Here is a 71,662-nt window from a genome sequence, read left to right as displayed (position 1 = left end):
CGAACCGGACAGGGCGTCAACGGAATGTTTATCAGCTGTTGCGCGAGGATGAGCTCACGCTTTCCTGGTGTTGCATGGAACCAACTGGAGCTATGGAGCAGTGTAGTGCGCACGCCACACGCTAGTGACGAACAAATGGCAGTTGCGCCTTGCAGCTGCAAGGGCAAACTGCAGCATGGAGTCAGCCTGCTTTTTGCCACTTAATGAACCGATAAAAAGACATGCCGCGCACGTGTGTAGTGGGTCGCACTTGTGCTCCTGTCGGCCAGGCTGAAAATATAGTCACCCGATAGTCTGAGCTTGCAAATTTTGCTCCGAAGAAAATGAAAAGAAACCCGCCATTTCTGAATATGGTGAAGCTGTCTCAGAGCCTCATGCGGGATGTTTAGCAGAAAGTGAGCCCACTCCACCCATGAAGTCTGCTGGCCTTCGGCCCTTGGGTACCAGGCGGAGAAACAAGCGACGGCCACACATCATGCTTCTGACGGCTGATCACCGTTCGGCAGCGCACGCGACTTTAGCTGAAGAACATAAATGACGTCCTTTGCGGCATAACGATTTCTGAGAACATTTGGGAATTCCCAGACCGGACTTCAGGCAACCAAAATTACAACATGCGTTGCCACATCCAACTTAACTTCACTAGAATCCAGCTGACACTGCGTTCGTCGCTACAGATAAATGTTAATTCAGATTGACGTTAGCAAAAGCCTGCATTCTCGTCCATCACTCCATCTTAACCGGAACCATCACATTCTCTGCGTTTCGCACAATAGTTTTTCAAAGCCGACATCAAACAATCCCTTAAGGTTTATTCCTGCTTGCCAATGTGTTCAATCCCCCTCTCCACGTATTCTACAGGTTATAACACACATTCTACCTCTACAGACGACTGCATGTCGTCATTTCACAATCAGGTTTATCAGCACTTGAGAGCTCACATGAATGCGCACGATGCGCGCAGAAAGTAATGTGATTAGAAATATCATACGAAAACATGCCCAGCATGCCCCCAGCATGCGAGGGATGACCGTTGGCAAGATGTCTGGTACTGCAAGTGGAAGGCACTCAGACAGGAGCACTTCTAGTTACTAAGATGCGTAGCAGCTTTACACCTTGCTAATAGCACTAAAGCAACAGGTGTTCCCCGAAGAAAAACTCCAGCAATGCATACAAGAAATTGAGGAGAAGCCTTGCAATCAGTCCGCTTTAAAGCGTAACAGAAAAATCACGGCACTGTTTCGCTCACTTTGGGTAACCAGCTCACCAACACGGCGAGGTACGAACAAGTCTAGCGTACAAAAGCACCGAGAACAACAAACCACATCGGAAACTGGAACGGATCCAAAGAAAACACCTCTTCGGGAATCAAACGCGGTAGACGGTCGGGTGGCAGTCTGGTCCACAGGAGGCGGGCCGGCGGGAGGCCCGACGCTGTGTACCGGGTCAGGACGTGGCGGTCGAGCGGACGGCCGTGAGCCAGAGTCCCAGGGAGCGGCCGCCCGCCACCTGAAACACGGACGGAACGCGTCAGCTGAGACATTGAGGAAGTGTGCCGCGTCGATTTTCGCTCCCCTCTCCTTACACCCGATCATGGCGAAGGTGGAAAGTTCGTGTTACTGATGTGTTTTCTTCGCGCGATTCGACCAGCCGGACGAATGGCGACGAATATGAAGCGTCAGTTGCGTAGGATTTTAAAGGCAATCGTACCGAGCACAAACGCAAGTGACCGATTACACTAAGCCGAAAGGTTTAACTAATTTTGAGCATGATCATTTAATCATGATCATGATTTGATCACATGATCGCACATGAAACCTAAACAAAACAACGGTTCTGTGTCCGTGTTTTTCCCATGGCATGGGACAGAGTCGGCTGTTTTAAAGCGGGCAGAGGTCACAGCGGGCGCGATGTAGCATCGTGAATTCTGATGGCTACGCGGTAACAAGCACGTCACGGATGCTTAATTCGAACGTCGTCGTGAGCTACCAGAAGACGCCGTCACCGATCCGCCTTACGATTGCTTCGCGAAGTCCTAGACTGAAATCGGCTGGCTTCTTTCATCCGTTACGGAGCAAATCGTGCCGAAAAACCGCACGACGGCAAGCCGTAAGTAAAGATGCAAGCACGGCACAGTAGCGCTGTATGAAAACAAACACAGCAAACACAGCACTATGCACCGAATGCAGAGGCTGTGCCAAGCACGGTAGTGGTGTGCGTAGCGCCAACTACCAAGTGGAAAAACCCATGAAGTTTGTTCATTGACAGTCCATGTGCTTACACCCCTGCGGGCTCCGATATACACCACTGATGTTAGAGCGAATCCCATCAAAACCTGTCCACCAAATCATCGGAGATCAAGGCATCAAAAATGTGTCCCTAGCATTTCTGCTTTCGGAGCAGCGATAGCTTTTAAGAACGCTACACGGCGATCTATGACCTGCGCGGGCAGCGGTGGAAACTTACGAAGCCGCAGAACACAAGCATCATAAATACATGGTCAAAACATATACAACTATGCACTATGGTACTCCAAACTGAACAAGGAACAATCATATCTAGAATTCGTGTCTCTGAAAGACACGGTATTTTATATAAGAGCATACACAGCTAAAAGTTAGATTTCGTGAAAACTAGGGTTTTGACCTGCTATAATGGGGCCAATAGCAGAACTAGCGGCATCAACCTTATGACCAATCGCGATACATCGTTGAAAGAAATCCACTGATATTTTTGTCCAAGTTCCATTTTTTAGCTTGCAAAAGGCAGGGGCCGCCCCTTTTGCAGACCAGAAACTTAGCCAGGCGGGGCGGGCCAGGCTGCGGGCTGATACATATTCTTTTTTTGGGGGGGGCGGAAGTTGCGTCTCTAAAATGAGCCCAATACGCTTTTCAATCCCGTGACACCGCCTGCCGCGGTGATGACTCGACGCTCCATTCCTGCCCTGCCCTGCCCTGCCGGGCCAACACGTCGCGCCGCGCTGTACCACGGCAGGGGCGACAGCACCACGCGACAATAATTAATCGACGGCGACGCGACATCCAGCCATTCCCATAAACCGTGCCAGTAGGGGTAATGACAGATGCCGCACAATTACGGACAGCTGGTGACCGAACAAGTCTCGGCAATGCCACCTAATCACGCGACACCTTTGTCCAACAAGGCGAAATGTCATTATATGCGCAACCATCAATTTCTCGGGCGGTCTAATGTCCGCAGCTGATACGTGGTGTGCAAAAATAATCAGAAGCGACCTGTTCAACACTGGACTGTTCAGGTCCGGTCACCAGCCGCATCCGCGGGACTGGGACAAATGTGCAAATCTCACCTATTTGCTGAGTCGCAAGTTTTTAGGCATTGCACTACCAGCTATTGAGTTACGCTACAAGTTCTGACATATAAACTTCAAACATATAAACTTACAGACGGCATGCCCCACAAGACTTACACAAAGAGTTTAACATAAAATTTCATGTTGTTAACAAGCGACGGTGGTCAGGTTCGCTGGACGATTTCAACGGTCGAGGATGGCAAGCCGACGTTCAAGAGGATGACCAGTTCTTCGCCTGACGATGGGTTGCACAGGTCGAACGCACGTTATAACCTACACACATTCCACCATAATGTTTGCATGTTTTAGCATGCCACCGCAATAACACACATCTCAACGCAATCGCTGATTACACAACGTTGGTTGAGTGTTGACTGTAGGCTATGCAGAAATCAAAACATTGTCCCGGAGCGCTCGAGTTTTTATGGACTGGAGCGCTCCACGCAGTTGGTCGGCAATGACAATTACACCTCACATCGGCAATGGAGGGTAGGTCAGGAAATGATACCAACCCACGAATGTGGATCGCTTCCGGTATTCCAATTAATCAGGTACAAACTAAGGGGTGCTGGGAAATACTGACATTTCAGAACTAAACGTTTTCAAGATTGCTGCCCGAGAGAAAACTGAAATGGTCCACATATGTATGCAAGCTCATGCTCAACAGCAGGGCACCAATAGCGTGGCGGTTAAGCTGCGCATCTGGGAAACCTGACGTAGGGAGTTCGATTCGACCCGATCTCCGCTCTTCCTGCCAGGGCGAGAAGCAGGCGACGCCACAAAACCTCAGCAGCTGAGTGCGTCGTGAAGCCCCAATGTGATGTTTAACACAGTGATTCGAAACAACAAAAAGAAATTCAAAGGAGCAAGACTATGTCTAGGCTTTGCCAGTTTGAAGCTACCACCGGCGAGACTGAGAAACACTGAAGCTCGAATGTTTTGCTTCTTTTGATCCTTTAAATATACTTTGCTACTGTGCACGGGTGACTGATGACCATATGATGCAGAAATTTATCGCATCAGATTCTTCAAATTGACATCGAAGCCCTCTTGACTTCGAACTTGTGATTTACGTCCTGTACCAATGTGATGTTCCGCACAGAAAATGCTGAGAAACATCGTTACAGCGGTAAGGCAGATATTCAAGCCAAAAATATTAGGGCCTAAGCTTTTCGATGACCAGGATGTTCTTTATGGGAAGACACGGCAATTATCAAACAAGCAAACTACTCTTGGCATGCATCTCATACAATTTACGATGATATTGTAGCAAAATGTTATGTCGTTTTGTCTGACGATGTGAGACTCATGTGTTCTAGTCATTGGAAACGTTCTAAGTCAAAGTGGCGACGGCATTGAATGAAAACTTGACGGTGCGCTTCAAATGGTAATCGATTGCTGGGCCCTAACGCTAGACATTCTACATCGATATAAGAGGGACAGATAGATGTTTTAAGGAGCTTTGACACGTGGATTTCCGCGCTTCGAAGTCGATACATGTACAATAATCACAGAAAATAAAAACCAATGCACAGTCACAATACGGGCTGGCGGTGTTTTGGGCAAGCGACGAACGGTGCTGTCAAAGGATGTTACTTCATCGTAAAAATGGCTTAAGGTAGCTTCAGAACCCTCACTTTTGAAGAAAAAGTTCATCCCGTAAGGAGGCCTTCTCGCAAACCCCTTTCAGACTGCGTCAAAATGGCTCACGTAGTTTCAAGATTTTCGCTCTTGAGAGAATCCATTTGGTACATCTCTCCCATGACATTTTCAGACTGACTTTCATTAAAAACGTGACAAGAAGGCTTTAGTGATATCACACGTCATGCAATGAAATTTTTTGGCTCGATTATCATTCTCTGCACGTTTATTTAGCTCTAAAGGCATAAGTAGCGTGAGGGGGCGGGTGGAGACACTGGCAACACTATATCTCGCACATATCTACTCATCCGTCTACGACAGCTAGACTTGGATAGTGCCAGAAATATGGACAACTTCGAACCCGAGGGTGGCGCTGCTGCCGTAGGCCACGTAATAAACTAAAAGCCATCAACAGCCCTGGCATTTCGATCATGAGACCGAATTTAGACAAGCCCACTATCTATTGTTGCTGGTACACCGGGATTTTGATAGTCTTCGACAAACTAATATCTCTGGCTACCAAGCCCTCGGATTACGCACGCAAACACAATCAATTCTAGATTGAGGTGGGCATACGCGGAGCGGACCTTGTAATACTTGGGCAAGCATGATTGCGCCAGAGTAACGAACAACGGAAATCACGCCACATTTTTGGCAGCACTCAAATAAGTTCGTAACTGGACATTTAACACCGCGCCAGCGTTATTGCCCCTCACGGATGTGCAGCTGTTCAAGCTCCAAAAAACCAGCCTTTAACAGCTCTCAAATAAATTACCAGACGCGCATTTCGAGCTAATGTTCAGTAAAGCCTGACAGCCTGGCAGTTGGTTTCCGGGACATCATATATCACGTCATTAGAATAGTTTGCCGCGTACTCTATAGCTTAAATAACGATCGGGGTTTAGCAGATCAAAAACACAAGGCATTGAATATATTTGTTCGTTTTCAACCCTCATCTAGGCCGTTTCAAAAACCCTCGAACGATCCTTTGAGCACTCGATTCTCTGGTCATGTTGAGCTCTTCTGGGTTATTAGCAGTCTTGGGGAGGGCCGTTTGTCTCTCCCGCCAATTATGAATAAGCACGATAAACTGCCTCACTAATAAGACAGCATTGCCTATTTACCCGATGTTACCATTTCCATAGGTCATAATTTACGTATTCGCGTGGACTTCTCGCGTTATATGCAAATATTACGCCATCGTTTTCAGTTACCTTATACGCAACTATGTCCAAAGCAGACAGCCAACGGGAAACCAGTGACCCGCATCTGACAAACTCGAGAGGGACCCCGCTCGATACAGGCACTCCATGTCACTGCTTTTGAAACGAAATTGGCCGGGTCAAAAAGGTTTCCTCTTACTTTTCCTACGATGGGTAAGTAAGAATGATGCGTGAGATCTGTTTTTCAACCTAACAAACCCAGAGTCTCTGAAGTTTTCACTGTTTTGCGTTATCCTCGGCCGTGACCCTACGGAATGAAACGTTGCTGTACTGGAGGCACCACCAGGAGTACTCTACTCACATTGGGACCATGCTTGGACCCATGTGAGTAGGAACCCTGGGACAATTCTTACGTTGTGTGAATAGATCTTGAAAAACAGACAGCCGTATAAGTATAAGGTCAAGATGCAGTTCCTTACAACTTATTTAAGAACGGCTTGTGGTTCTTCACTATTCAGCTCTCGAACTACCTAATAAATGATCCACACCCTTAATCCTCGAGCACCGACTTCCTTTCAACGTCCGAGCACATTACGGAGAGCGTTATCCCCACCACGTGCCCAAAGCCAGGAGCACATCACAGAGAACGTTGTCACCGCCGCATTCCCAAAGTCAGGAGCGCATCACAGAGAACATTATCGTCACCACGTGCCCAAAGCCAGGAGCACATCACAGAGAACGTTGTCACCGCCGCATTCCCAAAGTCAGGAGCGCATCGCAGAGAACGTTATCATCACCACGTGCCCAAAGCCAGGAGCACATCACAGAGAGCGTTGTCACCGCCGCATTCCCAAAGTCAGGAGCGCATCACATAGAACGTTATCATCACCACGTGCCCAAAGCCAGGAGCACATCACAGAGAGCGTTGTCACCGCCGCATTCCCAAAGCCAGGAGCGCATCACATAGAACGTTATCATCACCACGTGCCCAAAGCCAGGAGCACATCACAGAGAGCGTTGTCACCGCCACATTCCCAAAGCCAGGAGCGCATCACATAGAACGCTATCATCACCACGTGCCCAATCAGAAGCACGTCACAGAAAGCGTTATAACCACCACGTGCCCAAAATCAACAACATGCCACAGAGGGCGTTATCACCACCACGTGTCCAACGTCAGACGCCTCAATGCTACGAGGAAGCTCCGTCCTCACTTGGAATAGGATCATTCAGTAAGTCCTGATCACGGGAATTGATTCCATACATAATCGTATTCGAGTTAACATGGTCGTACAAGGGGAATCCAAGAGGACCTTAGTTTTTCGGAATAACCTCTGAACGGCTGAGTGCAGTGCTGAAACTTTAATTAACTAAGTTTACATCATTCTAGGCTTCATTAACACTCTGAAGTGCAGTGCTACCTCTCTGGTAGCTTTTGCAAGGCCGGGTCATAGAAGATCAAGCTAGGTTAAACTTCCACCTTTTTAACCACATTTGACTGCGGAGGGTCATATGGTTCTAGCCTTCAGGACGACCATCTCGCGTCTTCGGAACGCCTTCCTATCCCTGTTTCCCCATTGATGTGGCTTGTTGTAGTTTTCGATATAGCCAGGCGAGCCAATGCAAAACTGGCCTTCACCCGCCCCCTTGGCCTGACATGACGTTTCGCGAATCCCATGCGCCATTGTCCTCTGGTGCTTATCTAATGAGTTTTCCAGGAGTCATTCAAGTCCGTCTTTCGCATAGCCGTAGCACGCTTAGTTACTAAAGGAACAGACAGCCTGATGGCGCCTATTAAGTGTAATTTTGACCCCTAACCTGGTTGGATCTCTCAAAGGCCACATTCATCGTTGTTCAAACACGCCTAGATGCAGGAGAGCTCTCACTGCCGTTTTCCGCGAGATCTAGGTGCTTATGTTTAGAGATCTTATGGGAGGGGGGGGGGGGGGGGGGCTCTAAGCCCCTTCGTGGGGTGAAGGTGAAAAGCTCGCCTGGAGAGAATTATAATATGCACTGGGTTGGAACACATTAGCATGATTCGTTTACTATCATTCTTTTCATCGAGTCCGTTCTGTACGCTGGCATAATTCCGTACATTTTGACGTAAACATGTGCCCTTTGGATACAGTATGAGAACTATGACCAATTAAGTTCCTAACATCACGGCGAATGACAAATAGTAGCTTCGGAAACACATCAGCTATTCTTGTTGTTGTTCAAAAGCTGCTTGTAACCACTTTGCTGGAAGTCAGCAAACCTTAAGAAGCAAAGAAAAAAAGCCTGCGCCGGATCAATAACGTCCGATACATAGCTTAGATGCGCGCAACAAGCTCGACCGAACATCCATCCTGAAACCGAAAACATTGCGGAAAACATTCACGCATCGAATACGACACAGAGATCTCCCGCCTGAACTAACCTGGCACGCCCCTCAAATCCAAGCCTGGACGCCACGGCCGTCGTGCTCTCAGGCCTCCGAGTAGTCCTTGCCCTTGTGGCCCAGCCGCCTGGCCAGGTCGGACATGACTTCGCTGAATATGACCGGGTCCATGTTCTGGCCGAGCATGTAGAGCAGGAACCAGTCGCCGATGCGCGAGCGCCGAATGATGACACTGATGGCGTCCCTGCTGACGAACCGGAGCCGAACCTGCAGGAAGAACGCTCGCAGGCGCGGACTGATCATCAGCAGCAGCCGCATCATGGTGTTCAGCATCGTCAGCCCCGCCAGGATCAGGAACCAGAACCACAAGAAGAGGTATAGCTTCTCGTTGACGATGTTCAGAGGCAAAATGCAAAGAACGTCCAGCACTTCGATGTTGCTGGACGCCCCGTACTTGCGGAAAATGCACTTGGTCATGCGAGGGAAGACCCTGATCAGCGGATCGACGCGGTCTTCCGGGTCCTCCTCCGAGTAGGCGATCACGTCCAGACCGAGCGTCATGAACTCGCCGTCAAAGAAGCGGTCCATCAGGAAGATTTGGCCTGCAACGCAACAGACGTCGTAAATTGCCAGCACAGACGTAGCGCAGACCACTGTTGGGCGAACGGCAAGCTTCTTTTTGTCGATTTATGCTCAACTGCTGTTTCCGGGTCTCCATTGTGCTTTTTCCTTTCGGCTGTGGCATTGATCCGTCTTGTGGCTATCGCCGTACCAACGAATTTCTTACGAGCTCCCTGTTGACGCTGGTAATCAAGAACCCGTGTCAGTTTAAATAGCATACGATGAAGTGCCGTTTTCAATCATCAAATGTAGATGATGAAGGATGATACACCATCCTAGCTCATACACCACTTCTCAAAGGCTACTTTTGGTCTTTAAGTGGCCACGGGCATCCAGCAAGGGTGCTATATGCACAAACGCTTGGAATATTTCCGGTCTGCCAACCGTGCCCAAAATTAACACTGCAGGATGTAACTGTAACCCATTCGATTTTGAGATATCTGTGTTTGTTTGAATCATCATTCGTGAGTGACAATTTACAACCGATATGTCGCCATTCTTTAAATTACCACTATTCGCCAAAGGCAAGTCCAGTGCACAACAGTTAATCGGAAGCTTGCAAAGCGATGCCCCGTTTATATTGATCAGCAGCTGAAGTCTGCATCACCCGTTGTTACTTTTGCTGACAACAGAATAACGATCATCTGATTATCAAGCCGGTATAATAGTACGTATAATCATCAGCCAGCATAAGCGCCCCCATTGGGCTCAGTCCATGCCTTCCAAACGCCTCCGTGTTAGAACATGACCAGCTTGTGGTGCGACATGTGACTTGACGGCGGGACGCGTCGTAACGGTACACGTCAAAACATCGTCAGAAGACAGGAAGGAAGCCTGGCAGGTGACTGTCTCTGTTATTGGCTGCCCGCGTTCCCTTGCTCAAGGACGCAACGATCGCGCAGGAACAAGTCCGCGCCCCTTGCGTATTTATAGTGCACGGTCGATGCAAGCACAACGCACGACCCACTTTAGCCGTGTATGAATGGTACAGCAAGCCGACACTCCATCGACGTGCCGGCCCCGGCTGCAGGGGGCGACGGCGACGCTTCGGACAAGCCGATCGATCCCCTGGTGGGGAAGGCCAGCCACGCAGCGGTCTGCAGGCAGGCGCGACACGCTCGGGCAATGAAACAGCGGTCGGCACGGCGCGCTCCTCTGTCTGTCGCGCGTGGCCTCCGTGTTCACTGGTCACCGTCCAAGCATGCGACGTTTGACACTTGGAATGGTGCTCAATATCTGACGACAACGTGACCTGGTGCTGGAAGAGCACAAGCTGGCTGAAAGAAAAAAAATCCAATACTCTGGTAATTACTTGCGTAATAATATATTGCAGCAGGCTACGAAATGGCAGCCTAGCAGGCACTTCCAAATCCCAGTGGCAGAAGCGATTTGCTGCAGATCAGATCAGGATTGAGTCGGTGCGACTCGATTCCGGTATTTAAATACCCGGACAAGTACGTTGCAACATTTTTATCAAATGCTGAATTTGGAGCCTATTCGCAAGTTCTCCAACTCAAACGAGGACCAATTTAAGAAGACAACGAAGCTAACGTAGAAACCCAGCGACCATGCGATCCGGGTCGGGTGACGGCATCTCCGCGCCGCATCCCTGGTGCCGCATCGCTAATCCGTTGTGGATCTGGAGCATTTCAGGCTCCTGAGAAAATACGCAGCAGTGATCGGAACCAAACATAAACAATGCGTTTGGTGTCGTATGTGTAACTGGGGCAGCATAAATGGATCGAATCAACGTATGCCTGAATTGTTGCGTACGTGGCAAGTTACGGCGTTTCCTTCCTGTGCATATGAGAGCTCTTTTGCCAACCGTTCGGCCCTCACGCCGGGACGCTTCTGTGGTCTCGTTTTGAGCATGCGCTCAATGGAAATCCGGACCACAGCGGTGCACTCGCACCACGGCCTGGCTTTACCTTCCCGAGACTCGAAACCACCGGCGGAGGGGACAATGTTTTGCACGGCGTCGACTCCGCCGCCTTGTTAATGGGGTGCGAAATTGGCATGATGTGTGCTGGTGATGTTTGCCCTGACTTACGAAGGGGTATCCGAGCGTTGCAGTGCATTCCAATGCTGATTTCGGTATCCTCATGCTCAGTTTTGTACGAAAAGCTGGCGCAGGCATTACCATTGGCTTTCAGATTTCAAATCTGCTCGGGTCCCAGAAGCGCAATGCAATATGCAATGGCATCGAAAATGGACAAGGCGAGACACCAAATTACATTGACAGGACCTATGTAATTCTGATGTCACATGCCGTCCAGATAATGTGCACCGTGTAACACCGAAACTAAAACGAAAGCTCGCTTCTGTTCACCAGTTTTGTTCATGACACAGAACTTAAAATCATAACGCACAGCTTGCATGGATGGTAACTGCATTACGAGGCACGCCGAATTCTGCCTAATGGTTCCCCAATGTCACACATTTTCCAGAAACTCAGAAGCGAGGTGTACCACAACCATGACAAGAGGAAAACAGCCAGATATAAATCTGGTCTTCAGCACCCGTCTTTATGGGACAAATCGAAGAGTATTACCGTTTGCGGTTTATTTTTCCAACAACAAACATTACAGCCTTTTGGTAGTCATGGCTGCTGAACGCAGTCTGCCGGCAAACTTCTTTACCAAGACGCGCGCGAGCAACGATGTGTGAGCAGGTCAACCAAAGTTGTTCTTAGAACAATTTCCTTGTTCCACAGAATCTATGCTGAAATATATATGGCCAGTCACCGGCTATCGCACCAAATCAATGCCTTGGTCGAATATCTGAGCAGCGGCAATCGATTTCATGTCAGCCGCGGCTCATTGGCTGTTTTATGTCATATAAGTGTCCAGTGCGAGCAAACTTTGCCGAAGTGAAACCGGCGTGCATACGAGATTTCGTCCAAACCGGAAATGTCAGCCGCGCGAGAGCCTGTTACGCTGCACCCTGCATGCTGTTTGCGGGTCGAAGAGCGCGTTTGCGCGGATCATCATGTTTCTTTGCACACCCGGTCCGGCAGAATGGGTAGAACTACATAGTAGGCTAATATTGCCGCAACGTCACTTGCCGAGACCTCCCCATGGTGCATGTCCACCTAGAAAACAGTCTTAGGGACACCGACATCGTTACGAGTACCAAGGCAGGCCCGCTCAATGGACCACTCGGCCCAGTCGCTTGTTGCAGGCAATAGCAATGCGGGCGAAATGTAAGGCAATGGCTCGTTAGACAAGTGTGCGCCTATTGAACTTGCTCGGTACGTCTCGACGACGGGCCCACCTCCCAGCGAGGTCAAATGTGTCGTTAATTGCAATTGGGCATTAGCCGTCCCGGACAACAATCGATACATTTAATGGGCACTACTATCCGGCCGACGTTTTTAATCAATCCAAGACCACCGTCAACCGGCTTCACAAAGGCTCCTGGGGCTGGACTGCTCGCTAGAACGATGCACGCTGCTGCCGCCGGCACTGGCTACATGCCGCCAAAGTTCAATAGCAATCGAGTGTGACGCAGATCGGCCAACGAGCCCAATGGTCACCAGACCGATTTTCAATTCCAATGGCTCGACCCCTCGCATGCAAAAGCAACACGGGTAGTGATTGTACATACCTACGACATTTGCCAGCGCCACCAGCTCGCAGAAGAAGTACTTGTAGAACCACCAGTTATGGTGGCAAAGGTTCATGTGCAAATAGTCCAGCAACATCTTCTTCTTCTGCTTCTTCTCGACTTCAGCGACGAGGCCAATGTCCATATCCATGAGAAGTGAATGGATTTTGCCTCCTTCCCAGTGTTTCCAGAGCCAGCGCGGGACGTAGAAGAGGATGGCCTACCGGGAGGTCACCGTGTCAACACAGCCACGAGGTTGTCTGGATTTACAGTGAGCCACGGATCACGAGCCCCGTATTTATGGTTTGCATACGCGTAGACAGCATAGCAAAATACACAAAAGCATGAGCTCATATATTTTTCTATCAGTGTATTTTTGAGATATGATCGGCATTAAAACGGGCTGAGATGTAGGTAAGCAAGCAGGCAGGGTATAACGCATGTGGGAGTTTAAGGACCAACAGTCTGGAAAACGCCATAACGTGACAAACATGACATGACAAAACGGGCACCATGTTCAATGAACTGCATGCACAATAAGGAAAAGAGTAACGTTAAACCCAAATACGCTACGACACAAAGATCGATTACTAATAGCTGATGCAGCATAAAACGCAGCTGCTTGTGTAGGATTTTCTTCCGCGTAATTTTTGCTCTGAGAACTTCTTCCGATAAGGTTGAACAAACAGCGTTGCTCTGGTGCTTCCGTCACGGTTTTAGAGTACAGCGCTCCATTCAAAACATTACCGCAGTCAAACAATGCAAAAACGGCATCATCTGACACTTGGTCATTTGACCCCATTTCCCAATGTCCATATGCTCCCCCACATCAAATCGCATTCCATTTTCCAAAAGCTTGTTATCAAAGTCAGGTGTAGCAGAGATGGCTGTGGAATTCAGTCATTGACTTCCATGACCTGCAAGTTATCAAAGTTGTAAATTCAAAGTACCAGGCAGCCCAGGAGTGATTAACACCATGGGGGGAATCTAAGTGTCTGCCTTCCTAGGACAGCACGCTAGCCATTGTCTGCCATTTTATATGCTTCAGCACCGACTTTCCAGAGGCTGGAGGGCGTGTCTTTGGAATTAAAGTTTCCATCCATTAATCATTACCCTTATAGCATACTTTCAGCTTCCAGTCGTTCAGGGCCCTGCTGCACTTACTTGTGGGTACCTCCTACTTACTCGGAGCATCCAGCACTTTTGCTGAGAACCCGAATGCTCACCTGCCAAGACACTCACAATAGCTCTGGGCCCTTCGCATTGGTGCTGGTCCTTCCCATTCACTCGGAAGATCCTACATTGTTGTCGGGACCCTATTAAATAACTCAATGAGACGCTCTCTTGGTGCCCTGGGGCCCTCTGCAATGATAAAGGGTTGTTCCCATTTCTTACCTTTGCAAAGAGCCCCATGTTTCTGTCGGAGACGCCATTTGTTCACTAGCCCGAGAACTCTGACGGCACAATGCCCTTAGTAAACACTTCACTGTTGCCAGGGGTCCCGTAAGTTCACCTGCAAGGCACCCTGAATCACACAGGGACCGTCCACATTGATCATGGGTGCTTATTGCTTGTTGGAAGGGTTTTATGCTCCTGCCATGACCCTGTGTGTTGATCTGCTCCCAGATCGCTCAGGGGCCGTCCAAAGTGGGTTCGGATTACCCTCTTTTCTCGGAGAACCCTCGGTATTGACTGCAGTTTTGTTGCTGTTTTCCCTGTGCAATTTTTCCACTGATTTCAGAGCTGATCGGGAATCATTAAATGTCGCATGACTTTCACTAGTTATGAAGTCAAAATGACATGGCTAACCACGCGATCATAACCACGACCGAGGACAGTCCGCCGCGGCTATTGTGTACGCGGTTAAACATTCAGACATAGCGCGCTAGTCAGCACTCAACATATTAATCGAGTAAGACTTCAGAAATCGGGTTCTGTCGCTATAACTTTCAGGATCGCCGGCCGTGATTATGAGCCACCTGCGTCTGTGGCTCGAAGTGCTTTGATGATAAAATAACGCACACGCTGATGGTCTTCATTTTGCTCGTTAATGGCACAAAGCCCATTGAAATGTTTACATCCGCGGTGCTGTAACACCTAATGCGTTTAAAGTATGAATGGGAGAATTACAAAGGTGAGATATGCCGACCAGAATACTATCAACCCCTACAAAATGATTTGAAACAACTTCGCCCGCCCACCGATGCCTGATGTTACGGCAACGAAAACGTTGCCGTAATCCTCGGCATCGTGGGACGTTGCCGAGCGGCCCTCGCCGCATGCCAGATCGTACCTGAAGCAACTCCCTTCTCCCCCCCCCCCCCCCCCATCACCCCAGGGACACTCTGGATTCGCCCTGACTCCGGAGCGAGAACGAATGTATTTGTTTCTTTCTACAGACAATGACGAGCTGATGAGGAATCCCGAGGGGTTGTCCCGATGGGGGCACAATGTTTATCTTCGAAGGCTCGTTATTTTTCAAACAAGGTCGGTGTGAGGGGCTGTTTGAAAATGTCATGTTCAAAATCTGAAGCTTTTTGACTTCCTTGGTGGTGAATGTAGAGAACACAGCGGTCGCAATACGGCCCTTTATCGCGCCAGATCCATATGGCTTTGGATGGCCCCTGCTTGGTGATTTCAAGCAACCATCACCTGCAGCTCTGTTATTGTGGCCGCTTCTGGTGCGGTGGGTCGGGCCTGGTGTTAACCCATTTCCTTCCCAGGCCTCCGGACCACCCCGCGCTACGGGGAGGGGGATCCAAACCGCTACTTCCAGCCTAGTTAATAACCAAACAAGGCGGAACGATGCGGTATGGCCACCGTGGTGGTGTTTCCTAAGCTCTCCGGTGTATCCAGTTTTTTGCTCTACGTGTGACCTACCAGGTCACGAAAAAGGCCTGAAGACGGGTCAACACACGACGAAGCGGAACCTTCCTAGCCTCTGCGCACGACCCACGCAACGCAGCACCACGAAAATGACACCGCAGCCTTTCCCTGTGTCTTGGGCATGCGATTACATACCAGTGGACCGTGTTAGGCAGCGTGTTTAACCTGGATATCTGATCGAAACAAAATGTCACTAGGGGTAATACTACGTCAGTAACCTTGTCTGGCCTTTTGGTAAAAATGATCCATAAACTGCGGTAGCATTTTGATACATGCAATTAAAATCTGCATGAAGAGCTGCCCTGCACAAGTTTCTAAAAGCAAGGGGCTGATCGAGGTCATGCTGGGTGAATGCCCTCCCCTGACCTTCATGAAACAAAATAAGAGATTTATTGGCAACATAGTAACCAAGGACTTCAAAATGAGTGTCGAGAGCCACCCCTCATAGAAGGTTCTCCAGTAAAAAGCCTGTTTCGTTTTTATGTTGACCTGGTTTTGTACCTGAACCAAGACCAGTGGAATTAGCTGCAATCCTAACTTCAATGTCCTAGTTATCTTATCAGCGGCATCAGTTATATGTATTGGTCTAAGACTCTAATGTCGCACCAGTTTTGAATTATTCCCTAAAAATCGTCTTTTCTGACAGCCATGACCGGACTTGGACCTCCTACAGGTCAGCAACCTTAGAGTCAGCCCATATATTGCGTCACGTATTACGAGGCTAAAATGATTTCTGATTAGGCATTACCAAAGAATAACAAGTGTGTGTGTGGGGGGGGGGGGGGGGCGTATCGTTACGCTCCGTGGGATTGACATCTTAGTGTTATTTTCATGCCTAAGCCTTAGAGCCGAATATTGTTGACTTCATCTAATGACAGGCAGCACGCTTGTCTTTGTTTCGCACCACTAGCTCAGTTGAGGGACAAAAGGACGCCTTTTGCCTTTTGGGTGCGTTACGCTCAAAGCAGCCTTACTAGTGGAAGATTGCGTGACCGATGATGGAGGCGACAATTTAAAATATGGCCACAAATGCGTAAATTATTCACGGACTGCCTCTTAACCCTCGGCCTGATAGGAGGGGGAGGGTCAATGTAACACCCCCTGAGGTTTTTTGAGGATGCATTTCCGACATGTTGTGCAATCGCGCGCAAGTTTTCAGTACCCCATGCGGCACCCAGTGCGTTTGACGCCAAAAACGCGCTGATGGCTTTTCTGGTTCGGAGCAGCTGCGGTTTTTGAGGATCACTGCACGGCTGGCGATCTCGGGCCTGAGTGGGCGGCCAAGAACGCTGCCGGGGAACGTAGCGGTGGGCCGGCATTGTTGCACTGACATAGCCACATAAACAAATACATGTTCAAAACACATAAAAGAGACTAGACACCCTTGTACTCAGAACTGAGCAAGGAATATGCCTACTTAAGGTTCGTGTGACCACGCGGGATGGTAGGGAACGTATGATGCTTTAAAGCTTTGAAGCCGAATGAGTGAAATTAACTTTACTTAACAGTAATAATGTAAAGCCGAATATTTCTGGAAATTTTGCCCTTTGACCTGACATAATGACACCACGTGCCATGTTCATCAATTTGGAATCTTCAGAGGCAGGGTCGCATCGCCCCCCCCCCCCTCCCCCCCCTCCCCATTGGTGCGCATTATGAAAAATGTCAAATCTGGCGAGGGTTAAGGGGTGTATGCATTTCTTTACCCCAAAATGGCTACCCAGCTATTTACAGCTGTACAATAATTGCGTGGCCAGAGGTACGGGATTCGATTTCCCGCATACCCCGCCTTTCCTGCCGGGATGGGGAGGAGACGTCATCCATCCTCAGCAGCTAAGTGCATCGTAAACCCCAATAACAGCAACAAACAGACGTTGGTTGGCTGGTGACATCATCAACAGCTGGCTTTTTCATGCATGAGACAACTTCCTCAAATAGCTCCCCACATTCACCTACGATGGGTGCAAAGGGAGGGACGCAAACGTTGCCAGTCTATTCAGGCATATAAGCGGACTCGCGATGTTACTCACGCGACTTTTGCACATAATGCCTGTTATGACCGCATATTAGCTGTCGACAAATTCGTACAATGGGAGTGACTTTTTAAGAAAACCATTGAAACTTTACTGGCGCCAAGCAGAATACCAGATTCAAAGTCATTGTCGTATCACCCGTGTTATAAGTGGGGCGTATTATCTACGTCCCATCACATTCAAAAAGGCTCCTTCTCCTCGCAACCCTTTGGAATAAGTCTTCAAGCACCAAGTTTTTTATCTCAGATCCATAAAATGTGTAGTATAGCAGCGCCTTTCCACTCCGATGGTGATCCGATGAATGCATGTTCTTTTTTTCTCGCAGGGCCCGCCAAGCGACATGGCATGTATCCTCGCCATCTTTTTACGCCACCATAAATGATCCACATCCAGCAGCTGACTGTTCCGAAACCTTGCCGTTGTGATTTCAGGAGCCTTTGTTGTCACGGCCCATGGGCGTAACGGGTGTGCCCACGTCTGAGATTGTGTATGTGGGGGGGGGGGAGGGGAAAATCAAAGTCGTGCAGGACCTCAAACTGAAATAAAGAGGGGCCAACTTGACCTGAAGATTCATTTTGAATGGAGAATGTGAAAATCGTGCGTGCTTTAGATAATATTGGACAGGACAAAATGGCAATGTGGAGGGCACATGTCCCCTAGCACCAGGGATGCAGTTGTTTACTCAGTTGGGGGAGGGGGGGGGCTGGAGCCACCCTCAACGTGGGCTCTAGTCCCCGCCCCCTTCATTCGAGCCCCACCCCCTCCCCAACTGTGAGAAGAAAGTGGGCCAAATCTGGGAAGAAACCTGTTTGCTGGCATACTTCGGGGGTAGGTTGGGCCATTTTTCACTGTTCAGCCCCCCCCCCCCTCCCCCAACCAACTCATTTTGTGAAACCATCCCCACCAGCGGGAACATCCACGCTTGTTGTAAAGCAACGAGCCTTAGGCTGCCATACCTTACTTCCGCCTCACTCGCTCACCCAAAACTTACTTGGAAAAATAGGCAGAAACACACCCATTGATAGTACTTAATGTATCTTATGTCGCCAGGCCGTTGAGGCCTTCCAATGCCAGGATATATCACTTCGCCGCCATCTCCTCCTGGCATGGTTGCCATCTTCAACTTGAGAGCAGATGGCACATGGTACGTTGTGTGAATCCAGCAAAATGTGTTCACAACATCTTCTGGTATGTCCTTGGAGTGTATGCAGTTGATTGGATTCCCCACATACTGTCTCGTGGTGACCACCAGCGAAAACGCTGTAAGTATTAGCACTGTCACTGAGTAGTGGATCCGAAACACAGCCGAGTCCGTCTGAACGTGGCTGACTTTGATAAAACTTTTTAAGCCTCGAAATATGTCCAGCATTGCGCCGATTAACGGCCAACGTGACTTGAGTTTCAAAAGAATGAGGATGAGAATCAATCACATCCCACACAACCAGAAGCACGAACCCAAGCAGAGACACACGCACGCCACAGGCTTCGGCGCGCCAGATTTCTGCTTGACAATCACCGCTCCGCGTGTGTACTTCCATTCTTATTGGTCAATATCATTATCAAGAACAATTTGTAAGAAGCAGATGTTATCAAGCACGTTTTCACGTCATCTACCACCGAATAAACAAACTACTCGAAAAAAACTTCCGGATTAACTCATTCTTGAACGGCTCAGCTTCAGTTCTCCGTCAACATTCAGACACAAAAGCATCCAGTGTTAATACTTTCTTTCCAAACTTGTCCAACATGTCGATGATGCTCTTGCAAAGTGACAATGCGCCAGCAGTTGTCACATTGGGTTCGGATGGCCCTGGTAGGTAGAAGACTTCGTGGAACGTGCGCAGTCGCAGACGGGATATAGCATTCTACGCGATGCGCTCACCCCACCAACGCTCACACCGGCTTCCACCAACCGACTGAATCGTGTACTGAGCCAACGAACACCTGAACGAGCGGGCCATCGGCGGTGTTAGGCATCAGCCATGGAGCAAGGACGGGAGGCAGCCAAAGGCAGTGGCAGATCCAGAACTAAGGGGAACAGGGACATGCCCTCTCCCCAGGCGCGGATCCAGGATTCCGTCAAGGGGGGGGGGGAGCACGCAACGTTGTGAACCCCCAGAGTTTGGGGCCCCTCCAAAAAATATCTTCGCATTCCTGTCACTAGATTTTGAGATAAATAGTAAATAGCATATATATATATATATATATATATATATATATATATATATATATATATATATATATATATATATATATATATATATATATATATATATATATATATATATATATATATATATGACCTCATTTTGCTGTGTTAAAGCTGGGTATGTCCTGCATGCACATACGTGGAGCTCATTCATTTTCTCCAGATCACGTTATATCCTATGATTTTGGGGTTAAGTGTTTCGGAAAAAACAAGCGAAATGAACTCAGGTTGGCTGTTAAATGCCATCGAAACCAAGCACAGACTCGATTTTTAGCTTATTTATGGCTAGCCGGCTGAGCGATGTAATCAGCTGATGACTGATGACTAACGTAGCATCTTTTATTTGTTTTAAACGAGTACAAAATATTCCAGCATTCAAAATATGTTACGAACGTGATGGACGAGTTTGATAATTGTCAAACATTCAATCTTCAGGGAAAATGACACGTGCGGCGTCGGAGGCACTTAAAATTATCTTTGACAGTTTCGCGTAAAAAATCATCGGCGCATATACGACTGTTGCTCCGAGGCTAAGGCACCAAGGCTAATGGGGACGGAACCTGACCGAGCATGGGTGCCCTGTACGGCTTACAAAGAGGCTCCTGTCAACAAGTATAGAGTACTTAAGGCAAGCGAAGAGAACCCTAGACCAACGTGGTGGGCCCCTAAACGATAGGTAGCGCCCCGACAGGCTGACACATAAGGCTCCGGGCAGAGCACAGGACCCTCTGAGCAAGGCATAATTATGTAGGACCATGAATTGATGCCACTGTGCGACCAAAAGTGCTCGGGCAGGTCAACAAAAAGAGCCCGATGGAAGTGAAGAGTTCTCTGCAAATGAGATCAAAGGGAAAGAGCCCTCAATCGAAGAAGAGGGGCCCTGAGCATCGAGCGTCTCGGTGTCTCACCTTATATGAGCCCTAGCAATAGCACAAGGCCATCCGAGCATGGAAAGAACCCAAGACTAACATGAAGGGCCCCTGAGCAGCTGAGTGTACGCTGACATGTGGGGCCCCGGAAAAAAGCGTATAGAGCCTTTCGGGTGAATGTGAAGAATGTGCCCAGGCATGGAAGCGGATGGTGTCCCAACAGCAACGCTGAGATCATTTATGGAAAATGGAAAAATGTAAAGAGCAGGCAAGTGGACGTATATGGCCCGGGCAACAGCGCAAGGCCTCTGGTAGGCATAATGAGGCCCACAATTTCCCTCAATCACCAACCTTTTCAAAAGTAAATATCGTAAATTTGCTTGGTTATAAACCCTTAACTTCGTGCTATGTCGTTTGTAGGCCCAAAACGTCCAATTTTGTTGTATTTTTTTGTCAGAAAACTGTGTCTGTTCAGCCAGTTATCGGTCACTTTGCAGCCTATGGGTCCCCTCTGCATGGTCCATGGGGCATGCTCCGGTGCTACCCCCCCCCCCCCCCTTTGTATCCGCCAACGGCCAGGGCAACTTGATAGATGGGGCCCGCCAAGAACATAAGGGCATCCATTCAAGAAAGAAGTATTCAAAGCAACATCGATGGCCCCGGAGTGCTCGAGTGCGCCAGAGCAGGTTAAAAACCCAGTGCGGAGGACCCCCGAAAAATGTAGTGCGCCTGAGCAGGTTGTCAGATGGCCCCCAACAGAAGCGTAGGGCCCTAAATTCAAACATCAATAGCTAAGGTACAAGGCCCCAGAACAATCCAGTGTATCCGAAGAGGCGAACTGAAGGGGCCCCCGACAAGTACGTGAGGTCCTCCACTGAAATAGGAAGCACCCAAGACACAATGTGGGGGCCTCCAAACAATTGAGTGAGCCCGAACAGGTTAACAGACGGGGGCACTGGACAAAAAGAGTATGGCCTTCTGTTCAAATATGAAATACCCACAACATGATATAGGGAATCCCCGAATGATCGAGTGCGCCAGAGCAGGTTAACAGGTAGGCCCTCCGTCAAGGGCGTAAGGCCCTCCATTTCAACAGGGAGCACCCACGACCCGATTTAGAGGCGCCCCAACGATCCAATGTGTCCGAGCAGCTTATCAGAAGGGGTTCCGACAGGAGCACAAGGCCTTCCATTCAAATAAGAAGTACCCAAAACCCAGTGCGGAGAGCCCCTGAAAGATGAAGTGTACCCGAGCAGGTTATCAGATGGCCCGGATAGGAGCGTTTGGCCCTAAATTCAAACACCAAGACCCAATGTGCGGGGCCCAAAACAATCCAGTGTCGTCGAGGAGATGAACAGAGCGGCTCCCATCAAGTGTGTAGTGCCCTCCATTAAAAAAGGAAGCTCCCAAGACTCAAGGTAGAGGCCGCCGAGCGATCGGATATGCCCGAGCAGGTCATCAAGCAGGCCCCCGACAAATGCGTAGGGCCTAAAAAGTATCCAAGACTCAGTGTGAAGGGCCCGTGAAGGATCAAGTGTACCCGAGCAGGCTATCAGATGGCCTCCGACAGGAGCGTAGGGTCCTACATTAAATTCCGTGTGCCCGAGCAAGTTAAGAGATGGAGTTCCGACAAGTGTGTAGGGCCCTCCATTCAAATAGAAAGCACCCAAAACACAATTTGGTGTGCCCTGAAAAAATCGATGTGCCCAAGGAGATTAATGGATGGACGCTTGACAAAAGTGAAGGACCATAAGCAGGTTGCAGAGGATTTGAAGCGCCCTAGACCAATGTAGAAGGCCCATGAGCATATTGTGAGTGTGTCGATAGGTTGACCGAGACCGACATAAAGGACGCCTGAGCAACCGAGAATATCCCGGTAGGTTAACATATAGGGCCCCAGCTATAGCGTATAGAGCCTTTCCGGTGAATGAAAATAATTTGTGGAAGGCCCCTGACTGACAAGAGCGCCCGGCACGCTAGCAGGAAGGACCAAGCAACAGCGCAGGGCTCCCGAGCAAATGCTAAAAATCGAGGGCAAAGTGGAAGGCTGCTTAACGATCAGAATGGCATGCAAGTGAGCATATAAGTTCCCCGAAAACGGCGTAGGCTTCTTGGACAGCATAATGAGGCTTAAAACTGCCAAATAAGAGTTAATCGATCCTTGAAGTTTTGTTTTTGTCCACTCGTGGGCCCTTTACTTTCGTTTGTGATTGTTGTTAGTCGCCTGGAAGTCCAAAGACGCCCAATTCTGCTGCGTTTTGTGTAAAAAAAACTGCACCTGCTCGGCCGGCTATGGGCTCCTTCAAAGCCAGTGGGCCCCTTCGGGGCCCAAGCGGGGTCATGGCCCCCTACGCCCACCCCCCCCCCCGTCTGAATCCGCCCCTGCCCCTTCCCGCCCCCTGGGAGCAGAAGGGCCTTTTACCGGAACATCCGAAAGAAGGGTCTTCATCCTGTGACTTTGTTTTCTTCAAGAGAAGCCAAGTTGTCTGGCTTTTCTTAAATCGTTTTTGGAAGGCAGCATGTATTTCAATTTTTCAAAATGATTGGGTAGCAGAGTCGTCAATCTCGCGAAAAGGGACAGGTACCAAACGCTTCTAGGATTCTGTCGACTGATTCTTGTTAACCAAGGTACATATATATACATATATATATATATATATATATATATATATATATATATATATATATGATATTAGAGCAGTGTTTTATTCTCAGAATATATATGTGTATATGCGAAGCGCGCACATTATCGTTTGTGTGTATGCAGCATGCTTCGTATAAAAGCGTTAGCTTGATGAGACAGAAGGGCTGTAGGTTTACTTTTCTCTTGCCCATTTAGCCCTCGCCCTGCCTCGCCGTTTTTTCATAACGCAGACTGAACGGGGAGTGGGGGCGCAGTCAGTGCGAGCCCCCTGCCACCGCTGTATATGAGAATAAACTGAAAAAGATAGAGCTTAGCGGAAAACACAAGTGCATCGGTTTCAACAAGGCCTCGCAAATTACAGCATGTTTTGTGCTACTAAGTCAACAATTGACCCCATTTTGCCGGGCCAAAGATATTTTTCACGAAAATCGAACTTTTATAGTTTTACATACTCCGTACGAGATAATGCCTGACTGCGACAGTGAACCTAAACAGGTGTGTTCCTCATTCAAAATACACAATCACATGGCTCCATTCGTGTTCACAATATATTTATGATGTTTGGCTCGGTAAATGTGACGATATTTCCTACCCCTCTCCCGTGCACGCGCGTTTCGCGGCAGCTTCGGTTGCCGCCAGCCGCCCGCGCTGGCCATGGATCGTCGTGCAATGTCCCTAAAGCAAAAACGCCGCTGCTCCGAATTCAGAAAAGCTAGGGGCACATTTTTGGTTTCAAAAAACGTAATGGATGCCCAAAAGACTGCTGAAAATTTGAGCGCGATTGCACGACATGCCGGAGAGAGATCCTCAGAAAACCTTAACGGTGGTCGCATCTTCTCCATATTAGGACGAGGTTGAAAAATGAAAGCTTTGTTTAATTTAGCACCACGTGTTAAGGCCATGTGTTATGTAGTATGAAGTTTTGTGTATATTTGCAAGAACAGATTATCCACGATATGTGTGGCTATCGCCAACCCTCCCACAAGTATGTTCTTGGCACTTTAAAATGTTGTAGAAAAACGTTTTGAGTTTTCTGAGCGCGCCTTTCCGGCATGTCATGCAGTCACGCTCATATTTTCCGTAGCCTATGAAACATTCACAGCGCGTCCTACGATACCAACACCGTGATCCTAGCGTCTTCGGTTCCGGAGCAGCGGCGGTTTTTGAGGAACGCTGCTGCTGGCGGCGACAAGCGATGTCGCGGAGCACGCGCGGCGGGCCGACATTGTTACATTAACGGAGCCGTGCATCATAAATGTCTGGCCAAAGCAGAAAAACTTTACACCATTGTACTTCGAACTGAACAGGGAACATGCCTCAATAGGTGGTAGGCTTTTCACCAAAATTTAAATGGCCGAAACCGAAGGACTTTTTTGAAGGGGGCGCAAAGCCAAGGGGTGGCAAAGCAAATCATATTCTGGCTTTACCAAGCTGGCAAAGCCAGTGGTGGCATCGCAGCCTGCAACGCTGCGATTCCACCATTGGACGATATCCTGGATCCGCTTCTGGTCAAAGGCGTCAGCCGAATCTCAAAATAGGGGGGGGGGGGAGATCCACTCAGACAATTTCACAGAAAACTAAGTTTTCGCGTCAGAGGTGCGCGAAATCTTAACAAGTCTATCGTGAGTGTCTTACTGACAGCATTCATCCACGGAGGTAGGTGCACATTCATAGAAACAATAAATGTCATAGCGGGCGCGTGCCCCAGGGGCTACTATTTGCGTATGCCCATAGGTGTGGCCAGGATTTGTACTAGGGGAGGCTACCAGGATTTGCGACGGACGTGAGGATGCTTTACGATCGAGTCTTAACCCGATTATAAGTATGCACGCGCTGCGCAGACTACGGACACCACTGATGCTGACAGAAACACGATCTAGCAGATCAGTAGAATATAAATGTTTGTTTGCATCAGGCATGTAGTCAATATTTCGACCAGGAGGGGCCAAATCGTGCTGAAAGGGCATTTTTTTTAGTTAAACGGGACGTTTTTGCTGAGATAGTGCACTATTTTCGGAAGTGCCTCTTTATGGTAGAGCTCCTATTGTGATGTCTCGTGAGTCATTCTTTGAAGTTTTAGGATACCTGCGTCCGTAACTGCCAAAAAGTGCTGGAGTCTGGCCCCAACGAGCACATGTTGCGCCGCGGTTGAGTGTTCAGAAGGCACAGAGAGGCTGATCGAAAGCAGAAAAATTCAAAATGTGATGGAAGAAAATGGTTAATTGTCTTGGTAATGTCGCATGACCTGAAACTTGAAGGTATTTCACCAAGGTTTAAAAAGATGGAGGTCAATCAGAAGCACTCACCCGTCATTACTTCTAAAGCAAAACTTGACCACCAGTCTTTGCTGCAGCACTGATGTCGCGATAAGTCTTTGCAGTAGAATCACAGGCGCATGAGCGTTTCAAAAATTGGGAGGGGGGCAGGCTCAGGCTATGCTTCAAGATCTTGTTCTGGGGACTCTTAAGCAAACCCGGTAACCGGAGGGGGGAGGTGGAGATGGAGATTACTGTCCGGTCATAATTCATACAACATATTTTGGAGGAAGCATCTGCTTCCACAGGGCTGGGTAAAGCGGCGTAAGATGAGCCATTTTTACATTTTGAGGGACTGCGATGGAAAATTTGATTTTTGACTATACACGATGAAACGTCGATCTTTTGCGCACACATTAGTATAGCAATGATGTACGCGACTTATGGCATTGTCCGATGGCTCCGCGGGTGGGGTAACATATTCGACATAGTGTGGTCAGTTGGTGTAAGATAACGTAGCGCGCATTCGCCAGGATTCGTCCAAAAACCGACTGGCACCTGCGAGCGCCGGGTCCCTGCCGCCACCTCAGCGGCCGACCCTTGACCCCGGCGAATCGGGGACCCGCGGTCACGTGACGTCCCCGGCACCCAGTCAGATGTAGAGCTCGTAAGACAGCGAGGGCGAGGGCTCACACCCCGCACAATCACACCACAGCTGACCACCGTTTGTCATCTATCACAAAATTGTGTTGATGCATTTGTGTATTTCCAAGATCACTATTAACACACGAAGTTAAATTTCCTCGCTGTGACAAAATCTTACATAAGGCATAGAACAGAAGTATAGTGCAGTGGAACAGAATCATCAGACCATATCCACTTAAGAAGAATCCGAATCACAGTTGTGACACTTGTACTGAATGTCGCCGGCCGTGCATGCCCCGTGCGTCCACATCTTGCAAGTAATACACTGGATCCACTTTTCTCTGTGCCGGCTGTTCCTGTATTATGGCTCCATGCGTACCAAAAACGTCATATCTTCATCACCACCATCGTTGGAGGACGGTATTTCCTTCTTTGCCGGCTTTCGCTTTGCTTTTCAGCCTTGTGACGTTTTTTCCCACGCAGCGGCTTGCTCCCCTTTTTCTGCTGCTCTTGCTGCAGCCGCTTCTTTCCGGGAGCAGATGACGATACCGTTGATCTTGCTCGCTTTCGGTCAGATACTCTGCTCTGTCGTGGTGGAGCTCTTGGTATGAGTGATATGGCTTCCACAACAACATAGGTGACTGGTGCGTCCAGTACGGTTCCATCGGATCCTAACTCAGTCCGTAAAAGGGCGATACCAGATCGTGCGCCTGTGGCGCTCGCTCCATGCAAGGGCGCGGAGGTAGATTGAACATTGAAATGAGTCAACAATGTGTGTTGACAAGGTCAAGTCATTTTTTTCTGGGAATGTTCGGTACTCAGCCAGAATCGATTAGTGATTCAAATGATGTAGCGTAGTTCTAAACATGCACGCTCGCAAATCCTAGCAACAAAAACCTCAACGCCAAGTGTTGCTGTCTCCGTAGGCCGCGCAGCGTCGGCACAAAGGCTAACACTGTGCCGAGGCTAACGGGTGGACCAATATGATGACGCTTCTGAAATAGGTACCTTTGAGTGCTTTAGGATATCAGACCTTGAATTTAGAAGGTAGTCCAGGTGCATATTTCACCCGTGCGATTTTTAGATTGATGATAAGAACGGATTGGCCCTTACAGAACGGCAAAGTGGCGCTGGAATCTGCTGGTGGAACTGGAAGAGCACAGGTTTTTTCTATTATTCATCTATACTTTTTCGATTGTATTAGGCATATATATATATATATATATATATATATATATATATATATATATATGTGTGTGTGTGTGTGTGTGTGTGTGTGTGTGTGTGCGTGTGTGTGTGTGTGTGTGTGTGTGTGTGTGTGTGTGTGTGTGTGTGTGTGTGTGTGTATAGATGTAAGGCCTCTATTTTTCGTGTTGCTGCACCTGTCAATCTGTTCAGGTCACAAATTAACATGGCGCCGCCACTTGCTGTCACTTGCAGTGGCCAACGCCGTTCGGTTTTACGGAAGCTGCAACCCAGACCATCGCTGTCCCTGCTCCCGAGATTACGAATGCGCATGCTCAAATTTTTCATGCAGTCTGTTTCACTCGTCAATTCTGCTAAAGAATGAGCGTTCTCAGCCAAGCATGAGATGGTCTTGCTCGTTTTTAGACTCATTTTGACTCACTGTTTTCAGCAATAATGAGAACCCTTATTTCCTTCCGGGCAAGAGGTCCCCTAAGCAGAACACTAGGGGCATATTATTGTTTCTGGTCAAGGACTGGAAGGCCATTCCATCCCATCACAGGGTATCTTCCGGCTGTCATTCTGGGGACACGGGGTGGGTTCCCCTGATCGATGCGGAGGCCATTAGAGGGATGTACCATATCACAGTTCCTCCCCTGATGTGGGATGTCTTCTGACTTACGCAGTTGGCCCCACATCAACACAGGAACCCCTACTGACGCAACAACATCCCTGATTGCCGCAGGCGGTCCTACAACTGTAATAAAGACTCCAGTTCCATATGTTTTCCGTTTTTTCTGAGATATTATGAGTCCCTGAACGTAGCTTGCAGGTTGAAATGGGGTCCTGGATTTGTATTGACATGACTTAGCCACAATAGCCACGACTCCAGGCGTTGCAGTCTCCGCGGCCCGCGCGGCGTTGGCCCGCGGCTCACATTAGATGGGCAGTGGGAAGACGTAAAAATGGCGTATGTTGAGGAAGATGGCTGGTGAACTAGGTAAATCAGCATACATATTAAAGATGGTACAACAGTGAGAAACGCAACTGGGGGAGGGGGTAGTAGATATTGCTGTCCCGCCAGCTCTGAAAGGGGGGCATGGCTCTCCGCTCCCTTCCCCCCCCCCCCCCCCCCCCCCCCCCTGTTGCTGCACCCATGAATAGAAGTAGTGCCGTGTATAAGCACTGGCTGTGTAAGCTTTTGCGGTAAAGGTCATGATGGGTATACATTTTTGCAGCATAGGTTTTGTCGAGTAGCACTAATGTCGCATGTAAGCAATGGCTGCATAAGTATTTTCAGTAGTAGTAATGACGAGTATGAGTTTCTAAGATATACGCTTTGTTGCGTAGCACTAATGTCGTGTACAATTACTGGCACTAAAAGTGATGTAGCACTCCTGCTGGTAGGACGTTTTGTTGTGGCACTTATGCCGTGGAACCATCCAATACTTTGAGGATTGTGCGATATGTCATTGGCATGTTTCGTACCATCAAAGGCTCATCCCAAAATTTGCTGAAATCACAAGTCCTCTCAAGCGCTTATGAAGAAAGACGCTAGGGTCATCTGGCCAGAAAAGTGGGAGATTGAGTTCAAAAGCTGAAGACAAGTCTCATGTCTGCAGCAATTCTGGCCTATCCCGATTTAAAAAAACGCACAAATTGTGCATGGATGCCTAGCAAAATGTAGTCGAGGCTGTTCTGACACGAGTTGACCCGAAAATGAACAGTTCATTCCGTTTCTTTTGCGACAGTTGAACGACAGACAGTGCCGGTGGCCAAGCATCCCGAAATGATGCTATGCCTCCTTATGGGCCGCTCAGAAACTTCGTCAACGTGTTCTTGGCGCAAAACTCTGTATCGTCACAGATCATCGACTTCCGACATTCCTCAACGTCTCCAAAAGGCGAAACCGCACGCTTCAGCGCTGGGCAAATTTAGCAAAATTAGAGCGATTGCTATCGACAGCACACTTCTGATACACTAACACAGCAGTAAAGCAGGCCGCAAGTGCTGAAGGAAGCATGAAAACGTCGGAAACTCTCCAACTGCCCGAACCGACGCCTGCAGCTGAACATCGCCATGAAAACATGTCCGAAGGAATGCCTCGGTCCGGAATGGCTGGGTAATGTTTTGCTCAACTTTGACGGGATTGAGATGGGCTGTAGCACATTGCTGACAGGACGATTTATAGTACAGTTCGGCGGTGTTTCTTCCATCTGTTTGTGCCGCAAAAAAATTGCCAAACAATAGAATAACCACATTTTGTGCGGCGTGCTCCAAAGCAAAATAAGTTTTGGAACCGTGCCGACCGATTCTCCGACAATATTTGCCCATGAGGACAAATTCCAAAGGTCAGGTATTCTTATAAAATAGAATGCTCGGTTGTTAACGCCGTTTACCCACAAATTCCTGGCATACTGAGTGTCAACTGCTTCCAAAATGAAACTCTCAACTCATAACGCCCAAAAACGACAGTGAAAGGCCTTTCTTGCTCACATAACTTGCAAGACATGTCAAAGCGTTGGTTGCCCTACTTTTTCAAACGGTCGCTCTGTTGGTTGTGTAGCCACCAGTCCTTACTCCTCTGCCTATGAGTTATCGAAATGCCCGTTGACAGGTGCAGGCAGTTCAGTTTTTTATATCGGCGCACCCTGGCAGAGCTCACAATCTTTTTAATAGCCTCTTGTCTGTCGGTGTCAGGTCAGGCCATTCTGCGTATAACGCCTTTTTCGCGCCTTGACTCACCATTCATGAGCGGAAAGAACACTTATTTTGCTGATCACAGCCGGTTGATTTACTGGGGTTTTTGCATTTAGATTACACCTATTCTAAGCTTTTTACAACAATGAGTATTCTCTCATAAGTCTCATTTCACACGGGGCTTAATTCTTGGTTGAAATAAGCAGGAGGTACATGAGCTCCCGGTTCTTTGCTACTGCGAGATGGGAGTTCTTACTCTACCACGTCACGGCAGCGTAATACACTCGTTCACTCCTGACCAGGAACAAAACTTGAGCGGTCCAGTTTTCTTAATATAGCCAATGCCTGCTAGATAACGTCGTTTAACCAGTGCTTCCTGGAATATTGAAGAACGCTTATTGTGAGGATAAGAGATCCTAACTGACACTGGTAATCTTCGGCTTCTGAATTCTGCCATGGTGATTGTGACCTCCGGTCCTCTGTCTTTGCAGCTTGCTGTTAGTCTTACGATTCAGAGGAGGCAAGTCGTTTCCAATGACGACGACGTCATCGACGTGATCTCAACGCACTCAGGCTGTGTGGCGGCGCTTGCCACTCACCCTGGCAGGAAGGGCGGACATCGCGGGGAATCGAACACCAGACCTCCGGCTTCCTAGACGCGTGGCTAAACCACCACTCTGTCGGCAACCTGCACACATGTTTTACTGCTTCCGAGAGAATGCAATGATGGCGTAGGAAATTTTTAAGGTAAAAAGAAAGAAAAAAAAGAAGAGAAAAAGGAGCATGGCATTTGTGCAAGTGCCACACGTGTCATTCAAAAGCCGACAGACGTTAGACGAAAGAGAATGGTACGTAGACACCCGAAAGAGAAAATCGTTGCAAATGCATTTATTAATCACGTTTCCCAAATAGAGCACGCTTTTGGTTGCTTGCATGCCTGATGTATCTCTAGTAATAACGTGCGTAGGTGATTAAACGAGGTGTTTCAGGTGCCTTATTTTTCGTGTTGCTTGGCTGGCTGGATATAATCTGAGGAGCTGCATTTCTGAAATGTTCGTCGATTCGTTTTCGGACCTTGCGTTCTTACGCTGCCGACATCTTTAAACAGGCATAGCGTTATCTTACCTATACCTTCGTCGCACTATTGTCGTTTATTCCCCCCATGACAGAAGAAAAGTCCCTACATGCAGGGCATCCATAGCTCACTGTGGCGGCAATATTTCGCCTTGAACTGCCTTGTAAGGACGTCGGGCTCGTATCTGGAAACTTGCATCGCAATCTTGCGCGCAAACCGCAGATACGCGGACACTTCGTTCACGATGGCCTTGCTATCGATCGGGTCTTCGCAGGCGTGTCGCGTGTCGCCATTGAATGGGAACGTACGGTACCAGCCCCCGACCTTGGGCGGGGCAAATCGCCAGTCTCGGCCGTTGCCCCACTTGTTGTGAAACGCGTGCCAGTTGTAAGCTAGCATGAGCATCTCTCGCTCCTCACAGCCAGTCTTGCAGAGCTGGTCCATCGACGGCTTCGACTGAGACAGCTTCACCCACGGAGAGGCAGGCGCCGGCTGAGGGCCCTTCGGCACCAGGTAGTGGGTCTGACAGGTGAGGTACGCCGGCAGGCTGTTGCTGACGGGTCGCAGAGTTGTGATGATGCCGAGCTCGTTGACCAGCACGGTCACGGCAGAGGCCATCGACTGGCCGCTGGACTCGTCGCCTCCCCAGAACGGATTGCGCTTGTGGCGCCGCGTCCGCCGCTGCTGGCGCTCGGAGCCCTGCCGGCTGCTCTCGAGCGCACGCGCCTGACAGCTCTCCTTCTCCGCTCGCAGCTTGTCTAGAAACGTCTTCACTTTGGTGGGAATTCTGGGATCGGGTTTGACGAGAGGAAGATTTTGACTCGGCGGCAAAACTCGGCGATCAATTTCGGCTGAGGTGGTCGAGTTGGCAATGTCGGTGGCGGAAGAAGCCGCACTGTACTTGCGGTCGCTGTTCAGCGTCGTTCCACTGGATGTTCGCTTTCCCCTCAACTGACAAAGATCTTCAGACGGTGACTTGCTAGCTCGCTGCTGGCTGCAATTCTTCTCATTCTCCTTCCCAAACTTCTCTTTTGATTTACGTTTTCGTGCCGCGACGCATCCACCCTCAAGTTTGTCCGCGTGTTCACTCCACTTGTTAGAAGGTGTGTGCCTGATCAGATTATCAACAGACGCAGCCCTGGACGATCCACACCGCCCGCCCTTCGAGTCGTGTTTCGCTGGCTGCAACCTTGAGGCTGTCGCGCGCAGCAAAACATCGCTGCTCTCCCTGGACGCACAGCGGCGCGACCTGACGTCCGTCCACGAGCGGTTGGCGTCCAGACTGTGTTGGGAGTCGCCACCGCTGCTGCACGGGTTCTCCACCAGGCCCGGCTCGGAGCCGGCGCATGTCGTGTCGGACCGGTGCGTCGCCTCGCCGTCCGCCTGACGCCAGCAGTCCAGCGTCACTGAACACGACGACATCTGCCGGTCCGAACTGTAAATAATCTTCAGGCAGTCATCCGAAGGGTGGCGCCCGGCTCCCATCCAACTCTCAGTGTCGCTGGAGCTGATGGCGTCGTCCGGTGCCTCTACCGGGCTCTTGTTCTTGGACCGCTTCTGGTGGGCGGAACTGTTGGTCTGACGTGATGTCTGGCTTCTGTCGTCCGTGTCGGCCTGCTCTTTTCTTCGTCTCCTTGCCGCATTCTGGTCACGAATGTCCTGGACCGTTTTTGGCCTGCAATACCAATCACGAATTTATTGAGGAAGGCTTATAGTACATAGCACAAGCTTGGACTTTAAAAAATATCATACCAATGTCCCAAAACATATGAACGGATTAGCGGTGTGAATCCACTTTCGATGCAACTATTGTGTTCCAGTCAGCTGTAACGAGCTTCACTCGTTAGTTGGATGTACCTAAATTTAGTAAACCATTTGAATATGCATCGTTGTTAATGATGTGATGTCGGTGTTTGAACTAACAGTGGACGGATGCTACTCCCCCTGAGGTTTGAAGTTCCGTGCCTAATAACAGCACCAATACCACGTACCTGCATGTCTTTGCTTTTAGGAAAAAAGGACATAAAGATGGACAGGTGCGTGATTCGTATGGAGAACTTCAGCGCGGACATATCCATAGCACATTGCAAGCATAGCCTCGCAGCGGAGGAACACATGCATTGTCCACTGACAGCTCCACTATGCTGACCTCGAGGAGGTCTTTGCATGACCCGAGGGACCTTACTAGCCTGGTAAAAAGCTTCTCATCAGGCACTGGCCACTGCGGAGAGATGGTTGGGTCGTTCAGCGAAGTTGGCAAGCCGATGAGGTCGAACAGGTCGTTCAGCAGCGGCTTCTTGACGTATATGTCCACGTCACTGTCAGCCGTCAGCGAAGGGCTCAGATTGACCTCCATCAGCCATGGTCGCAGGTCGGAGTCGATCTGGAGCGTATTGTGCATCAAGCTAAATCAAACCGCCGTATCAGTACGCACTCCATATCAGTTGAAAGCACTACGCCTTACTTGTCTGAACTGACCACTATCGTTGCAAACCACTTGTATTGCATCCAATAACTGAAAATTTTAGAGTACGTTGACGAAACACAGTAGGCGGTTATGTTACTGATGTATTACTGGTCTTCTTTTATTTCTTATATTTCAAAGCCATCTTTATCACAAAACCTCCTGCGTACGTCCTATGGCTAAAAACGGAAGCATGCTCGCACTCAGATGTACAAATTCGCGAATGGTGGTTATTCCAGACACTGTGTTTTGCACTGAATGGGGATGGATCCAAGGGTGAGCAGCGGGCCTCAAAGTGATAGAAAACATGTTTTCGGTCTGCAGGCTTGGTTGTTCCGAATTGGTGAGATATTTGCGACTTGGTCTGCTTCAGGATGTGAGGCTGGACTTGCCAGGTGCCGCATCAAGGCACAAACCCAGATGCAGGTATTGTGCAGTTAAGAAGTCTTCAAGTGTTGGGTGAGCCCACAGATATACAAAGGGAATGGATAACGGGTCGGCTTGAGTACAAGGTTCGCGACAAATACAGGCATGAGCATGGGTATGAGTAAGGTGTTTACCAGGTGGGTGGATACTTCAAGAAATGCTACACATTGTATTTGTATGCATTTCATTTAGGCGTAATTAGCTCCATTCACACTACCTGTGCATATTATCAATGCATAAAACAAGAATGGCTATCAATGATTGGGAAGTTTTCCGATAACCTATAACTTTATCATTTCAAAAGGCAAACGAGCAGGCAGCGAGTGGGTGCAACTGATAAGGAATAGGCAACGGGTGGGTGTGCGCATAACCCCACAGGCAGCGAGTGGATTAGGTTCAGGAAATCTAAGCGGTGAGCATCTCTACATGCAAGCCACTGCGCGCTCGATGCAACTACAATTATATGCTTCTCTGGTTGTTGTTAGCTTATCGCATTCACATATTTTGTTTGAGGTTCCTCTGAGGGTCTCGTTTGTGTTATTGGCCCTCAAAAGTGACATCGTCTGGAACGTAGAGTTAGTGCTGCCATCACATGGCACTTGTTAGGGATTCTCGCCTGTCTTCGGTCATAATGCGAGCAAATCGTCCTATCGGCGTTCCACACAGCGCAAATGTCAATCAGAACCTTCCACGCATCGACACTACCAGTATGTCGAACCCTCAGTCCACGCATCGACACTATCGACACCCACCAGTATGTCGAACCCGTACAGCTCGTAGCAGTTGCGCGTGACGGGCACGTCCTGGATGTGGCTGAGGACGGTGAGCGACACGATGGTGTTGACCCGCTGCCACAGCAGCCAGTCCTCCACGCCGGCCTGGTGGAAGTAGTGCCGGAGCTGAGACAGCGTCCATTTGCTTCCTGAAACAGGCGGAAGGCGATGCGTCTGACCATGGCTAAAGCGCTCCAGTGTAAAAAAGTGGCTTGTGCCCCACTGGCTGGAAAGGAATTCCATGTACTCGCCTTATGCGGCGATTGCTGATACATCGCGGGATTCGGTTGACATACATAGCTCAGGCACAATGGCTCGGGCAAGATAGCTCGGGCATGATGACTATGGCACGACAGCTTTGGTAAGTACTTGATGAAATATCGAGTAATACGCTCCTTGACAAAGCTGTTATAAACCTTTCTAGGTGCATTCGGGGCCGAAGACTCCGAATTAGCTCAAATTATTCACCAAGTGTCTGTTTTTGACAAAAGTGGCTTAAAATGGGTTTTTAAAGGAAATTTGCAGGTGGTTTGCTACTTTCTTAACAAATAGTTTTGTTTACTTCAGTGTTTCCAGTGATCTCAACTTTGACTAGAATTTACATTCAATGCTCCTTTCTATTCTCCTTTCCCTTCTTTCGTATGAGTTCCTTCCTTTCCTCTATTAATTTTGGCAGGGACGGCACCAAATGGAGAGGTCTAAATTGCAAAAAGACGCCATGCTTTCTGTCCATGTCTTCGTGGAAGGCCCAAGTTAATTTGCAAAGAGGACGCATCCGCTCTGGCACAATACGAATTTTAAAGTGTTTCGAAAATCCGGATTTTAAAAGTCATGAAAATGCTTTGAATTTAATGGACCAAACAGGCACGGGCGGTTACAGGGAAGGAAAATTGCGTAATAGCATGGCCCATAATTTACTACAGCTCAGCTAGAAATTCTCGTAAGGGCATACACTGCGTAATACCTTTAAGCGACATAATATATGGATACAAACAATGAACTACGTCAATGAATGTATTCGTTGTTAGACTCACAGCCCATGATATTCAGAGCTCCATCGAGTGTGATGATGGGCGAGCTTCAGGAGCAGCACCGGCGCGCGTCTACAATATATACGTTATCTGTCACGCTTGCCTTGGGACATGCGGGACTTCTTGTCCTCGTGGACAGAAAGCCCAGCAGCACCCCGAAGCTAAGACTGACCACCTGATGAGTGTTAAGTTTTCACATGTACCGTGAACGTGTCTGATGAGTGGGCGCACCGACACTGCTGTCAATCCTCTCGTCATGGCGCGAGAACAGAGCCCCGCATAATATGCGCTTCGAGTCCAATGATAAATGATTTATATTCGTGAGAATGAAGGAGTTGAAAAAAAAACAGCAGCAGAAAAGCCAGGCGCCCATTTCAAAGCAATTTTCCTGTGGTGTTCAGTGTATACAAAGGCTCCAGACGCCGCTACAGACTAGGCCATCGTAGTTTGTGAGAACATGCGAGGATATCGAAGGGGGAGCTCAGAGGCAGTCTTCGCTGGCGACGACCTTCACCTGTCGCCTAAAGGAACTGTGGCCGTCCTCGTCAAACTCCCGATCCGGCTGAGGTGCTCCCCGGGACACGAACAGACGCAGGCGGGACGGTTTCGTACAGGGTGTGATATTATTAGAGCAACTGTAATGTTCTATGTGATGTCAGTGCAGTTACGTTTCCAATTCCCCATAGCAGAGTTTTGGCTGTTTTCTGACATGGCTTGCTTGGACTTAAGACCAAATAAAATTCGGCCATATCAACGAACAGAATTATGGGCGGCCTCTTACCAACGTTCACACATTTGGGCCACTCAAATGATGTTTCCCACGCAACAAACTAATTCAACGGCAAATCAGGTAAAATCAGATCAAATCATTTAAGAAATATTGTATTCGGTCGGGCTGGAATTTCACAGTTGCATTAAAAGGTTTGCAGGCAAGTCGTCAAAAAACCGCTTATCAAAGTAGTTTATATGAATGAAAGCCTACGTGTTTTTTGCTAGCCTGACGTAAGGGCATATCAAACTTCCATGGCGGATGCCATGACGGCCTTTCGTATTCATATTAATGGAAGCAAACGACGCATATAAGTCCAGATTGATTCAGGCAAACTTAAGTCGGTGTAGATCATTGTACCTTAGGTAACTTGGTCGATGCCTGAAGCACCGATGACTACGCATCAAACAATTTCGGTCTAAATTTGAAGAAAACTACCGACTAGAAAACTTAGAAACCTTAATATTCGAAAAAGAAATCGAAACTTACTGGCTAGAAAACTGCAAGATATTAAATGACCGCGTTTGTCGTTAGCTAGGTCATTTTGCCCCCTGTTCCTTTGGTTCCTTTGCTCTTTGGAATTTTTTGGACTAAGTCATTTCTCAAATGTTATCTCAGTATTTTATTTTTTTAACAGCATGACCTCATTATTTCCCCAAAAATATTAAAAGAAGGACAAAGGGTGTGACATCAGGTAATAGTTTGGGCATTTATAAAACTTTTGAGAGAGCATAATTGTTACAGGTTATAAACATTCGATACAGCTGTGGGGTTCGTGTCAAGTAATTCCAATAAATGCATTGCGAGCCACATCAATGACGATATCATATCACATGATACGCGTTTGATAATGATATGACAATGAGTACTTATACGATAAGATATCACCGTTATGCCCAAACTTGAAATATTGAGCCAATAAACCTAATTGTCTCATCCATGTTTTTTGAATGTTTTTTGGATGGATTAATGTTTTTAAAATGTTTCGTTTATTTGAATGTTTTCTTGGATCAATGAACTTGACTTAAAGTCCCTTGTCTCAAGTTTTACAGAGAGTTCAAAAATATTTACATTTAGAGGCACGGTGAGGCCCATGGACACACACACATGGCCGGACCAATTAATAAGTGATGTGAAAATGATGCTCAGGAAAGGTTACGAAATTGTAGAACCTACTTCCAACTGTTCTACACAACAGCCTGAGTACAGCTAAAAAATAGTCGCAAGCGGGCTTATTTAACACCTCATAAAATGGGCCTAAAAGATCCTGTCCAACGAGTGGCAACATCTCTTTCTGTCCCTCTCTCTTCTCTCTATCCCGCTCGCCGCTCGCTCTAAGTGTCTGACTTTCCTCTTCCCTCCTCTCCGCTACCCTTCGTTTTCTCATGACGGAGCGCTGCCCCCCAGTGCTCACCCAAGCGGGAAATGTGCCTGAGGGTCTGGGGGGATGAGGCGGGGTGGGTGGAGGTAAGGGGTGAGGGTGAGGGGAATGGGGCGGGGTTAGGGGGTGGGGTGACAATCAGAGCGTGATGAACCAGCAACCGTCCTACATTCTGTGGATGCACAGCATCCCACTCTTAAGCAAACCAACCTGCTCCGATCCGTTCCTTTTCCACGAAGTACGCAGGGCCCAAGCTTATTCAAGGAGGTGTTCGTCAGGTGAGAAAACTTATTGTCCAGGTACATCATGTTGTATTTCTCGGTTCCAAACCTGTAAACGAAGGCTCAGTCACGGCGGGTTTGCTGTTAATCCATCGCTCAGGTCAACGCACAGCTTTCCGCTCACGCAAGATATCAGCTTACGCCAAAATCCCCAGTCTCTTCCTTGATTCTCATCCTGATTGGAAAGCGAATATGCCTTAGTTCACCTGTCGCTATCACTTCATTACCGTGAATTATCAAAACTGAGGCAGACAATTCCGTGTGGAACAAAACAGCTGATGAATAGGTCGCTAATCCTTTCAAATACACAGCTTTGCCTGAAGATAATGGTGAGCTGTAACGCAGCATACAAGAGCAAAATCCATAATATGACAAGTCATTTTGGTGCTCCCGTCGCCGCTGGCTTGAAAGAGATCAGCACAACACACCAGCACTGGAAGCCTTGGGCTGGCGGAGAGTGAGCGGCATGTCAGCTGAGCGTGCCGCAGCCGTGATGCCCAGATTTTCAAGGGAGCTGCAGCTCCAGCGACTTCACCGGCGAACATCGGAGCGGCGATCTAACGCGTAATCCCTAGCGAGTCAAGATTCTGAGCACGACGAGCCGTAAATTTCCCAATTCCCCCACGCACTGGCAGTGGCGCAGGCGGGGTAGGGGCACGGGTGTGTTGTGTGTTGTGCCATCCCTTAGGTTCCGTGGGGCCGGATCTACGATTAAGGGTTTACTTTGAGGGCTCGAATGGCCCGGACGGCCGGCTGGAGTTTGCATGCATGGGGCCCGGCCTGCAGGGCCGGGCACTCCATTCCCAGACAGAGGGCCCTGCACGCTGATCAGGGGTCCCTGAGTAGCTAAGGACCTATATGTTGGTCAGACACCATCAGTAACGCACAGTCGGCTCCGTGGCGGTACGGGCCTGAGAGCCCCTTTCGCAAGCGGGGACATAACTGAAGCCAGCGATTTACATTGGCCGGGGCTCCAGGATCTATCACGGCCACACAACGCCTAACGGGGACGCTGTGCCCGCAATGGACCCCGAGTCGGCCAAAGGCACACTTTGTGACAATTATTGGACCATCTGAGGCGATCAGGCATGTTGTTGCGTCAATGGGGGTTCCTGTGTCCATCCGGAGCCAACAGTGCGGCTCAGAAAGCTTCCCGCGACAGGGAGAAAATCAATGTGATATGGTGTATCCCTATAGGGCCTCCACGTCGACCTGCGGATCTCACCACCGCGTCGTCAGAGCGGCGGCCGGAAGACACCCCGCGGTGGGGTGGAATGGCCCTTCAACCCTTGGCCGGGAACAATAACGTGCCCCTGGTGTTTTATTCAAGGGGGTCCCTGACCGGAGGGAGGCAATGGATCTAATAAGTGTTGGACAGAAAAAGGTCGAAATGGTTAAAAGCGAACAATGTCATCCCATGTTTGCTTGAGAACGTTCATTTTCTTGCAGAATCTACTAATAAAACGATTTACACCGAAAGGCTTCAGTGTGTGCGCTCGTAATCTCGAGAGAAAAGACAGTGATTGCCAAGGATGCCGTTTACGTAAAACCAAACGGTGTGGGCCACTGCAAGTAACACCAGGCGGCAGATGCCGTGCGCGCAAGGAAGACCGCTTTGAAATAAAGATACCGAATATCTTTCAAAACTAATTCGCATCGTTCAAAGATCAAACTGGGAGTGTGTTTTTTACAACTTGGAGCTGTTATCTGGAGAGTTGGACAGTTACGGAAGCACGAAAAGTAGAGATTCTTCCGTTACTCTCCCATTTCCACCACTACATTCCAGCACCACATCGCGGTGCTGTGAAGGCCAGTTCCGTTCTTACCATCAATCTAAAAATCGCACAGGTGAAATATGTGGCTGGACTCCCTTCCAAGCGCACAATTTGATGCCCTAAAGCATCCAAAGACACTTCTTTCAGAAGCGTCACCATTTGTGTCCGCTCATTGGCCACGCCTTAGCCACATGGCCGACGCCGCGCAGCCCACGGAGACTTCAACGCCTGACGTCGAGGCATTTGTGACTTAGATTTGCGAGCGCGCGCGTTCAAAACCACGTTACATAGTTCGTATCACTGATCGGTTCTCACTGAGTGTTGAAAATTCTCAGATCAACATGGCTGACCTTGTTTATATGAACCGTTGACCCATTTCGTTTTAAATCTACCGTTGCGCGGTCTTGAATATTACTGAAGAACCATATCAAATTTCTGGCAAAACTTTGTGTCCTGCCGGTTTGGGAAGAGTCCACTGGACCATTGCGAAATGAAGAGTGCCGGATCTCTTTTTCATGCAGTCGCTTAAGGCTCATGATTTTTTCAGTTTTGTACTATAAAATTCAGACAGAATTGATCTCGCGGCCGCTTCTGGTATTTGTTCCAGTTATGGAAGGTAAACATGAAAAGTAAAAAGACGCCCTCATTAACAAATGGGCCATGTGCACCAGTTTTTTGGGAGGGGGGGGGGGGGGGGTGCTCACTATCAGGGGGCCTTTGTCAGCCCTGTGCCTCCCCCTCCCCACCACCCCCCCCCCCCCCCCTCCTTGCTAAGGCTCTGGCCACGCTCCTGGTACTGAGGCGGCCAGATGACATCTCGGTTGCCGTGCTATTGACAACTGGGATTAAATGCTTGCCGCCTTGTGGGCAGCGGAGTCCAAGGAGTGTATATATATATATATATATATATATATATATATATATATTATATATATATATATATATATATCTGCAGTTCAGTTTTCAATTTATTTATCTTTAATATGTATGTAAATATAAAATATTAGGTACATAAATTATGCATATGAATTTAAAAATTTAACTGCGCATCCGTGAAACCAGAGGTACAGGGTTCCATAACCCCCAGCGCGCACTGCTTATGCCAGGGTGAGAGGCAGGCGACGCCGCATTGCCACAGTAACTGAGTGCGTCGTCAAACTTTAGTGACATACGCGACTGCTGACTACCGCGATGCCCCTAAATATGTCTGCGAAGTATGCCGGCATGATCTCGCCTTTTCCGACTTTACTCAAACCTTTAACTACCCCTTAAATAATTGTGTGAAGCCAAAAAAGTTGAGCAGGTTTTATCAGACTCGATCTGGCCGGAGCGTATAATTGTAAGAGGCCGGTGGGTAAGAGGCGGCGGGCTGTGGTAGTTGTCGATGCGCCCTTTCTTAGTATTTATGTCAAGTATGCTAATGCCTTCACTTCACCATCTCTATGCTGTCGATGTCGGCTAAACCATCGAGACTGGCGAGGAAGGCTAAGGGAAGTTATTGCCCGTGTCCGTGCCTGCAGTGGTCTCTGCGCTCATTCTCCAGCCGGGCTCGATCATTTAGATGTTAGTTTTGCTTACAATGGAAGAATTCAAACTTTAAAAATAAGCATTCACATTTCGTTCCTTAACCATCTGCAGAACAAAAAAGAATGACTGCTCATTTTCAACAGAATAGCCTCGTAAGTACATCGCACTCGAGCAGGGCGATTTAAAGCATCATGACTGATTTGGCGCTGAGCTCATACCAATGATGTCAGTTGACGATGTTATACTTTAAGTTTTGGCTTTTATACTTGTTGCTGCGGTAATCCGCCCAAGTACATTGCTGTCCTCATATGTTTCCCCAGTCACACATCGTCAGGGGCAAGCACGTGCTTCTCGTACGCCAACCAGTCATGCAAGCATCCAGGAGCCCTCGTGCATTATTTGGCTGTTTCCTGGGGCGTTGTTCGCGTGCGCGACCCGCACTGATCTGCCGCAGCCGGCCTTGTCACGTGACAGGCGCGCCAGCCGCCGGGCCGCGCCGAGCGTGACGGACAGCGCTATTTTTAGCTCAGGAGACGTTCGGACAAAGCAGCTCGTAGCAACGGGGCCTAAGAACGGCACGTGAGCCCACTGCAAAACTCAGCGGCCCAGAACATCGTTCCCCGAAAAGGAAGATTAATTTTGGCCCGACGACGTTGTCGTCTAACACTTAAACTGAGGTGGAGTTTGCCCGAGGCCCAGGAGCGTTACCAATGCACTCCACAAAAGTATTACATAAGATAAATGGAGTGCCCTTCCATTATTATGATAATTTTCGCGTAACACAAGGTAATCAATGAGTAACGCAGTTCCAAAAAATCAATAATTTCATGCTACGTATCAATAAATATGTGACTGTCTTAATTTGCATTAATTGGATATTTAGCTCAGGGAACTTCATCATCAACCAAAATATTGACAAACATGATTCAGATTTATTCCCCAGTGTCTTGGTCGCTGACAAAGCCCCAGGGGCGAAATATGCAATTCATTTACATTCTTCTAAGAATAACCTTTTATGTCTAGTAAGAGGTTGTTAGCTGTTTTGCACTACGTCATTTTAGCGGGGGCTTTCAGTGCCGGACCCCACCACCTATATAAAAAAGAACTTCGCACCCCAGACGCCCACGGCGCTGGTTATGTCCTGCCTTTATAGGAACAAAGACTCTCCGCCAACAGCACAGGATCGCAATGCACTGTACAAAGTCCTTGTTGTTCTGGCCAGGCTTAGATGTGGCGAGAGCCCAGTGACGTCTACCTATTCTTGTTCAAGCTGCAAAGAAAAAGTGCCGTAGTGCTCAGCATTATTACCTAGAGTGCATGTCGCGATGAGCGACGCATGCATACGGATGCAACTCACCTGGCAAGCCCCTCCTCATAAAGGTAAATGGTGAGTGGGTGGTAGGATGGTATGCAGGCGTAGATGCGGAGGTCAAACTTGTAGCCGGCGATCAGCATGGGGTTGTGGATGTAGCGCTGTACCACGGCGTTGGAATCGTACTGCAGCGTCGACAGTTCCTGCAAAAATAGCGTCGATTAGGCCAGGCCTTGCCTCCCGGTCGGTCATCGTCGTCGTTATCGCTTCTCTGCGAACAGATCAGACTTACCAATGACATGTATGGCAGTAAAGGTGGTGCTGACATGTGGTGCTCTCATCCCTGGATACAAGCCTACTTCGCTTTTCATTTCTTGCAGAGACGCACAGGCCACATACGTCCCACCTGACGGTTGCAAACACCAGCAAAATAGAAACGAACCATTCAAAAGGCACTCACCGAAAAAATGGTGATCCCCTTTCCCTGGCTGGCGCCCACTGGCTTGCATATCCAGGTGGCCTTATCACCGTCCTCCAAGATTCGGGTGTACTCGGCTACCAGTTTTGTGTAATCCAACGGTAAGTTGTATGTCTGTGGGCTAACACCAAACGCTTGGAATGACTGTTTATCGGAAAGCCAGGTGTCATTAATGGACAAGCAGAACTGGATACAATGTTGCTCTCACTCAAATCTGAACGAATTCCAGCAATCAAGGTGATGTTCGCACAAAAAAAACGTGGTTGCAGATTGCATTGCTGGAATATCAGGTTGGCAGACTGTCATTGTTGAACGACTTTGACGTGCACCAAGCGCTTAATTTTAATGATCTTAGAACAACCGAAAAGCTACGATTTAAAAAATCAGCAGCTAGCGATTCTACCCTTTTTACGCTTGATCTTCGCCCGTCACCCTACGAAATTACCACCTTGATAATCGGTACCCATCGGGCGCATGTCAAAGTTAAGAATTTGCAGAGCCATTAAAACGTAAAAATGTCTGGAAATAGTTAGCATATGACTCATCACAATACGCCGCAGCTATTTCTAACTCAAAAGACAACTTTTACTAGGCCCAGTTCTTTAAATAGGCTGATGATGCCACTTGGGTTGGGAACGTATGTTTCCTTTTTCACCTATAGTTGTAAATGTTTCCATAAACTTTGTTCATCCTCTGTAAGTGTCTCGCCAGACAATCCTTTCGGCAGATGGAGTTGGCTCTTGGAATATGGTTGACGAACTGCAAAAGGAAAATACTATGAAACATACAAGTGGATGTTCGCCCTCTTGTCTCCTACATTATGCAAATTTGGTAATATTGCAATATTGGGAACGATCGTCCTGTAGCGCAGACTTTGAGAAATCTCGGACAAATACGCGCAATTTATTTGGGGAAAAGGCGTTCCGAATAGAATTGACAGTGCTTGACGACGCGACAATACAATTATCACTGATTAACATCTGCGCCAACGCAGCCTTTTCAATCAGCTCTGATAGAGTTAGTTGTTAAGGTATTTCAGCGGAGCATACTGAGCTAGGAAGCGAAACGAATTTCAAGACCAATGTTTAAATCATGCGTAATTCACTCTCATTGGCGAATTTCACGCTCCACGCTCACGTGCACGCCCATACTGAGAAGCGAGAAATGTGCCCTCAAAATTTTTCGTGTGTCGTGTTATGTGTGAAAGACAGACCCAAGGTAGATCTAAGGTATCCTTAGGTCTCTGAAAACAGAACCTGCCACGGCTGAAGCAGGCGGTGCTGGGAGACGGAGAAATGGGAGTTGCGCCACCAGATGTTCCAGTTGTCCACATGGTGAGAATCCTCGTCGAACAAAATCCAGCCACGATCTAAACAAACCTGAAACAAAGGAACGATGAATATTAGGAAGTATCTAGCCCATACGTTTTCCGAAAGAGAAAGGGGGCGAGGGGAGATACAAGGAGAGCGAGAGCAAGAGAGAGAGAGAGGGAGAGAGAGAGAGGGAGAGAGAGAGAGAGAGAGAGGGTGGAGAGAGACCCAATGAGACAAAAAGATGACGTTGCATAAATATATATAGTTTGAATGAGATACGCGGGTGTATCGATGCGCACACAGATAAATCAATGAGGAATCAATGCTCATGTTTCGATTCACGTATAGACACACACTCGTATGCACGCACATACGTAAGCACAGAGTCTCTATGCTTACATCAAATTTACAGTACATTGGTACCTTAATTGTCTTGGTATTTGGGCAACCAGTCGGTACACCGTATGAGAGACCGCTGGAGACTTGTCAAGCAACATCATGAGGACCAGTTTTGGCGCAGTTAATTAAGCTCATGATTAGCCTATGTGCTCTATGGTCAACTCATTTGATGTAACTACCAACATCGCGGATCACTGAAGCGTTACGTGCCCAACTTTGTCTTTGAAGGCCCTTTTACAGGTTGCGAACTGGCTGCATAATTCGGTGTAACTTCGGTAGCGGGCTGCCTTCACGGGCTAGGGGCGGCATTTCGAACCGCGCAATTCCGCAAAGCGCAGGTAAGAGAGCTCAGAAGTGGTGCCTTGAGTCCGCAACAGCTGACGACCGCAGACTCTGCAGCGGATTCTGCATCCAGTTTGCTAGGAGGGAACGGACCTTTCGTTTGAACGATTGTTTTTTGGACGCATGTTTTGTTGGGCTTCCTGTGTAACGAAAGTCCCAATCGTCCTAAGAGTTCTAAGTTATTACGACTGACCCAACTACGCCACTGGATAAATCTTAGGACAATTAATAACTTTTGCCCCCGCCCCCACCAAAAAAAAGAACATACCACGCAATGCTGGGAGGTGGCTGCTCTGTTCCAGGCGTTAACATCAGTGTGAAAACACAGCGGTTGGTCCATAAAGTCTAGTGTTCGGTGCAGGACCTGGGAGATGGACAAACGTGCTTTCAAAGCTTTTATAGCCAAAATTGTTGCGTTTTTATGGTTTTGCATCAAACGCTTTAAGTCCAGACGGCCCTTTTGCAAGCGGGGTACGTCAATATTATCGCATAGTTCGGACTGCTTGAGTGGCAGCAGTTTCAGCACAATTAACTACGGTTAACAAACACTCCGACTCCAACGCCTGCTGGAACAAAAATTGCCACGCTTGCAAAAACAAGCACAACATTCATTCCCGCTCATTTTCTTTTCCTAGCCACGAGCGAGACGTTTGCGCTCTAATGAATCTAAAACACTTGAACGGCGACGGCATTCTTCGCTGAGCTGTCCGAAAAAGCCCGTGAACACTCAGCACGGCGGTGTGTGGCCATACCTTTCCAAAGAGCCGCGACGGCTTGAAAGCTTCGTCCCATTATCATGACTGAATGATGTCGACGAGCCCAGTGCTCGAGTTTAACATCAACCAATCGTAAAATAAAGGACACTTGGGCATGGACATTAAATAAAATATGGGAACATTCGCGCTCCCATATTTTCAAGGAAGGATAAACATTTCGCTCTTAACGGCTGTTGACGTCGGATCCACGTTAGCCTCTTTGATGTTACTGAACTGAAGGAACTCCCCAAACAAAGTGACCTACTTCTATGTCTATCGACAAAGCCTGAGAGCCTAACGCATACCGCAGACGAGCCAGAACTACTCGCGTCGGTGAGCACTGCCACCGTGACCGCATTATTTTTCAGGTAGCGCTACCTGCTGTTATACTTACCACGCAGCATGAAGGCTAGTGGGATACACAGAGTGGATCGCGTGACAGCTGAAAACGTAGAACTCATAAAGGAATGCTGTTTGGAATATACAAGCATTAAGGGCCAACTAAAGGGACGTTTGTGGGGAAACTATTGTGCTTCAATTGAGGCAAGTGCACAACAAAATTAATCCAACAGTCCACATAACAGAAACCTGGACAGAGTACGGTTGACAATAGCGAACATAACTTTAGTTCCTGGAACCTTTCCAACAGCTCGCATGCCAACAGCTTCTGAGATGTTCAAGCACGTCACCAGCCCGCAGGCGTTGCTGAAAAATCAAACAGCAGTGCACGTCCGGCACTCAGAAGTCCTCACTGTCATGGACCAGATCATCTTGTTATGTCATTTTTGTGGAAAAATATTCCTGATTCCGAATTAAATAAACTTCTGTGGAAAACGCATGTAGCCACACCTCCATGCAGGCAAAACATAATACTATGCCGACTAGGTATGTGCGTAACCACCAGCCATATCCACATCGCCATAAAACACCTCACATAGCCCTGACCTAGCCGTCTACGACCACAACACCTTGCGCTTCTGAATGCCGGGCATGCTGCACTTTCGATATGCTGAGGATAGAACCTTGCATGTCCTGTTGCGTTATGCATGTCTATGTTACATATCTCCTGCATTTTCCACAACAGACTCCCCTTTCCTCTACATAAACACCCATTGGTCAATATGTGGCCAATGCGCACGCCAATTTCCCGTTACAAACTTGTGGACTGGCGCCATACTTTGAACAACACAATTAAATAACACCAAGTGTGAAGCTTTCGTGTGAATCCTATTGCTGGATAAAACAACAAGATCCCGAGCCACTCATAGTGAGAGAAATTAAAAAGCTTAAGTTTTAAAAGCTTCGAATAATTGGCACCTTGTAATCAGCATCAACAAATCACCTGAGCCATATTTCGAGCGAGGGCGCTGTGAGATAAATACGAGTGCTGCCATATTTCTTTTCCATACTTGAATGCTAAAATGCTGACTGTGTTTAAAATGTGTTTGTTTGGACTACTGCAGAGATATTTCATACGTGTGCACACCGCACTAACAATGGAGCGCCTACAAGCAAGGAATTACTTCATCGAGAAGCGATGACCCATGTAGACGTCTTATTTTGCGTTTCGTCGCTTTTCAGAAGACACGGCCCTGTTCGGGGTCAGCCAAAGCACCCAGTTATAGTGATAATATATCATAAGGCAATGCAAATCAAGGGATTCGGCTGATCGCTGTCTGCAAAAACGACCACGCCTCTAGTCATTTTGTTTCCTATCTAGTTCGACCAGCATGTACGTCATGGAACAAGGGTATAGAGCCGTCCCGAGCTTTTACATCTGGTCTTGATGATAGCGATGAGCTGGAAATAGGCCCTGTCGCACGAAATAGGATGCATTGACGTGCACGCTCACCTGAAAAGTTCTCAAACATGTGCTCACCTGGATGAGTAAATCTGGACCATTCAACTCTGTCCTGCCGGAGACACGGAACACCACCGGACGATCACCAGCAATTGGACCCGTCAGAACCATGGGCCCTCGGCTCGAGGGCGACGCGCCGTCTGGCCGCTCGCCGCCCAGCTGACCTTCCCTGCGCATACTGTCCGACTCCGATGATCAGACAGCCAAGGCAGCGCCGAGCATCCTGCTCGTACTCGTCCTAGACTCGGTGCATTTAAAAGAAATGAGGTTATGTCATAGCTCTTGAGGGTAGCACCATGTGCGTGAATTATGTGTATGCATATGTGCACACAAAGCCTTGATCAGCCTTGGTATCGATCCGCACTGTCCATTGGAGGACAGTATAACCTAATAATTTAGCTTGTAAATCCCAGGGGAAAGAAATGTAGTGCAAGCTGGTATGCACCTTATTCGCCGCACAACACTGAGTTACTGTCTCCTTTCTAAAGTCGCTAAAAGACGTAATCGACCTTGACACGTGATATGGGACCAATGGAACTTCCGTAGCATGAGCTCGGCGTGAGGCAGAGTTACAAGTATTTTTGTTGAACCGCTGTCAGATGTCATAACAGCTAACGTCGATGCAAAAGTTAATTGCAAACAGCTCCTAAGTTATCGGGAAAATCACGCCGTAGATAAACTGTAGATAAAGAGTATGATTAAAGACAGGCCATGAACCCATATGTAACGGGGCTACACAGGATAAAAAAATGCGTCGAAAGCAAAGCTGAAAATTTGAACAATACATACAGAGCCTTGTATTTTAACGCAATCACATTATTAAAGTAGTGCGACATAATATGAATAACTGATCATTGCCTCTGAGATTAGGATTGGGATTTTCAGGCTGCGAGTGGAACTTTCAAAGGAATGGGCCAATCAAGCAACTACTCTTTGCGACATCTAATCATTGTCGTACCTGACAGGGACGACCTGTCATGTTGTGACCCGGAATATGCTAGATTCTTTTATTATTGAGGCCATGGGATACAATACGCACGATATTTTACTGTGTATTTTTCACCATTTCCATGGGACGCTTTGTTACCACACGGTTTGGACTCCCTAATGAATTAAGTGGCAACAACAAAACACATCTATCCGTTAACTTATGCATATCATCAATCGGTTTCATGTATCATATATCAGTCTACGAGTCGGCATGTATTACTGATAGCACAAGTTGCATGTTCACACCCTCAATAATGCTGCTCTTGGACATGCACTGCACCATTGGCGGAGCTTTGGGAGCTGGCTGACTCCTCATGCATAGCATCGCTCCACAACAGCCCGGCGTCCTTCACGTTACTTCTGCTAGCCGACAGTTCAGCGCCGTTGTATTTGTCCAGCGGGCCACCAGGCTCCAGAGCATCTAAGCAGCGCCGCACTTAAGCATAATTGACCTTACATTATCGTGTGCCCATTTTTTCCTTTTCTTTGATATCTATCCTCCAGACGTTGAGGCGGTGAAAGGAGGGTGGGGGCGTAGGAGCAAGTGTTGGAGAGACGTTGCGGTGGGAGCGGCGCGGATCCCCCCATCCCATGGCGTTCAGATTGGGAGGGTGGCCCCATCAACTTTGGAGCACCTAGTCCTAAGGTTTACGTTGCAAAATCTAGCGGTTTCTACCACAAAACTTTGTAAAAGTGCAAGTCGATTGAATTTTTCTTCACAAACTTAAAGGCCAATTTTTCAGCCTTGCTTTTGTCTGCTTTAATTTGTTTTCTTTCATACAAAGTTTGTATTGTTCATACAATGGAAAGACACTTCGTCTTGCTAGAAGTTAGCTGCCATACCAGCATTCGTGAAAATCACCCATTTCCTTGTCTTAAAACGCGCTCAGGTGCGGGTTAATTTGCTCCCTGGAAGGTTTTTCCAGAATGATTTCTCAACGACACGGCACAGCCGAGCCAAACTTTGCATAGCTGTAGACAATTGAATAACAAATCTTTTGACGTGAAAAACTAGCTGTGCCTTGTAAGGTCCCTAACCTATGGCGGGTCAAAGCTGGGCTGTAGCGGTCAGCGAAGGGTATTTCCAGTGAATCGCTCAATGTGGTGCGATAACGTACTGCTAGACGAAGCCACACATGCCTTAGGTAGTGTCTTAGGCATTTGAAATCAGTCGAAGTTAGAAAACGACAAGCTCCATTGACCTTAGGTTAAGTATGGAGGTCAGGCCGAGGTTGAAACTAACCTGAATTTTTGTTTGAGAGCTTGAATTATGCGGCAAGGTCTGATACTCACTTCGAATTTATTCTTTTCAGGGACCGCAGCAGACATGCTCCATGCGCTTTTTATGGTCAGAATAGGTCACTGACCTGGAACGACTCTGGCCACCACTTGCGCCTAACTGAATGGCAGAAAAGGAGCAATCTCGAAGGCATTTTGTCACCTTGACCTTATAAAGGCCAACCAAGCTCACTGACATAAATTGACCACTGACCACTGACCACTGACCTTTTGTTTAGAATAGGTAGCCAGCTTCACAGCGATGGCATGAAGAGGTATGGGGGCACTTGAGACACCAATCTTGGGTTTGAGCTTGTTTGACTTCATTTGACCCCAAGGTCATGACCACGCCAGTCACGCCAGTCAAAGTCACGCCAGCTTTTATTGAAATAACAGCATATTACTTCTAACATTGCAACACTGCAGAAGTCTTTAGTTTTTATTCCACGGTTCATTGCCTTTTTTGTGGTTGTCCTACCCAAACATCAATCCTCTACCGGCCATGCCCTGATATTCGTTGATAGGGATTTGAATTTGTGTCGGCATATCAACACCAAAATGTGTGCCAGGAATTGGCAACTCCTGTCCCCAACTCATGCTTTTATAGAACTACCTTGCTCCCAACTCAACTTTGAGCAAAAGCATGGGAGATCATTAACTCGGAGTAATTTGGGGTAATCGAAATATTCATAACCATTAAGTTAGCATAGCTTGCGGGCACCACGTGTTACAAAAAAGACCCGCTGCAATCCGTCGTGTAAATTAATTCCCACTTCGGTATTAAATTATTCCAACGTTAACGACCAATGCCGCTAATGCTTCGGCTGTTGACACTTACAACGTGTACCGAGCTACAAAATGTGATGTCATGCCTCCTAATTTGTATTATTCCTGACCCAAAATGACTGAAACTTTAGGAGGGTCGTGTTTTATCGTCCAGCGGTCGTTTCTTCTTTAGCTTGGATGGCTCAGCAGCACCAGATCCCAACACGGCTCGGATTACACAAGCGAGGAAGGCCATTAGCTCCTGGTTTTTCTGCGTCATTATTCATGACTTCTTTAATTAAAAAATATAATGATAATGCAAATTATTGACTAATGGTGACCATGAGTAGCGTTTCGAAACGCCGGCTTCGTCGTAGTGCGAGTATATCCCAATACTTTTAGACTCAAATACACCCCTGCAGCGGCAGCGGGATATCTTGACGATCTTGGCACTCGCCTCCCTGGGCGTGCTAGCGTGCCTCGAACCACGGTTTCGCACCTCCCCTGTTCTTACCGGTGATAACATCCAAGCAGCCACCGACGGGCCCACACGTGCCGACTGAACTTGCCCGACCTGAATCCCCTGGTATGCATGCCATGAAGGGCTGGGATCCCGCGCAGGCTCTGAGTTACGCTGTCGAGAGCCCCTTGCATGTCGGCCCTGGGAGCCGCCCCCTGGTCCCCATCTGGCATTTTCGCTCTTCATGCATTTGGCACCTTTCCACACATAGTCCTAGTACGCCCACTCGCTGGCGCCCACATCAGCCCACTCATCACTGGAACACACTCACGTTTGGACCAACTTTCCCCGCTACCTTCCAGCGCTTCAGCAAAGTGAACGGCGCAGCTTTCTTGAAGAGTCATGCAAATTTTGTCCCTTTCATTTTGCAAAATTTTATTGAGGTTACCCGTATGCCCTGTTTTGGATCAATCAGATCGATTTGCTGTCAGTCATCGGTGCGGTACTGGGCCGGCGACAGATGCACCTAGCTGGGCGGCGACTGGCCTGGTTTCTAAGGCAATCACCTCCTATAAGGTGCGGCGTATCCGGTTTTGGGATAGGGGGAAAGACTTAACAAATAGTCCACCAAACCGATGAGCCCCTACTTTTCAGCACAGGCATGTAGCCAAAGCCCTGGCAAGTGAGGGCACATGGTTGACAAGGAACCCCTGTTGCTAAAAAGACCAGAAGAAATCACTGAATATGGCGCACTTGCTAATGAGGACGTATTTTTTATATTTTGCTATTTCTATCTTGTGTAACTGGAGCAAACGCTAATAGCAGCTACAAGACCAATTCCGTCTGAATTTCGTAGTCAGTCAACTGAGGAACTTATGCCTTGAAAACTGCATGAAACAAATCACCAGCACCTTTCAATTTGCAATAGTCCAGTGAACTTTTTCTACGCCGATAGAGCTCAGAGGCCTTGTCAGAATCTTATCTGGGCTGTGCAGAATTATTAAGGACCCCGCGAATGTAGATCGAAATGGGTCTACAATTTGTATTAACAGGACTGAGGTATGCTTGCCTGGAAATGCTCAAGATTCAGTCAGAATTGATTAGTGATGCAAATCATTTAACGTAGCTTTGAGCATGCGCGCTCGCAAATCTTGCAACAAACATCTCGACGCCAGGCGTTGTAGTCTCCGCAGACCGCACAGCGTCGGCCCAGCGGCCAACACTAAGCTGCGGTCAACGGATGGACAAAAATGATGACATATTTGACAGGAGTACCTTAGAACGTTTTAGGATATCAAACCGTACATTTAAAGGGTAGGCGGGCGTATATTTTACCTGTGCGATTTTTAGATTGATGAACTGAACAGAATGGCCTTTACAGCAAAGCGGTCCTGGAATGTGATGGGCGAACTGGAGGAATACAGGTACAATATCTGTTTTTCGTGTTGCTGTAGCTGTTAATCTGTCAAGAGTGCAGCCTCAAAGTTGTCAAAAAGCTATACTCAGCCTAATCATTGAACGGTGCGAACCAATTTTTAAGGCATTCGGAAGCATTATTCCACGACGGTCGCCTCGCGCGCACGGCACCCCCCACCTGATATTACTTGCAGCGGCCAACGCCGTTTGGTTATACCGAGACTGCAACCCAGGCTATCGCTGTCCTGGCTTTCGAGATTGCGGATGCACATACTCTAAGCTTTTGATAATTTGTTTCACCAGTCGATTCTGCAAAAGAATGAGCGCTCTCGGGCAAACATGGAATGGTCTCGTTCGTTTTTGAACTCACTTCGAACCACTCTTTTCAACACTAATAAGACCCCTTGTTTCTTTCCGGGAAAAGGCCCTATTGAGCAAAGCACTAGGGAGCACATTTTTGGTCCCGGTCAAGGGCTTAAGGGCCAATCCGTCCCACCGCGGAGTGTCTTCCGACAGCCACCCAAGCGACACGGAGCGGGAGCCCCTTGGTCGTACTGGAGGTCCTTTAAGGGACACATCATATCTTATTGGCCCCTTATTGGGACCCTTCCATTGCCTCAATGTAAGCGCTCATCATAAGTTCTCATGGTTCCTTCATTGCCAGAGGGACCCGACCAATGCAAGAAGCCTCTGGCATTCGGGGCCCTTCTAACCCACGCAAACCGCAGTTGAGACTCGGTCGACGCAGGAGCCCTCATTGGCGCAACAGCATTCCTGATCGCCTCAGGTGGTCCAGTCACAAAGCCTCCCGTTCCGTTTAATGGACCCATACTGACACTTGGTTGCAGAGGCTCACCGTTCGGTACCGGGGGCCCGAACTGACACGGGACCCTTCCATTGTCTTAATGTAAGCGCTCATCATAAGTTCCCTTGGTTCCTTTGTTGCCAGAGGGCCCCGGCCAATGCAAGAAGCCTTTGTCATTCAGGGCGCCATTCCCGTCCCTGTTATGCAAGTGTTCCCGTGCCCGATTCAAATTCGAACACCGCCCCTGGCCGCCTCGGGGCATTTGCCGCCACACGACCCCTATTAGACACTTAGGCCCCTGACCGACACAGGAGCCACTCATTGCGCCGGAGAACCCGAACATTGCGAATCGCGGGCCCTGGCCTCGTTCCTGCTTGGGAGATGGGTCTCAAGAGCTCAGACGGACATGTAGCCGACAGTTTGTCTTCATGTTGACACCCTACATAAAAGGGACAGAGAACTATAACAAGAGGGACCTAACAGAAGCCCTCTGACTGACATTCCAGGTCATGGCATTACGGATGGGGGGCCGGGTCCGAGGCCAATCGGGCCCTTGATGTTTGGTCCCGGGGGCCTTCTGGCCCCTCTTCGAGCCTGCTCAACCAAAGGCCGTGACCGATAACGGGCCACAAATCGAGACATGGCCCCCTGTGATGCACTATGGGCTCTTGGCCGATAAAGGGGCCACAACCACTGTTTCAGGGACCCAGACCAATGCGAGACCGGGGGCCACCCCCGGTCTTGTCCCTGCTTGGAAAATGGCCCCAGAGTTCAGCCTGACAGGGACGAACTGTTCGGTGACCGTGGTCTCCGGCAGAGTTAGACGCCCGCGTTGTCTCAGAAGGTCCTCGAACGGTACAAGAGAACCTCTGCGTGATGTTTTAGGTTACGACCCCACTTGTCGTGGTTCTTTATGTGACCTACAGCCAATCCTTTGGGTCCTCCAAACGGTCCTTTAATGGTTTGTTCTGGTGGGCCGCCCGGGACGTTCTTCGTGCCCCATCAAACACGGCCCTTGGTCGCCTCAGGGCCCCTTTCGAGCGCAGGACCCTCTGTTAGGCGCTCTACGCCCCTAACAGATTTATGGGCACCGACCAGTGTAAATCACTGGCCCTGACTTTGTAGCTCGTGGGAAGTGGGCCTTCATGCCTATACCGATACCGAGCGGACAGTGCGGCGCTGGAGGTGCTTGACCAACATATAGGCCCATATCGACTTAGGGGGTCCTCGATGGACGCAAAAAGCCCTCTGTGTGTCCTTTGAGGGTCTGTGCCTGCAAACTGGAGACCCTGAATAATACTCGACCAGCACTTTGTGTTCCTACGCCCTCCAATTGAGCCCTTGATCGTCGGTCCCGGTGGGCCCTCCAGGCTCTTCGAGCCCCCTCGAACACTGCCTCTGGCCAGCTTGGGGCCCTTAGCTAGCCCAGGGTCCCCGTTAGGTGCTTTGGGCCGACCTATGTAAATCGCTGCATCCGGCTTCGTCCCTGCTTGCGAACATTCCGCCACTGTGAACACCCATTGCGAACGAGCCGACTGTGCGTTACTGATGGTGTCTGACCGACATGCAGGCTCTTATCAACTCAAGAGTCCTACACCAGCGTGCGGAGTCCTCTGGCTGGCATTGGAGTGCCCGGCCCTGTGGGCCGATCCTCTACATGCGAACTTCGACAGGCCACTCGGGCTCCATGGGCCCTCAAATCGGGCCCTTAATCGTAGATCCGGCCCCTCGGAACCTCATGGACGAACACGTGCGCCCTGCCCTTTCCCCTGCCTGCTCCACTGCCAGAACGTGGGAAAACTGGGAAGTGTGTGGCTTTGCATTCTGGGGCCCCTGAACACGACCTCCGGATGGCCTTACTCGAATATCTTACTTGTATCATAGCTTATAGCTAATGAGCTAGCTAATGAAGATATAAAGTATACAAAGTATGTACTGTAGAGAGAGAGAGAGAGAGAGAGAGAGAGAGAGAGAGAGAGAGAGAGAGAGAGAGAGAGAGAGAGAGAGAGAGAGAGAGAGAGAGAGAGAGAGAGAGAGAGAGAGAGAGAGAGAGAGAGAGAGAGAGAGAGAGAGAGAGAGAGAGAGAGAGAGAGAGAGGAGAGAGAGAGAGAGAGGAGAGAGAGAGAGAGAGAGAGAGAGAGAGAGAGAGAGAGAGAGAGAGAGAGAGAGAGAGAGAGAGAGAGAGAGAGAGAGAGAGAGAGAGAGAGAGAGAGAGAGGAGAGAGAGAGAGAGAGAGAGAGAGAGAGAGAGAGAGAGAGAGAGAGAGAGAGAGAGAGAGAGAGAGAGAGAGAGAGAGAGAGAGAGAGAGAGAGAGAGAGAGAGAGAGAGAGAGAGAGAGAGAGAGAGAGAGAGAGAGAGAGAGAGAGAGAGAGAGAGAGAGAGGAGAGAGAGAGAGAGAGAGAGAGAGAGAGAGAGAAAGAGAGATAGAGAGAGGGAGAGACCGAGAGGGAGAGGGAGAGAGAAAGCGAGAGGGAGAGATAGAGAAAGAGGGAGAGAGAGAGTTTGATATGTCTAAATAATATATGGAGGTAACTTATATGTCAATATGAGCTAGCAAATAGCTAAATCGTATCCGGCGGGGGGCACGGAGCCTCATGGGGGGAGGACACGTGCCCCCTTTGCCCCTCCCCCTCTGCCTGCACTACTGCTTCAGAAACAGCAGCATAAGCCGATTCTAAAGTTTCCAAATGCTATCAAATCATCAAAGTATTGGTGGCGGGAAAAACTTCGGCTATGCCACCAATGAGTTCTACAGGCGGGTGTACCAACATGGGTCCTCTCCCAATAAGTGATACCTCAGTCCGGAGCCTGAGATGGGTCCATCGCGATCCCCATTCTGAGCCTAAGATGAGATCATTCCCTCCCAGGTCTGCCTGGGAATGTTCTCAGGTCTAAGAGCAGAACTTGATCCTTTCCGGACTTAACCTGTGCCTTTTCTGGGCAAAAAAATGACACTTCCCAGACTCAACGTGGGAGAAGTCTGAGTCTAACCACGTATGGGCCAATCCCGGGCTTAAAAGAGGAGGGGTGTCGTTTAGGCGCATGAGATGAGTACTTGCTCAGCCTAAAATGGATGGCCCCCTGATCAGTGGCGACCCTTTGAAGTCTGCTATGGCCCTTTGCATACCTGGGAGGATTCTTTCTGAACCTACCATGGGCCCTTTCCTAATCGAAAACGGGCCCTTTCTGAGTATACGATGATCTTACTTTCCTGATCGCAGATGGGTCATATCCGGGCTTAAACTTACATGGGCGTTTCTGCCCGGAAATGGGATCTTTTCAGGGCTGAGAGAGACCCATGATAAGTTGAAGGCGGGACGCAGGCCTGGTCTGCGTGCTGGGTGCTGGTGGAGGTTGGTCTGGGGTGCTGGTGGCACGCATATTTCCCCTTTGGTCCGGACGGGCCCTTAGGACTCCTCGGGACCGACAAGCAAGGACCCGACTAGGGGGCCCGGAGAGTTGGCCAGAGGCCGTATCAAGGGAGCCTGGTCAGCTCCCTGTCCCTCAGAGGGCTTCTTGCGCCGAGTGGGCCCCTGGCGACAATGAGGGCCCGCCAGTCGATCCGCGGCCACGAATTTCGAACAGTCTGCCCCGTGGCAGCCTATGGCCAATTTCCAAAGCCAGGATTATCCTGGGCCCGCGATTGTCAGACTGAAAACGCTTTGCATTGGTCGGGGTTCCTGGGGCAAAGAGAGGCCACTGCGTTGGTTAGGGGCTCACATTACGCCTAACAGGAGACTCTATGTCGGCGAGGGCTCCGAATCGGTCATGGTTCCGTTTTCTGAATAGGGATAGAAACGTGACTCTGAAAGTCAGGAAGCCTCTAAGTTCACTGTACCCGCTGGCACTGAAAGGAGATAGGATAAATGGCAATGATATGGTCCATAATGAGACAGTGAAAGAGTCTTTGTCAGCAATGAGCCCAAGAACGAATGTGGCCCCGGACCTCCACCAAATTTCAGTCACACGCCCGATAAACCAAACTGGAGTTATCTGCCAGTTATTGGACCCCGTGTCGGTAAGCGACCCTTTGGCGCCAATGGGGCTCCCTGCATCGATCCGGGATCAACTGCTCCGGTCCGAGGGCCCCCCGCGCCAGAGAGGGCACCGATGCATAATGCGTCCCTCTGCGGGCCTCCTGGTCGACCAGGTGGCCCCGACCCACGTGTCTCCGGCAAGTACCGCGATTGGCGGGTTGAAACGGATATCCCTTCAGTCTCTGATCGGGAAAGGCAATGGAGCCCCCTAGAGTTATACTTAAGGGGCTCTCTGTCCGCGCAAGGTATTAGGTCTCCTTAGTGTGTAATCCACTGGGCCCCGCAGCGAACGTATTCGTCGGCATAATGATGCAAAAGAAAAAAGCTAAGGGCCCTTGAAATAAAATGGACCAAGTCTGGTGAATTTCCGGGGTGTCTTTTTAGCGGGAGCCCTTTTTCAAGCTGTGTGCCGCCGGTCCGCACTCACCAAAACTTTTGTCTCTCCCCTGATATAAGCTGGAGCTTGTGTGATCTGGGTTAGGCCTTTCTAGGGGCTTAAGTGTTTAGATGGGCCTTTCCGGACCTGAGATACCCACTTTCTCAGTCTAAAACGTGTCCTTTCATAATTTAAGAAGGACCCTGCTTGCGTTTACGATGAGCCTTTTCCAAACCTAAGTGGGCCGTTTCTGTGCTCACGATAGGCCCCACGGAGAACTGAGACGGGCCTCTTCTGAGTTTGCGATGGGCCTGTCGTTATGAGAGAAGGGTTCTTATAAGTCTACCATGGGCCCTCTTCAGACCGGAAAGGGCCTCTCCCACGCCTGAAACAGTTGTGCGGGTTTTCTGCCCTGAAATTGGTCCTTTCCGGGCCTAAGATGGACTCTCAACGCTTGCTTTGATGGCACAACAAACGAGCCTCTTCCACAAATCCGCCAGGGGCCCCATTTGGGTCACCTGCAAAAAAGGAGAAAAGATAGTTTTGGACCTTACCCCATACATGGGGAACAGTTTGCCCCGCGTATACACCGTCACTGGCTTTCTGAGCCTAAGATGGGCCCATTCCAGACCAGCGATGGGCCATTCCCAAGTTCAAAAAGTGAGATAGGCCAGTTACGAGCCTGAAGTTCTCCGTTTCTTGGCCCATGATGGGTTCTATCTGACTTGAGACGAGCCGTTTCTGAATTTATGATGAACGCTTTCCGGACTTGAGAGGACCCTCTCTGAGCCTGCGGTGAGCCTTTTTCCCCACCTGGCACGGGACCTTTTTGAGGTTACGGTGAGCCCTTTCCAAAACAAAAATGGACCCCTCCCGTGCCTGGAAGTGACATGAGTGTTTTCCCGTTTTGGAATGGGCCATTTCCAGCCTAAGACAGGCACTTCGCGGACACGAAATAACTCTCTCCTGAGTCTATGATGAGCCCTTTCCGGACTAGACACGGGCCCTCTACGCTTGTTTTGGTAGCACAATACCACGCGGGAAAACGGATCCGAAAACGACCATATCGATGCATCCTGTGGCAACTCCCCAGGCACCGACATTGGGATTTGACGGCCAGCGGGATGTTTTAATTTTTACCTACGCTTCTGTCAGGAAAACCTAACGAAGATGTAAAGCCGCCGTGACACCACAAAACGTTGCCGTAAGTGGATCAAACACACACAAGAAAAGGTGCCGCTATAACGCGCGTGCGCAGAAATGAAGGCCTCCCAGAAAGACGCCACGGACGCCAGGGGACAATGTGACGCGGACCCTTTATGTACTTCGCCGGAACGCAATCAGCCGCGAGATCATGCACCGTAGCTTCCTGCGACCGAAACACATCAGAGAAGAGGTCAACGCGATCCCTTCAACCTTTATGAGCTCTTCCTTTCGCGCTATGCTGCCGTACTGCTGCCGTATACTACTTCTAATGAGTTCAATGGATATATTCATTAAGCCCCGGTGTTTCACGGACAGCTGTGTCAACACGCGCTCAGCGGTAAGGCGGGTACCACATGGAAAGCATGCCTCACACGATCGAACGCACGCAGACATGATCACACGGTGACCCATTAATGGCCATCAACGTAACAGACCATGAGCAAGGTACCTCGCACCAGGTCGCATGGGGACGCTGCGCACGGCGATAGCCCGCGTGGACAAGCCGATCACACAAGGCATCGTGTTCGTGCGAGGAGCTCAACTGCGATATATTTAGTGGCGTAAATGAAAATATATTGTCTGCGAAGCACATCTCACCAGGCCGCTTGTGGACCACGAGCACTTAAGCTATTTAACCGTTTTCTTCACCCGAAGAACACGGTTCATACAAGTGCCTCCGTCGGAGTAAGAGATCAATGACCGCGTTACAAATGGATGGAGTTTAGAAACTGACAAAGTCGTCGGGCTGCAACAGGCTGTGGTAATTTAAGGGAAAAGAGAACACGTCTTCAACTTCAAACTGGTTTTATACCAAAAACATGCACGCGTTAAAATACGAGGAAGGGGCAATCGAGGCTAGCTTGCATGATTCAAAAGCAGGGTTCAAAAGTTACCATTCCGGAACTCGCTGTATGCTGGATAATGACCAGGTGACATTGGAGCCACACACTGGGAGCGCAGTAGCATCGAATAGGGTGCGTAATCTGGCAATGCCACAATAACGAGCAAAGGCTTGCTGTGCAACTTGAAGCGCATAGCGGAAACCACCTTACATAGTTGTCATATTCGTAGGCACTCATTAAGTAATGTCAGCTACGATCTTTTGCCTAAAAAGGACCCCAATGTAACATGAAGGGCGTGACTGCGTTCACATTCAGCATCAAGCAACCCCTCTTTGCAGAGAATCGCAAACTTGCTTTGCGAAAAAAGTCATCTGATCAAATGGCACACTTATTTTAACAACACAAATTGCACGCTTGCCCTAAGCGGCAAGAACCAGTTCGGGGACCCGCAGCCTTTGACAGTGACACCGTTAGCGTAGCAACGGAGATATAACACTCATATGCGAAAACTTAACACATCATAGCGCCCTGGTCGGCCCCGGCTGTGGAGCCACAACGGGCCGCCGATCAGCATGACCGGAGGGCGGCCCGACTCGGCGCCGCCGCCTGCGGCTGGCCTGCGTCACCAGCCGGGCCGGCTAGGCGGCCGGCTCCAGCCAGCCAGAGATGGCGTCAGTGTCGGCGGCCCCCAGTGAGGCCGGCTGTCCGGAGGCGGCCGACAGCAGCTCGAGCAGGCCGTGCGTCGGCGGCCGGCCGTCGCCCTCGCCACAGCGCAGGTTCGGCTGCTCGCAGGTCAGCAGCGTCCGCAGCACGCGCAGGAAGTCGCTGATGCCGTCCGACGACGCCATGCGCGGGAACATGGCCTGCAGGAAGCTCTGCAGCAGGCCGAGCTTGTTCATGCAGAGCGTGACGCAGCACGGCTCGGCGGTCGAGCGGCCCAGCAGCAGGCTGTCATGCGAGCAGCTGGCGCTGTGCGCGCGGCCGGCCGGCGACGCGCCGGTTCGACAGTCGCCGCCGGTGTCCGGCGCACAACAGCCACCGGCCGGCGCGGCGGCGGCCGGCGCCGTCTGTACGGCCGCGTCCGCCCGCTGCACATCACCGACGGCCGTCAGCGCCCGGAGCAGCACGGACGTCGCCGGCCCCTGCCCCTCCCGCTCGCGGACCGGCGAAGGCGGCAGTGGCGCGGTGGCCGGGCTCCCTGGCTCCGGCTCACGAGGCGGCGGTGGCGGCTCCAAGGCGTGCTCGGCCCCGGCGGCCGCGTCCAGCTGTCCACTGACGCTACCGTCGGCCGACGCGCCACCGTCGGCCGCCTCCAGGAAGATGGGCGTGCCCCAGTCGACGGCGGCACCCGGCGTCGGCCCCAGCCCTCCCTGTAAGCGCACGACATACGGTGAGAGTGGCGGCGCGGCGCGGCGGCCGCCGTCCGACCGGACCTGATGACTGTGCCTTATATCGGTGGCGTCGCTTCCGCCCCTCGCAATAACCCCTATAGCGGATAGATAAACCGGGTGGTATGGGCTGCTACAGCAAATAGCGCGTCCATAAATCCGCATTCGTACCTTCGTAACACCAGTGATGTAATCGTGAGTTGACAAATAAAAGACAGACGTAATCATGTTTTCTTCGTTGTTGGGATTTACCATAAGGTACCATACTCCTTACCACCAGATGCCAGCCAGACGTCGCAGTTTTGGAAATTATTTACGTGGTGGAAATACGTCTAATGATAAGCATCATTGGATACTGGCTCACGCTCAGAGCATTCACAGTTGGCGCATTTCGTGTTTAAGTCACACTACAACTAAAATAAACGCATCTGGGAGGCGCCGCCCACCCGCGGCGCCCACCTAGCCGCCCCCACGCCTGCACAGCTGTCCTGCCCCCCGCAGCCGCGTCACCCCACTCCTCGCCGGGACTGGGCCGTCCGGTCCGGGGTGCGCCCACCCACCTGGTGGTGACGCACGGCGTGCAGCCGCTGGGCGGAGCGCGTATGGAAGCGGCGTGTGCAGCCCGGCAGCCGACAGCTGTAAGGCCGCGGCTTGGCGTGCGTGCGCTCGTGGCTGCGCAGGTGGTGGGCTAGCGCGAAAGCCCGAGAACAGCCGGCCAGCGGGCACCTGTCGGAGAGCGGGGGCGGGGGTCAGGCTGGGGTCGCGCGAGGAACCAGCCGGCGTCAGTACATGGGACCAGCTATTGTCTGTCTTCTGCTGAGCAGGTTCTCGTGAATTATTTTATTGAATTTACTGGTTATCACTTTTGTTTTCGATGCATGCGCTTGTGGCTATGACCACTTGTGTACATATGTTGTGATTGGTGTCAATAATTATATATATTGTTCTCACTAACCTTGGGTCACAACATAAAATGTTGGTCATGCTTAAACAGGTACAAAGTTGTATACGCTTTGCAACAACGCGCCAAATGTCAGAACGAAAAGTGCAATGCGAAGGTAAATTGAGGTCAGAAAAGACTGGTTTAAACTTAGCCCTTCCAGCCAGCCTACCGTCTAGAAGGAGCATTCGCTTAGTATACCATGCAACATGTCTACATGTATTTCGTTTCGGATATTCCACGTGTGTGTATTAGGATATACCTGAATGGCTTTTCACCCGTGTGCGTCCGCTTGTGCTTCTTCAAATCCGACAAAGTGGTGAAGAACTTGAGGCAGTTCCGTTCGGAACAATTGAAAGTGGTGCCTTCGTGGATGCGTTTGTGGGAGTTCAATCTGAAAATAATAAATTCTGCGTCACACATGAAGCTGTGAAAACTAAAACCGCGATGAGTGATGCGTGGAAAACGCACCGGTCACCGAACACGGCACATCGCCAGCGCGCTTTGACGCCTTTCATGTCAGCCTCATCCTTTCGCCAGCACTGCGTCTCAGCTGCGACCAATGGCCCAAAAACAGCAACATGCATCCTAGCAATGCTCGACATTTCATGACATCTATATGACATTTTTATATAATTTCTGTATGATTTTTCCAAAGCTCACCGGTACAGAGTGCGGAAGGTTTTCTGACAGCCGGATATGTTGCAGCCGTACGGTCGCTGCTTGGAGTGCACGCGCAGGTGCACCTTGAGCCGGTACGAGGTCATAAACATCTTGCCGCAGCTGGGGTCCGTGCACACGAAGTTGTACTCTCCTGTAACGCCCCAAAGTCTTCGTCAAGTACGCAGCATACGGCATGAACACACAGGGCACGTATCTCAATTCGGATGCGATTTTAGCTGCTCTACGGCTTCCTCCGCTACGATCGACTTGGGAGATTGCCACGTTCGTGACCATTGCAGTTGCATGAGCTGTAAATGAAACGACGAATCACTGAATCCGGACGGGACGCGGGAACAGCAGCAGGAAATCTCCGGAGACACCGGAGTGAACCTCCCCTCCCGGCTACAGCGGATTACAGCGAATCACTGAGGACTCGCTGCACTGTGAGGTTCGGATACTGCCGCGGGTGGGTTTGCACTCGGATGCAGATCTGGTTTGAATATGTAGATAAGAAAATATTCGGTTTTTTACGTCGACATATCGAAACATTATCGCCGTGTAGTTCCCAATATTAAACCTTGGTTTTGATTCTGGCTGATTCTCTCAACGCCCGTGGTTCGTTTCTAACTCAGCCAATATAATATATCATATTTCTGATATCTTATAACTATATCGCATTCTTCATTTGGTGGTATTACTTAGTGCCAGTCTGTGTAGGTGTTCAAATTTTTTGTTTGGGTGAGGTACAGAGGAAGTACATGACATCGTACACTATGCCGTTCTAGTGTCGTTTTGGTTATTTCTGTGTCGTATGGAAAACTAACTACAACAAATATAATTATAGTTGGTTTCAAACCAGTGGGACCACAATGATCACTTCCGGAATTGAGCTACTTAGCTGAGTGTTTTCTGAACATGCCACAACGTTTTCACGGAAAATTTGCATAGGCTACCTCTTCTAGCAATGTATAGTTATCCATCTCTTTCGGGGGATGCTTATATTCACGCAGCGATGATCAATGAGCTCAAAATACAAAAAAAAATCTGGCTAGGTAAGCGACTTCATACGCAGCTCTTGGCGTGGCTCATCACCATGTTCGAGGAACTTCTCCTAGACTGTGAAAGTCCCTTGTCAGATGGAAGCCCCCTGGATGTCGGCTGTCTGGGAAGAGCTAACTCCCTCTCTGCCAGGAAGCCCTGGTGCCATCCCTGAATGTTCGGGTAGCTACCACGGCTGTTTTACTTTTGCTACCCGAGCAATCAGCGCAACATGGTTTGCGGCGGATCATGATCGCGGCGGTGGTGGCGGAGTAAAAGCAGTCACCACAACAGTTCAGTGCGACAATCACTAACACAATGCAATAAAACACAGGACAGAGAACTTAATACGATGCAGCGGCGGCATATGCGCATGACGTGTAGCTTACTTGACACAATTCTAGCCTAATACACTTAGCGATACCTTTTTTTGTATATTCAGATGATGGTTCGAAAAACTATTTTTAGCTTGGCAATGGCATTTAGTTAAACAAATTCGACAGTGGTTTGTATAACTTCAGTCCTGCCTTTCTGAGCTTGAACAATCGTTTCCAGTACTCGAGGGTTTGCGAGATTCGGATCCATTCGAATCTAATGGCGTCATGGGAGAGTTCTCAGCTCTACCTCCGGCCCAATCAGCCCAGGTCATCAGCCGATTCAAGAGCGGGGGCGTGGCGCGCCGGCGCCCCGCCCACCTGTGTGCTTCTTCAGGTGTGTGGTCAGGTTGCCGCGCGTGCTGTAGGTGCGCGTGCAGCCTTCGTAGGTGCAGTGGAGCCGCTTCACCTCGGTGCGGTTGGTCTGCGGGTTGCGCGAGGTCAGCGTCATGGTGGCGTGGCTCGGCTCGGAGGGCATGGCTTGAGAGCCCGGGTGCACCTTGATGAGCACCTTGTCCGCGTGCACGGTGTGGTGCACGTACCTGCCGACAGTGCGGTCCCGGTCAGGCGGGGAAGCACCACCCGGTGTGCCAGACACGTGCAGGGTGTCCACAAATCAAGTGTGGGCGTACTTTTCGTAATAGCGTTTTTGATATACATTAGATGATCAACATCCAAATATCACTTGATTTGCCATAGGTCGGCAAAACGCATCATCCTGGCGACTTCTCCAATATGTTGTAAGAGTACACCCCGGCGGTGAAGGACCATCGGCAGGCGGACCTCCCCGCTGGTGGGTGATGGTGTCTTCCGTCATCGGAGATGTACCGAGACACGGCCCGCCTCACGGACGATGCCGGTCTTTAGCCACTCTGTGGTGCGAGTTCTGTTGACGGTGCACTCGATCCTTGAGGAAGCCCCACATGGATAAATCGGCTGAACCGAGACCCGTCGAGTAGCACGTCCATGGAGTGTCCGGCTTGTAGCTGGTACAGCAGACCGGAAAACCAGCTTGCAGCCAGCCGAGCGACCCTGAGCGGTGTACGGCTCCGCACCGACTTGCTGCTGCCATTCCTCATTACGACAGAGACTACGTCTTAGGTTGAGGCTCTGTCTTGAAGGGCATCAACAAATCTCGCACAACAGAGCAGCTGGAAGCCGCAATCGTCCGTGACGGCGCGCATGTAGAGCGTCCTCTTTCAGAAGCCGCTGATAGAAGGTTTGAAGGCCGACGGTCGGCGTTGTCGATGATTGAGTTGCGCCGACCAACGACAACCCAAATTACACCGGAATGTTGATTATGCCATGTCAAGTGAAAAAGGTTACTCAGTTAAAAAATGTTTTCATTAACTTGATCCGTGGACACCCTGTAGCAGCGAGCCGTGCACGGGGCTGCAGGATTTGTCCGCGGCACCCGCCAGCAGTCTGCCTCTACTGTATGCGGACGGACGGAGGCTGCAACGGAGCCACTCACGTGTTCGAGAACGATACAAGTAATTCAGTCAGCCCGTAGGCCTCAAAATAACATATACGCCGACGTGCCGTTAATCCCAAACCACATCACACAACTAGCCCCACCCAGCGGAAATTCTAAGTACACGAAACCCTAATCCGAAGTCTTCCCCGGTTTCCATTACCCATGGGGAGGGTCGGCAACGCACGCTCACCCGATAGAGTACTGGGGCGCGGTGGCAGCGTCGTCCTCAGGCTGGCGCGCCGTCTCCTGGGAAGGACGGCGGCCCATGTCCACCACCAGCGACGACTGCTCCCCGCTGCCACTCATCGCCGCTCCGTCTCAGCGCGCGCTGAAACAAAGAGCACCTGCTGAGTCACAGCCGGTGACAGAATACCGCGGTCGCGATCCCGCCCTGTAAAGCTCTTAATGCTGGGGATCACGTGGCTCTGCTGTGCTTGCGATAATCACGGCGCGCGTTCGTATCAAGCTTCCGTGTCGGGACTGTAGCCCTACACTTTCGGACAAGACAAGCGGGCACGGCCCTCTCCAGTTCACTTATTTTCGTTGGGGGGGGGGGGGGGGGCAGGGGATGGCGAGCGGGACAAATCTGCAAACGGCTCGGAGCATCAATGACACTTTCCCCAGCTGGGTATCGAACCTGCCAACAACTGGCCTGAAAATGCTTTCCCGGCGACCATTGAGAAAATCGGCGCCCGTCGACACATGTTTGGTTCCACATTCTTGTCCACGTGACACATATGTGCGTCAGGTGATCACAACGTTTCGTGGTCGTTAAGGTGTTGAGTAAAAACACCGAGAGCCTCAGATATGCTCGTGATAGTCCCCAGGGCTGACGTGAAGGCCACATGTAGCCAATCTTACTGCACTCAGCTGATTTAGCCCTCTAACCCGTGGTATCATGAGCCAAAGCGACTGAAGGAGTGCCAGAGGTGATGTTATGGCTATTAACCATCGGGGAGACGTCCATTTCTTAAACTGCCCAAAGCGGTGCTGGTTGACTGTTAGGTGCATCAGTATAATGGCTGCGAATGAAGATCGCAAGTGCATGGCCATCCGAGGCACATGCCATGGAAGGTCACACAACATCAAGTGACCTTTCATGACCTCTTGAAAGCAAATCATCAGGCGTTGTACTTGCATCGGTCTTACTTGACAAGCATGTGCAGGACTACACTGGACTGGAAAAATGTCATTGGGCTGGGTTTGATCCAATTTGAAGTTCAACCCTAAGGGATATCACCTGCAGCAGTCGAACTCTGTACACCCATACGGTGCCTTGAGAAAATGGGCGGAGAGGCGTACTCCGCATCCGCGTACGCTGGCGAATGCGGCGTCTGGTATGACGAAATAACGGCTGGCTTGGTAAAATATTTCGTGAATTAGCAGAGCACGATGCAGCTTCCCACATATTTAACCCAACAAACATTTTTTTTCTTTCTGGTAGGCCCAACTGTGTGCAATGACAGTGTGCAATGAAGCGTTCATTCCATGGCGATGCATGCTGGTTCGGTTGCTCCTATTCATAGCTTCTTAGTCGATCATATCAGCAGTGATCACGGGCCAGGGAGGTCGTTGGTGGTCTCAAACCAGACCTGATGTATTTCCGTCCATGTCTATACATAGGTTTGAAGGGCGCAGACATCGTCTGCCAGGAGTGGGCGACTGGCAAATGCCACAACCGCGAAGTGCGGGGCCCAGTTTGACCAGTTCGATTGGCCTGCTTTCAGACAAGCAACGCCAGCTTTCCAGCATTACTGTATCTCAAGTTTTTTTTCCAACTCATGACCGTGTAGGAGCTCCTGTAAGTGGCTGAGGAGAGGGGGGGGGGGGGGGGCACACACATTTTAACGTAAAATACCGTCATTCCCAGAGCCATTTTCTCCTCTGACCCGGTGGCTTTCAGCAATTTTTAAACAGTCATAATAATTTTTTACTTTTTTATTTTACCTCTTTTTAAAAAGTTCTGGCTTGTGGCCTTTATGGGGAGGACAATAATTTATGGCAGAAGTCTATAAATTGCATGGTTTGGCATCGGCCCTTTCATGTGTCTGAAACGCTTTGTTTTGTGAATAGCAGCGCCGTCCTCGAAAACACGGGCATTTTGTATCTAGTCAGAACACGACCTGGGCCATTCTGCCGGTACGGAACAGTTATCCACATCCCATAACCTGCTACAACCTCGAGGCTCCGCCGAGGACAGTACGGAGTGTGATGACCCGGGCTGCCTGCGGCACGGCCCGCTGCGCAGGTGACGTCAGGCACTCGGCAGCCAGCTGCGGTCCACTCGCCAGTGGCAGGCTATGAGCGCGATGCTGCACTCACGACCAGCGGCCACTGTATCCGTAGCAGAGAGCGCACACTTCGCCAACTGGTGCCGCATCCACCGCGCCCGACCCCACCTCCTGCCTGTCGAGACGGTCAACGGTGCCAGGGCCGTCCGAGCAGTGCCGCCGCTGAGACCTCCTCACGCACTGAACCGCCATCCAGATAGCCTTGACTGCCTACGACGCGTGCCTGGTCAGCATGACAACCATCGTCCCGGGAAAAAGGCGGCCGCCGGGCGGTGAAGTGACGCGACCCAGCGCCGGGCGGTGGTTGAGGCGGGCCACCGGGCGGTAGGGTGACGCGGGTCGCCAGGGCGGTGGAGTGAGGCGGCCGACGGACGGTGGGGTGACGCGGGCCGCCAGGCGGTGGGGTGACAACAGCCGCCGGGTGGCGGGGTGACACGGCCGCGGGTGGCGGGGGTGACACAGCCGCGGGGCGGTGGGGGTGAGGCGGCCGCCGACGGGGGGTGGCGCGGCCGCCGGCGGATGGGTGAGAGCACCGCCGGGCGGTAGTGAAACGGCCGCCGTGGCGGTGGAGTAACGCAGCCGTCGGGCGGGTGGGTGAGGAGGCGGCCGCCGGGCACATCCTCCTGACGTGTCGGCAGACCAGGTGGTTGCCGTGGACGCCGTCGCGTAGCTCTTCGACAAACCGACTCCCGTCGGACCAAGAAGGAAAAGCACACGGAGCTTGCAAAGCCGCTGGAGGGGGTCTTTAGTCGTATCAGTGTGGAGCCGCTGATAATGGGATCCCTGGGCTAGAGCATTCCAGATACCCGCCAACGTTGACAGCAAGCGTGCCGACCCTCGTCCCGGGAGGCACGACTAGACTTACTCTGACTACGATGGCCGTGGGGCCCATCCCTGTCCACATTCTTCTCCGCCGCTACGCGGTGAAGCGCAGGCACCAGACGAGCAGCGCGCCGGCTGGCGGTGGGTCGGAGGTGGCGGGTGGCGCGCATCGGCACCGGACCCCGCGGCAGCCGTGTGAGGTGGTCACACGGACGCATCATGAACCCAGGAACGACGGCGGACTGGTCGGACCGGATGGGCGTCGACACAGTGCGTCGGAGGCGGCGGGTCGGCCGACGGCGAGCACGGCGTGTCGGCCGGCCAGTCAGCGGAGGCCAGGGACGGCGTGTCTGACGGCGGCAGTGACAGAGACGCCTCGGGTGACGGCGAAGGCGTGCCGCTCTACGGACGAGGCAAATGAAGCCATGTGAGCGACAGCTGGGGTGTGCACGGTGGCGGTGGCAAAGACAGGAGCGCAGATGTGCCCGAGGGCAGCGGCGTGTCTGGCGGAGACCGCAGCGAGGCGCGGATCGCGCAGCGGTAGCCAAGGCACGCTGGGCGACCACAGCGACAGACACGGTCGCTGACTGGAGACCCTGGTCGACCGGCACACGACAGCGGCGTGGCCAGCGTCCCACACGGGCGGGCCATATCGTCGTGACCCAGACAGTCGCTGACTCCGCGAAGGGACCCTTCCCGCAGCAGACCGGTACGCAGCTAGCTGGCGGAGGACATCTGCCGCCATCGCTCCATCGCACCATCTGCTCCATCGCACCATCTGCATCATCTGCTCCCGTCGCTCCAGACCCAGTCCCGGGAAGCCACCGGTGTCGTGGTAGAGAAGTCAGCAAACAACTTTATCCCAGCGGTACCGTGCGGCAGTGTACTAAACGCTCACGTAACGTCAAGAGCCCTCGCCCCGGCTGACCAGATGTCATCGCCATCACTCCCCCTTCAAAAGCAGCATGCAGCAAAGCAAGCAACAGCACCCTGTGCCATTTAATGTCGTGAACGTTTTACCCACGCAATGTGATTCTCTAACGACGTGAGAACGCGCCAAGATGGACGCGACAGCATTTGCAAAAAAACACAGTTGGCGACACGCGTGTACGAGCGGGAGACAGCGGGAGACAAGACCAGCCTCAGGGCCATGGCATTACCACAGCCACCACAGGTTCACTTGCAGGGTTTCATTTTTGCATGTGCATTTTTGTCTCCTGAGCTGTTGCACTTCAATCAAATTGTCCTAACACAATTTGTGATACAGACCACCCAATGTTCATTGGTTCTCAAAAAAGGTCTCCTCTTTTAATGGAAAGAACACAATGCACTAGGTGTACACCTTGAAGTATATGATTCAAATGTGGTACATAATGCTTTGCTCTAATTATGCTCTAGTTGAATAAGCAGGCACATACAGTGTCATTGTATTTTTGGCTGCAACAACCATTTTGGACCATGATTGAATTCATCCAGGACATAGAAGTGGCCAGTATATTTCAAAACTTTTATCAGTTTTGGCACTGTTAAGGGGATAGCAAACACTTGTACTTGAGATGTACCCATGTCCATAACAAACAAGATATCAATCAAAAATCCAAGGCATGACCATTTTGAAACCTGGTATGTCATGGAAAATGCTGCAATCTTCACTACTTACCAAAATATCCCTAACAAAAAGTCAGTGGAGACATGACTGAGAAAGTAAACAGCAATGGGGCATGTGGTCCTAACGTCACACATATGTGCCCAAACCATCTGAGGCATATGGTCCTAATGGCATTCATATGTGTCCAAACTATCAGTGAAACTAGAGCACAGATGGCTCTACCAGACCAACTGCTTTTCAGCAGATTCCTGGACCCTGGTAATGTTACAGATGAGTGGAAGACAGCAAATATGCTACCTTGTAAAAAAAATAATGCCATATGCATTCAGGAAACACTAGGCCAGAGAGCCCAATTTTGCTGATAAGCAAAGTTTTGGAAATTATCATCACATAACAGTTTGCATCATTTTCTTCAAATTAAGCAGCCATTCATGGAATGCAGCAGTTAACTTACCTCAGGGTGAAGGTGACTGCTGCAATAGCATCCTGGACTTTCAGGGTGGGTTTCCAAAGTCATGTTCAAAAATGAAGTTGAATATATTTTCATACTGATTTGAGCATATCTCCCAAAGGCACTTCTCACTTAAGACTCAACAATGACCTAAAACTACATGCGATTTATCATGAGCTTGAATGTTGATTTAGCAGTACAAGGCAGAACTATGTCAATGGTGGGGACAAAGTTCATGGTGTCAAAAAATTAACAGATGACAAAGCTTAAAGGACTTGTTTGTTCTACTAGCAGAGAAACACAT

General features: G+C 49.8%; 3 protein-coding genes across 3 annotated transcripts; all 3 read right to left on the bottom strand.

Annotated features, from left to right (window-relative positions):
- Positions 1-1,365: 1,365 nt before the first annotated feature.
- On the bottom strand, positions 1,366-19,159 carry LOC119101036 (innexin shaking-B). The gene is made up of 4 exons (XM_037224286.1): positions 18,653-19,159; positions 12,743-12,962; positions 8,555-9,117; positions 1,366-1,509 (listed from the first exon to the last, which is right to left on the bottom strand). The coding sequence occupies exons 1-3, from the start codon at positions 19,028-19,030 to the stop codon at positions 8,603-8,605; spliced, it is 1,113 nt and encodes a 370-aa protein (XP_037080181.1). The 5' UTR covers positions 19,031-19,159; the 3' UTR covers positions 1,366-1,509; positions 8,555-8,602.
- An 11,882-nt stretch (positions 19,160-31,041) lies between these two features.
- LOC119101827 (uncharacterized) lies at positions 31,042-48,580 on the bottom strand. The gene is given in 10 exon segments (XM_037225253.1): positions 31,042-32,918; positions 33,433-33,626; positions 34,886-35,051; positions 38,294-38,340; positions 38,342-38,417; positions 43,028-43,185; positions 43,443-43,581; positions 44,116-44,219; positions 44,717-44,839; positions 48,149-48,580. Coding segments are annotated over 10 exon segments (2,736 nt in total). The 5' UTR covers positions 48,308-48,580; the 3' UTR covers positions 31,042-31,348.
- A 12,397-nt stretch (positions 48,581-60,977) lies between these two features.
- LOC119099997 (metal regulatory transcription factor 1) lies at positions 60,978-66,513 on the bottom strand. The gene is made up of 7 exons (XM_037223116.1): positions 66,376-66,513; positions 65,030-65,250; positions 63,297-63,447; positions 62,896-63,027; positions 62,254-62,419; positions 61,396-61,675; positions 60,978-61,006 (listed from the first exon to the last, which is right to left on the bottom strand). The coding sequence occupies exons 1-7, from the start codon at positions 66,489-66,491 to the stop codon at positions 60,978-60,980; spliced, it is 1,095 nt and encodes a 364-aa protein (XP_037079011.1). The 5' UTR covers positions 66,492-66,513.
- Between the last annotated feature and the right edge of the window lie 5,149 nt (positions 66,514-71,662).

Source organism: Pollicipes pollicipes, unplaced genomic scaffold (assembly GCF_011947565.3).
Source record: "Pollicipes pollicipes isolate AB1234 unplaced genomic scaffold, Ppol_2.1 Scaffold_4881;HRSCAF=5763_pilon_pilon_pilon, whole genome shotgun sequence".
Taxonomy (NCBI): Eukaryota; Metazoa; Arthropoda; class Thecostraca; order Pollicipedomorpha; family Pollicipedidae; genus Pollicipes; species Pollicipes pollicipes.
The sequence above is the reverse complement of the archived record's forward strand: the minus strand, read 5'-3'. Positions and strand labels throughout refer to the sequence as shown.

Bases quoted from the DNA above. Each gene is read 5' to 3' on its own strand.
- LOC119101036 (XM_037224286.1), bottom strand. From the start codon at position 19,030: ATGCTGGACATATTTCGAGGCTTAAAAAGTTTTATCAAAGTCAGCCAC. The intron at 12,963-18,652 runs GTAAGTTTTGGG...ACCTCCCGGTAG, and splicing joins GTTTCTGCCTATTTTTCCAA to GCCATCCTCTTCTACGTCCC. The intron at 9,118-12,742 runs GTATGTACAATC...GTTGCGTTGCAG, and splicing joins GGCGCTGGCAAATGTCGTAG to GCCAAATCTTCCTGATGGAC.
- LOC119099997 (XM_037223116.1), bottom strand. From the start codon at position 66,491: ATGAGTGGCAGCGGGGAGCAGTCGTCGCTGGTGGTGGACATGGGCCGC. The intron at 65,251-66,375 runs GTGAGCGTGCGT...CACTGTCGGCAG, and splicing joins GCGCCCCAGTACTCTATCGG to GTACGTGCACCACACCGTGC. The intron at 61,007-61,395 runs AGCGGGCGGACG...GCCTCCGGACAG, and splicing joins GACGGCCGTCGGTGATGTGC to CCGGCCTCACTGGGGGCCGC.